This window comes from Aythya marila (genome assembly GCF_965140915.1).
Source record: "Aythya marila genome assembly, chromosome: 3".
Classification (NCBI taxonomy): Eukaryota; Metazoa; Chordata; class Aves; order Anseriformes; family Anatidae; genus Aythya; species Aythya marila.
The window spans coordinates 35907849-35979937 of NC_139044.1; positions in this window are offsets into that span (position 1 = coordinate 35907849).

Genomic DNA, 72089 nt, shown 5'->3' on the forward strand with positions numbered 1-72089 from the left:
AAAGTAGTGTTTCCTTTATGCTGAGTTTTAGAATCTGGAAAATTAAGACAACTAATGACCAGAACCCTCAACACTACACAGCAGTAATCATGACTCAAATGTAGATTAGGTGTGTCACCTATGCTTGATGACTTCACAGAGAAGTATCCTTCTTATTTCCTTGTGTTTATTGTTCAGTTTTACATGTATATACCCCTAAAGTTTTGTGTCAAAGAACTGTAACATCTCTAACTATAAATCTGTTGACAAGGTTTCTCTCATTACCTTTATATTCAAAATTGACTCAAAGTGCACTATCTGCCCACAAAATTTTCTTCCCATGGTTCATGAGATCTGGGATAAATAATCATAACCACATCACTCATTATTTGAGTATAGCTATCTGTGGACTATGATGGAGCAACTGAGAAACTTCTGTCCTCTTAAGCTTCACAAAGTACTAATTGAAGTAATGCCCTGTTCTAATATCTAAATATTACCGATGACATTCAGAAACATGTTTAAAATAAAAAATAATAAAAAGAATGAAAATAATGCAAAAGACATAGCTTCTAGAAAAAGAAATGATACATTTCATGTATACATATTTTCATAAATACTAGCTTTCAAGACTTCAGAAAGACTTGCTAGAAACAAAGAATGATAGATATATAATAGCTGTGCAAACTTCTTTCCCTTCTTGGTAGGATTAGTCAAGCTGAGCATTATACATAGTGCTAGAATACATAATCATTGCTAACACTAGAAAAACGCTTCTTAGATGGAGAGGCTTGACAAAGTACCTGATAGGATGTACTGTGTAAGTACAAATTCAGTGTGCTCAAGGACTGAATGCAAGCTTTTAGAGCTCCATGGCTTAGTCTATGTAGACATAGACATGGTTGATTAAAAATGGCACAAAACTAATAAATTATTTGATTTTCAAAGTTTTTATTTGCATCTCCTATCTATAGATGTTGAGACACTACACATTGATATAACCATTCTTTAAAAAATTATCAAGCAGAGCCTTTTGCTTTGTTAGAGAAAAAAGCCATCTTGAGGAACTGAAGACATATTTTTGAAAAGGACTACCGGTAGGAGAGAACAATAAAAAAGAGTGAAGTAGGAGATACCAAAAAACAAGGACAAAAAAAAAAAACATAAATATGAAGACTTGTAATAAATAAATAAATAAATAAATAAATAAAAATCCGTTCTCCTTATGCATTAAGTTCTGTGCTTACCCGTTCATTGAAACAGATTTATCCTCACAAATGGCTCATGCTTTTGAATGGAATGTTTTTCATGAGAATGAAGCCAAGGGGGAATCGAAGTATTTTTTCATGGCAAACAGGTTTGTTCTATCCTATTCTGAGTAGAACTGATTGTGAGCAGATGCAAGTTCAGCCTGGATCCAAATGAAATTACAAGTCCAGAGGCACAGTCAAGAAATAGAGAAAATATATTTTTTGAGGGAGTTGAAAGAGGAGGAGAGAAGACAGAAGTGAGCAATTTTTGCCCTTTCTTTAAAGTCGCACAGAATGGGTGCACATTCCAGTGATTCCAAGTGAAGCAGAAATCCTTGTTGTGAAATTATGGGGAAAGCAGATGGTTCTCATTGTCTTGAAATTTCCCTTTGAAATTGGTTTATGGTAGTACCAGCAAAAACATTGCAGATAGAATCAGGGAACAGACATGAACCAGATTTACAGTGAAGTGAGGTAGAAAACAGGTGAGGATGGATTTTTTCCTAGCTCTTCCCAGCTTCATAATGAAAGGTTTTCAGAGCTCTAATTATAAATCAAAGCTTGAGTTCTTCCATGAATCAGCCTTTGAAGAAGAAGCTGCAATTTTTCCCTTTAAAGCATTTCCTCAACCAGATATTTGGATGGAGAAAGGGCAATTTCCCACGTTTTACAAGGTGGGCAGAGACAGTCAGCTGCAAAGAATAAGGCAGCTAAGATGACCCACATTAAAGAGAGGCATGAACAAGCTGGTGAATAGCTCAGTCTGGTGAATTCATTTTTTCTCCTCATCCAACAGCTGCAGTAAGACACCAAATGCAAAAATGAGTTTCACTGCTAACAGAAAAAGATGTTTGGGTCCAATCTATGACACAAAGATGTTGTGTGGGGAAAGGACAGATACATGTAGAGGATCCTCCACATGATTTGGATGGAAGGATTTTGGCTCTGTCAGGGGGTTGATGTGTGATGTTAAACACATTGCCTATCTCACTATAATTTTACTTTCTCTAAAGAGTAGCTGATAGAGGTAAATTCTAGCACTGGTGTGTAGGGAATATGAGATCCATGGAGGGTTATGAAACATTCAGATACTGAAAACTGAGAATAGAAAAATTTAGCTATGTAGAAAATACATGTATTCTCATTTACCACAAGATGCAAATAATTTCTTGAAAAAGAAAAAGCATAATGATTCTATCTAGATGGCTCTACCCTCTTCATAAAACTCTAACATCTGGGCAAAATCTTTATGGAACTTGTCACAAGTTCTGGCATTTTAGAAGGCTCTTTGTGTTTTACAGAGCTCATTCACTCTGTTCCCATAACGGTGTTTTCTGCTGCACTTACTTTTCAAGAACCAAAGCTTTCAGATCATTAATTGTAGGAAAAATTCTACATTAATGATATTGTGAGTAAAGCAATCTTGTTATTCAACTGTATTTTTGTTCCCATCCTTACTAAAAAGATCTTATCTCTTTGAAAATGGGGTAGATGAACCTCTGAGACCAGATTTACACTATGCCCCAGAGTGAGTGCAAGTTAGGAGCAACTTGAAAAAAAAAAATCAAGAAAAAAAAGGAGAAAATTGACAAAAACAAACAAACAAACAAAAAACAAACAAAAAAAAAACACAGTTCATATGAGACTTAGGTAACCAATCTCTGGGCTATTACATTTCACAGAACTCAAATACTGTTAATAGCAAGTCATGTGCGTAGTCCTAGATCAGTTATAATGGCTTGGATTTGTACAAACATCAAAGGATACTTCTGAGGTACCACACTTGAGAAGAATTAAAGAGAAGTACAACTATGATCAATGTCTCTGCTTTACCTGACAATTTCATACATTTTAACCTTTTCCCTAATAGCTTTCCAATACCTCAAAAGCTTTCCTCATCACAGGAGCCTGGGGAAGAAATGCCCTTCAGGAACAGCTTTCTGTCCTAAGAATGGCAATGAATGTCTGTTCTCAAAGCTGTGCCCAACTGTAGGCAGTCTTTCCTTACAGCAGTAGAAAAAATTTAAAAAAAATAAATAAAGTTTACCTGAACTGTCTAAAACGTTCACAAGGCACCTCCAGGAAAATACCTGTAAAAAGAAATATCGTCATTAGTACAGTATGAGGAACAGAATGATTGTAGGATTTTATTTTATTTTTAAATCATACTTAGTTCTGCCATGGAGACAAGCTTTGGCAGGCTTAACAGCCTAGATTCTAGAATGTCTCCCATCTGAAAATGATAATTTCATTCAAGGGGATAAGCCAATAATAAAAAGTTATAAAACTGATTAGAAGAATAGGAATGCTTGTCTTTTCATTTTGTGAGGTTTATTTTTCTCTCTCCCCCCCCAACCCCCCCCAAAAAATAAATAAATAATAATAATAGTGACAGAGCCTTTATTTGATCTAAAGTAGAAAGGCAGGTAAAAAAATAAAAATGGGATGCAACACTAAAGAAAGCTAAGCAGAAAAAAAAATCTTATGTACATTGCATATTGAATTCATTTTTACACTGCAAAATGAGGAATAAGTCTTCCAAGCAGTGGAGGATAGTTCAGTTCAGATGGATTCAGGTATAGTTTCCAGCTGGCACCAAAGTCTCCAGTTCACTCAGTAACATAAACTACACTTTTTCCAGTACATTAGAGTCTGATAAGTACCTCTGGATCACAATGAATGTCATCTCATTGTGCTGTAGAATATCAATTGAGTTCATAATAACTAGAGTGGGTAAAATAATTCTTAATGAAAATTTCTTCTCATTCATAGACTCATTTTAAAAATATGTTGTTCACACTGACTATTTGCAGCTATTTAATACGTGACTTATGTGCACTTACTGTACCCTATGGACAGCATCTTTTGTTGACTAATGCAACGGCTACTGAATCTTGTAGGTATGTAATATGTCTATTCTTGTCTCACACCACCTTAGAAAGTGTTTTAAAAGAATGTAACACCCTTTAAAATAAGATGTTTGAGTATACCACCTCCTTGGCAATGTAAACTCTGCTTAAAGCAATAGGGCAGAAAGGTAATTATTGATTCTCCTGTAGATAAATTATTCAGTCGCCTCATAGTATGAGTGGGCCCCTGAATTGCAGAGAAACAATAGCCAGAACACACTTTATCTGGAGCAGGTGAGTTCACATACAGCCTTGCTCTGTGAATAGGAGGAGACCAGCCATCTGAACTAGAGAAACAGGCTGCCGCTTCGTACCCACCATCTCTGACAAACAGACAGCATAGCTTCAGGAAAAAGTGACACCAGGAAAAGAGCTTGATCCCAATGAAAGTACTGAGACAGATAAATACTGTTATCTACATGTATAACAGATGAGCCAAAGTATAACACAGAACACAGTGCAGCTTTTTTCTTCTGAACCATACCACCATAAAGCCTGTTTTTCAGTATGTAGAATACAATAAATGTTCTTCCCAGTTCAACACTTACTTGTATCAAGAAAAAAAGAAAAGTGAAAATAGAAGGACCAGAAACACCAGTATAATAGTATCTATTAAGCTCAAGTTCACGATATTTCTGTAAACACTCTTTCTTGTGGGAAATCCATCTGAAATCCTCAGCTACCAGGATCTGCAATGCCAGCAATTTCTGCAAACACTTAATAGCACAAAATCATGCTTATATTCATTTTAGTGTAAAAGCGGTGTTTCTACAGAGGGCATTTAGAGTTTTCAAGTATAAACAGCAATTGCAGGAGGGACAGCCAGCAGGGAACATTTGTCTCTGTAATACTCCCATTGTACTGCAAGGCCCCACTCAGACCCTTATTTCTTCTGTTACATTCTCAGACCAAGGTGCTAATAGAAATATATATACCTTAAAATAAATAAATAAATCCTGTTAATTGCACTGATATTTTTATTAGGTCTTCACTTTCCCCTTGCCATAGCACAGCAATGGTCTGCTGTACCACCACATTGGAGCACAGGAAGAATCACAAGGACAGAGGTTAGGACACACCAGCACATGAAGCATTACATCTATCCTGAAAAACAGCAATTCCATGGGAATGGCTACTGGGAAATGGGCTTCAAGGAACAGACAGTAATCACTTTTACATTCCCTCTCTGTCCATTCCCTCTGCTTTCAACATCTACCCATTGCTCTACAATACCCTGCAAGCGCTCATCTCACAGAAATCAAGGCAGCTGGTTCTTTGCCATCACTTCAGACCTGTCTGGACACTCTTATTTCTGTTCTCCACTAGAAGAGTGTACTACATCTTACACACTGCATCCCAAGCCTCATGAATACTGGAGATGGTTTCTCTCTGCTTATACTTAATGAACGATCCTCTGATTTTACTTGTTTAAATGCAATTTTAAAATTCATTGTTCCAGTAAGTAGTTAATTCCCCCTTCTTTAATGGCCTCATTATGTGACAGTTGTTTAAAAATTACTTGTTGTTCTTAAGGAAATTTTAATTTCCACTTATTAAAAGGCCAAATTATTTATTAAAATTAAGTGCCTGTAACTTTTAACCAGACAAATATTGGACTTAGTCATTTATTGCCCTGCTACAATATAGCAGTGTAATTGTGGAATTTGTAATATGTTTCTCACTCTTGAAAGTAATTATTACACCTGGAACAAATAGGGCGAAGAAATTTCTCTTACCCCATTCAGTTTGGCAGACTTCAAGGCAGATCTCTTAAATGTGAACATCTTCCATTTCATGTTGTTTGCTTTGAACAAGAATAACAATATCTTAGATTTACATAACAATTTTAATCTAAAGCAGTATAAAACCTCTTTAAAACAACACAGTGAAGATTATGACATAATGTTAGGAAAGAGGCAAGTAGATACATTAGGATATTTATGCACAAGCATACATTTATAAATACATTGACATATTTACATCATGCAGTGCAATGATAATAGACACCTATATTTATAAAGGTGGGTAAATGCTTTTAAAATAAATCTATACGAAGTAAAACAAGTAACATCTCTTTCTGTGCATGCAGTTTATGCACGGGTGTGGATGTCCCCCATGTGGATGACTTGCAGTGGAGTTTAAAGGAATTAATAAAAGCCTACAGGAAAGAATGATGAGATGGAATCATCCCTTAAGTTTAAGCTTGCACCTTGAGTGCTTTCCTTCTCTTCCCTTGTATCCTTCTCTCCCCTCATCCTTTCCTCTTGCTCTGCTCCGCAGTCTTCTACAGCACATTTTCTGCTCTTTGGCACATGGCCCTTCTAGCAGCCTTCCCTTGCAGCCCTACACCATGTTATACAGCAATCTGCAAGTGAGCACCCAATAAGGTCTCCACTGGAGCCAGAGTCTCTGGAGCTGCATTAGAGTGTTCATACTGACATCAAAGCTGTCATTTCTCTCTGGTGTTGCCTCCACACAAAACAGGCATGCCCACTCATTCAGATTGCTCATGAATCTCTATAAGTATAAAGGAGAAGGACTTTTAAAAAGTCCCACCAGAAGAGAAGCTGTTGGTCTCACACGCCTTCTTTGCCTTCCCACATCCTGCAGGAATCCTCCTCCATCATTTCTTTCAGATTCTTCATGTTTCTTCCGAAGTCTTCAGGACACCAGAAGGTTTTGCTTTCACCTTCCCACATTTCTTACTCCTCCTCAAGGAAGCCTTCAATCTTGCAAGTCTTTTAGACTGTGTTTGGCAGAAACTTGAAGACTTGCTGAAAATCAGAGATAATGAGCAGAAGTAGGAAGAATGACTGTGGAGAAAGAGAGAAGGCCTAGAGGCAAGCTCATTTATGCAAATCCTTTGCAAAATGTTCTCTCGCAGCTGGGCTAAAGTTGGCTGCATAAGATGTCACAGCCCTAGATAAAAACTAGATTTAGGTCCCAGCCTCAAAAAAAGAAAAAAAGCCAAGAATAGGGATTCCAAATAGATACTGACAGAATTTATCCTTTTCAGTTGCCAGTTGGTTTTTCTGAGACAAACTCACCACGTGTCACAGGCCCTTGTGTCACATGTCAAAACATCTGTGAGCAACAATATATGTAAGATGTTCTAGCAGGAAGCAGAAAATATATCTGCTATGTTTCAAAGTTATGTCTTCACTGTTTCTTTCTTTCACTTCAAATTAAAAGATTTTTATCATGTTTGTTTTGAATTGAGTACAAACTTGCTTTTTTTTTGTTGTTTGTAAATGTTGTTCTCTAGGAATTGTAAAATCTATTAAATAAAATAAGGGCAAGATAGACATACAACGGCAAGCTAAGCCCAAACTTCATCAAGGTTAAAACACTGGTTTTAGCAACAGATCCAGATTGTTATGAAAATACAAGCAAGTCCTGATATCCATGGTCTGTTAAATGAAAGCAGATGCATCACAAATGCAACAGTGAAGTCCAAAGAAGTCACCAATTCCATGCAAGGCTATGGTGTCAATCTTCATACCAGACCAGATTCATAGAACTCTGACTGTTCCTTGATACTAGAAAGGAGTCTTCCAAACAAAACAAGGGAAAATATTCTCATCAGATTCCAAAACCTCAGTTAGAGTACTTGATTCATGGTCAAACTGGAGAGGATTTTGCAGTGCTATCCCACAGGCATTTGTCCTGGCTTTGGTTTTATTGATGATCCTGGAACAAGGACACTTACAAAAATTGTGTAAAAGGTGAACTGAACAAGATTGCAAGCTCTTTGGAAGACAAAATGCATTGAAGAAGTGGACAGCCACTTTGAAATCTATAAGATGAAATTCAGTAGGCACAAGGCAGTAGTAAACCAAGTGAACAAGTGACTAAGTTGACTGCACAGAGGAGAATCAGTGACTACAGCAGGTCACAAAATGCATGTGATAACATAAATGGGATGTTGTTGCAGAAAGGGAAGGTCTGATACTGGAATGTTACTCAGAAGTGCTGTGCAAAGGAAACCAGTCATTACTTCAATTCACTTCATGCTGGTACTACAGCACAGATGATTATTGCCTGCTTTGAATGATGTTTTCAGAAAGAAAACTAAGATGAAAAGTAATAAGAAAGATACAATGATGAACAGACATTACTTATGAGGAAAAGCTAAAGGAACTGAAATTGTTTAGGCTAAAAAGACTGAGGGGAAAAATATATTAACATTATTCTATTTTACTATTGATTGCTATAAAAAGCAGACCAATTGCTCTCTAGCCAGTGAAGATAAAAGATAGTGTAGAAATTTTATTTGGTTTTAGAAAAAAAAATCTTCCAGTGGGACACCAAAGGAAATCTAAACCATATAGAAACCTGGGAAGACTTTCTAGGGAGAGCTGCAAGAGGCATTTCCATGGACCTTTATAAGAATAGGTTGAACAAATATGCAGTAGTGATGTTCTCAGTATATTTTGTGAGATTAAGAAGAGAAGGACATTTTAGTCTCCTGAGGTCTTCACTCATTTTGTATTTCCATGATTCAATGTTCACAGCTATCTGGAAGATTACTTTTAATCACAACCTGTCAGCTTGGGGGTACATTCACAATTATCCACTGCTTTAAACAATATATACTGGTCACCTCCTGCAGTAAGTGGTCATATACATACTACGGTATTATCTCTGTTCTTTGTTGATTCAACATTCTCAAATATTGTTCAGTCAGCTTCTGCTAGAAATGCATTTCCTGTGTGTTTGAAATTGTTTCTCAGAGCTGATCAAAATGGTGAATGTTATCTATGGATTAATTTACTTTTAAAATTCTGATGAATTTTAAGTATCTCCATAAATTGTTTAAAAATTATCCTAGATTATCAAATTTTTATGTTTCAAAAATATCTGATTCATTTTTAATGAAAAATCAGCATGATCATACTTGTTTGATTTAATTAAATTAAATCTATATTTAAATTTATTTTTAAATTAAATTAAAAAAATAAAAATAATTTAAATTTAAATTTAATTTAAATTAAAAGTTCAATTTCATTTAATTAACATTTAGGAGTATTTTAAATGGAAACAACTTTCAGCTCTACTTCTTGTAACCAGAGCATTTCTCCCATGCAAAAAAAAAAAAAAATTGCTACTGGCATAGCAAAAGCAGAATGTTACTTGCTCTAGATGCTTCCAATTCATTTCTTCCCCTATTAATCCAGTTTTCTTCATAGCAGAAACAACAACTAAAACAGTAGAAAGAAACAAACAAAACTGCCACTGCCTGGGGGAATTTAGGTTTTCCCTGCTTATACTTTTGTAATGGTATTTTCGTAAGCTGTATTGTTATGTCAAAGCCAACCCCAAGAGTGTCTTACTTTTAGCACACAGAAAAGTGCTCCTGCAAATGTGTATAGTTTTGTAACAGCACAATACAATAGTGTATTATGATAGAAAAAGACACAGTTTTGCTGGTATAGCTAGATCAACTGCCGGATGAATGTTAGCAGAGCTAAATCTGCTTGGGATCTCACTTCTTCCCAGGACTAATCTACACAACAGTGCTAGCAGGAGCCTGAGGTGTTGATTTGGCTTCAGACATTCTGCAGTAGGCACCTGGCTCATGATCTGGAAGTATCTATCTATCTCAATAGCCTTAAAAGGAAGCTCAGTATGACTGAATTGGAGTCACACAGCAATCTTTTAGATACACAAACAAAATTGAACTCTTTTCACCACTCTGAAATGGAACTAGAATTGCCGTCACTGTCTCAATATCAAACCTCACACAATGACTGTAAAATCAGAACAAAGCCTTGTGGACTGTTAGAAATATTACCAATGGAGTTGTTTCTTGATGAGGTGTGCAATCCTCGATATCGTTAGAGTGAAATAAGAACAGACAATTCCACTAAGATACCTGAAAAGTCATTTGCATTGTTAACACTGATCCTCTAAAAATAACAACAAAAATGGTTTCAAAGAAGATTCTGGCTCCCTTCCTTTAAAATGGAAAGGAGAGAGGTCCAAGGCCACCAAAGATACCTACAATGTACCCAATGACTATGATGTCTGAGACTGCAGATCAGTCCTATCTAGTGCTGCAAGAGAGAACAGGATTGTCTCCTTGAGTCTAAGCCTACCAAGTCATACTTGTAGAGGCTTCTCCCTTTCATGGAGCAACAAAAGAACATTGTACTTGCAAGAAAAGATGCATTGCATTAATTTTTACCACACAGTGCCTAAAACTATACTCAAATAAAACCACCTTAGGATTCTGACTGTTGATGAAGACAGTGTCAAGAAACTTACCAGTCTTAATGAAGGCCCCTGATGCAAATGTTGCACATGGCAGTTGAGCACAATAAGTTATTTAACATGAAACACTTGAGTGCACTGAGCATCGATTTATTCTAAAAGCAGTACAAAAGGGCAAGTCAAATACAGCCCTGGAGAGCGGGGGAAAGCTGCCACTTCACACCTTCACACCCTTCATTCCTCTGCACTGTAAATGTCTGTTCTATCAAGAGTCTGACCTGGCATGCCTGCCAGCTCATGTGCTTTGAGATCTCTGTCAGAAACACTTGATCCCAGAGATTTAAATCAAAAAGCCTGCCGTGTTTTGTGACAGGTGAAATTGACTTATTTTGAAGCCTGGTCAATTTATCAAGTTGTTGGAATGGCAAGATTGTCACTTGTTATTATCAATGACATACAGTTCAGAGCAAAGCTGGCCATCAAGTTAACTGCAGGCAAATTCACTGGGATGCCAGCCTCAATACAAACAACATCCACCACCCTATTAATTGAGGTTTTTAAATGTAAGTGGCTTCTGGCTGAAAGCATAAAGAAAATCATAAAACTCAGGTAACTGAGGAAGAGAAGGAGAAAAATTTGACAAGCTTGTTTTACTCAGCAGTCTCTTTACTATGTCTTGTTTAGAAAACATTGGTCATGGCAGAGGACATCAGCACTAGATAAGGTTGTGTTCCCCCTGTGTTACTCCACCTATAAGTCTCTGCGATACCACAGATGTCAAGGAAGTTTCATGAGTGCAAGGCAGCAAAGGCCAAACAGCTTCATTGGTTTTGTTTTGATGCATTTAAAAGGCTTTATGGGGGTCTTTTTTACCCAAGTTAAATATATTGCCATAAATTTTTCATCTGTAAAATATGCAATTCAGTGGAAAATTAGATCTAAATATCTCTGGTATTTTGAAATGTAAGTTAGCCAAATATTTTGGTTGTCAAAGAGCACAGTAACCTTATTGGTAATTCCCATCCCAGGCACTAGTGACTAGTTGTGAGGCGTAGGATTTCACACACACACACACACACGCACAGGGATCAATAGGCAACAAAACATGCTTTCAAAAATGGCATGACTGCTTCACTTTTCTCTGGCAGAGATAATAAATTACTAGTTTTAAAAAGATTTATGAAATTTACTTATTAAGTTAAAGGGCTTTCAAATATTCAGGAAGTTGAAGCACGGTTATTGCTGAAATAAATGCAGATATAAAAGAGCTGAGAAACAGCTAGTTAGAGAATATTTCCCAGGTAAAGAGGCAAAAAGGAACAACCTTCCCTCTCAAAGGATTCAAAATATTCAGTTCAAATAAGGTTTCATTGTAGAAAGCTTAAAATTACTCACACTGATAGGACTGGATAACTTATCCTTCTTTTAATGTTAGAGATGGTATTGAAAATGATGAGGAAGTTCCCAAATCATACCAATAAGTTTCCAGAACAGTGGGAGAGAAGGACTACACCCAAGACAGGTGCAAAGCTGCAGTAAGTGACACGTCTAGCAACAACACCAGAACCTGAAGAGCAGGGAAACAGAACATGACATATGAAAAGGAGACATTTAAAATTTCGTTCTCTTGAAGTCATCTCTCAGAAAGCATAGCCATGCCAAATAAGGAGACATATATGGTCACAATATTTTCAAAGAAAAAAGACACAACATATTTTTGTTCTGGATTTAAAATTAAATCAGAATTGCTCATTTTTCTTTTTCTCTCCTCCCTCCCTGCTTTCCTTTTTTTCAAATGAAACTTCATAGGAAATAAAACAATATGTTGCTGTTATGTATTTCTGTGCTTGTCTGGCTTAAAATTAAAATTAAAATTGCATTGGATACAAATCAGTGGGATCTTCCACCTCTAGTTCTTTTTAAGCCTTCATTTTAAAAGCAAACTATTATGCATACAGGTCACTTTTTTTTTTTTTTTAATAATTCTCCCTCCCACATGCTGTTGTTACCTGTCACCCCCACCTCCTCTTTATGTTCTCCACTTTTATTTTTATTTATTTTTGTTTGACAACTACAGAAACTTGTAAAGGACATTACCATGTTGTTTGACTTTTATTAGAGGAGACATTGTCAAGGTAAGAAGAAAAAAGCTGCACTTTCAAAGTCAAGAAATCAAGCTCTTTTCCTGCAAAAACAGTTTGATTGCCCCGTACTAATACTTCCACTCTTTCCTTGTCCAGCTAGCATACGAGCAAGAAAACAGCCTGGCGAAGAGGAATCAGGTTGAACCCAAATCAATAAATAATTGCTCATCAGCTAGAGTTGAAATTTATAGTTGACATTTTCATTAGTATCTTGTTTTCTTTCATGTACTGCTGCATGTCATTAATTACAAATGCCACATGGATTTGTTACCATGGGTGTCTCTCCAAGCCCCAGATGATTCTATAGGTACCCATCTTTAAGATAAATCCCTTTGACATCTGAGAAGATTTTTGGGATTCATCATAGTGTGCTATCACTCAGCCATGCTACAAAGGCCTGAGGCTCAGCCCTTTTTCCTTTTTTTTCCCCTAGTTAAAACTCCAAGCACCTGGGGTCCATCTGTCCTGTCATGGGAATATTTCAGATAATCCTTAGCTAGCTTGTTGTGAAATCCTGCTCCCACTCTTCCAGCTCATCCCTGTGATGGGGGGAGGAAGATATCCAACTCTTCTGTTGGAGACTCTCACAGCATCATTGTTTCAGACTGACAGCTTGCCATTTTTGAGTGCTAGCTAGACAGGAGAGCAGAATCTCTTCCCTCTGGATATGTCTTTCCTCTAGCTGGAGCCTAAGATTAACTACCCATTTCAGAGGCTTTCTTCCTGTCGCCAACCTTCAGATTGTATAGAGAACTCATCTGTTTTAGGCAGTTGAAGATGCAAACAGTGTTCCGTCAGGAACACACACTGGCAAGGTGAGGAATGGTTTTTCCTCATAACCTGATTGTGCAGAATTATTATACACTGTGTTTTTTGCTTATACATGTCAGTACTGCTATATCATGCTTTTTAGCAAAAGAAGAAAACTTATAGGTGTTTATAACAGTTGAGCTCTTATCCTCAGAAGAAGGCAAAATTACTGACTCTCTCCTACCCAAGAGACTCATACTGTTATCAGTGAAAATAAATGTAAATTTCAAAGGAAAGTATTCCTGCATTAGATAATCACGGTAGCTAAAACACAGACGGGTGCAGAGACTAACTACTAAATCTTTTACTTTTGTTCTAAAATAGTCACCTCCACCAAAGCAGAGGATGCCACAGTTGTTTTGAGCATGGATCATGAGTTGGGAGATGCTCATTTGATAGAGCTACTCAAAACCAACAGCAACACTCAGTTTAAAAGAGAACTACAAATTTTGAAGACATTCTTGGTCCTTCAGAGCAGCTCTATCTTTACCTGTATGGGACACATGGGGAACATTAAGACAGATGATTGATTGTTAATATTTTATATGGAAAAAAAATAGTTGTAAATATCTCCTCTTGATCAAGGCCTGAGGAAAGAACAAGGACAAATTATTTCAGTCTTGCAGATGTTCAGCTTCCATGGGTTGTTCTTCTGAAATATGTAAGGTATGACAGAGAGATGATCTAGATGTGGGTCAAGGATGGCCAGTATATAGACTATGATACTGCCAGAAGACTTTTATGTCTGTCTACTGAATTCAACATCCTTCCAGGTGATGAGCCATGTTAGGATATTAAAAAGTACCTTGCCTATATTCTCATTAACATGTCATGCCTAGAAACCTACTGAAAATATTTCATTTCTGGCCACAGATACATGGACAAAAAAAGTTTCCTTGAAGACTAGAAATTTTTTTTGCTCCCCCTCCCCTGCTCCAAAATCCAAATCTCCAGTTAGGTATTTCAGAGGATTTTCTTTTTCCCCTCTCAGCTGAATTTTGTACACACAATATGGACATCTTCCCATAACCCCAGATCTTTGTGAGGCTGGATTAATTTATCAGTCATTCAAAGAAACTGATCTATTCAAAGAGGGAGGGGTTCTAAGCATAACAGAACAGGTTCACAATAAATATCACATCACTCTGGTAGAAAGCTTAAAGGTTTTTTTCCTCTGTCATGATACCATTAAAAGAAAACAGTATCAAGAACACCAGCCATGCATTGAATCTGTCCCCATTTAAATGCATTTTTCTGACTCAACAATGACTCATTTGTGCCTCACAGAGCAGGCAGGTACCATGCTCCATTATCCAAAGGAAAGAACTGATAAACAGTTTTGCTCTGCACCAAAGCAGGACCAAGGGACTGGGATGACATTCAAGTGTAAAGCAAGGGGAAGAGGATGAAGAGAGAAATGGGAGGAAAGCAGAACTCTGTATCTGTAAGTGGAAGAAAGAGTTGTCTCATGAGCAAAGCATCAGTGATACATGAGGGGGAGCAGAATTGTCCAGAGGCAGCTTGGTGTGCAGCCATTCACCAAATCACCTGGACTGCTTATAGTAGAACCTGGACTTCACTACTCCCTGGCCTCCACCTTCCTACCACCAGCTTCATTCCTTCTCCTTTGGGCTGGATTTCCTTCTACTTATAGGTTCCTTGTACAGAGAAAAACTAAGTCTTTCTTCTGTAAAATACCACAGCATATTAAATATCTCCTCAGGAAGCAGCACACATACTTTCCTTTACCCCTTAAGGTTTGATACGATGCCCTTTCTACAGATACTGTTTTACTAATCCACACAAACACACCATGCTTCTCATTATGACAAGGCAGATGAAGCATTGACTGCCAGGAAGACCTACAGAAAGCAAGACCTATGCTTTAATATGTGCACATGAGAAGAATTTGGGTAGCAGCAATGAAAAGGCTTTCTTCCCATCTCATCCCCACTAATCCCTTAGGCTGGAAGAGTTGTGAGTAGGATACAACTCAGGGAAAACACATTCTCACACCCTCTATGTTGATCCTTACTGGCTCTTCCTGAACAAATAATGCTTTTTCATGAAAATGCATACACCTGCTTGGGTACATCTATCGTATGATTAATATTTGCAACCTGCAAAGAAGATTAACTGGAAACCTTGCCTGTGAATCCAGCGTTAATCTTCAATGAGTTCACACTTCCTCACCTCGTTAACCTCATCTTAAAACATCTAAAATAAAATCCTGCCTAGCAGGCCATTTCAGCTGGGTGGTTAATCCAGGTTTCTCACATTGAAGGTTTAGGTTTAGCTGAGGCCCTTATTTAGTACATCTGAAGTAATCTACCTAGGTAAAGGGCTTTGGAAGCCCTTCCTCAGCCTGAGGGTAGGACTCTTCAACCACCTATTCATCTCAGCATCCACACTTTCTTCTCTATAGAAGAAGTTCTTTTATAAAAGTATTTTTATTTATTTAAAAAAAAATAATTCACTGACATTCTGTTTAACAACCTTTTACAGCAAATGTGGAATATATTGTTTGCCCTACAGAACTACAGCTATACTAAAGACTTCCTTCCTTATAGATAAAAGACTCAAATAATCCCTCACACATGCTTTTCCTTTCTGGGGCAACAGAAAGTAAAAGCCAACATATTTAAAACTTTCTTATTTCGTCATCTTTTAAGCATTCATTAAGTAAACAAATAATCCTTCTTATTATTTCTTACCTCAGGTTCCTTACCACTTTGTTTTTTCCTGTTGCTAGGAGGTACAAGCCAATATTTTTTTTGACACACATTTCTAAATAACCAAACTTTTTGCATTGTTGCCCTCACCTTTTGTAAAGAGTAGAGATACTAATTGATTTTCCACACACCTTGCCTTACCTGCCTCCTAGAATAATCTAAGGCAACTGCATCTCTCCATAACAAATTGCTTTTGACACCGTCTCCCACAGCATTCTCCTCAAGAAACTGGCTGCTCTTGACTTGGACTGGCGCACGCTTCGTTGGGTTAGAAACTGGCTGGATAGCCGAGCCCAAAGAGTCGTGGTGAATGGAGCCAAGTCCAGTTGGAGGCCAGTCACTAGTGGCATTCCCCAGGGCTCAGTGCTGGGGCCGGTCCTCTTTAATATCTTCATCGATGATCTGGACAAGGGCATTGAGTGCACCCTCAGTAAGTTTGCAGATGACACCAAGTTAGGTGCGTGTGTCGATCTGCTCGAGGGTAGAAAGGCTCTGCAGGAGGATCTGGATAGGCTGCACCGATGGGCTGAGGTCAACTGCTTGAAGTTCAACAAGGCCAAGTGCCGGGTCCTGCACCTGGGGTGCAATAACCCCAAGCAGAGCTACAGACTGGGAGAGGAATGGTTGGAAAGCTGTCAGGCGGAGAAGGACCTGGGAGTATTGGTGGATAGTCGGCTGAATATGAGCCAGCAGTGTGCTCAGGTGGCCAAGAAGGCCAACGGCATCCTGGCTTGCGTAAGAAGCAGTGTGGCCAGCAGATCTAGGGAAGTGATTGTCCCCCTGTACTCAGCTCTGGTGAGTCTGCACCTCGAGTACTGTGTTCAGTTTTGGGCCCCTTGCTAAAAGAAGGACATCAAGGTGCTTGAGCGAGTCCAGAGAAGGGCGACGAAGCTGGTGAGGGGCCTGGAGAACAAGTCCTACGAGGAGCGGCTGAGGGAGCTGGGCTTGTTCAGCCTGGAGAAAAAGAGTCTCAGGGGTGACCTTATTGCTCTCTACAGATACCTCAAAGGAGGCTGTAGTGAGGTGGGGGGTTGGTCTGTTCTCCCATGTGCCTGGTGACAGGATGAGGGGGAATGGGCTTAAGTTGCGCCAGGGGAGTTTTAGGTTGGATGTTAGGAAGAACTTCTTTACCGATAGGGTTATTAGACATTGGAACAGGCTGCCCAGGGAAGTGCCATCCATGGAAGTCACCATCCCTGGAAGTCTTTAAAAGACATTTAGATGTAGAGCTTAGGGATATGGTTTAGTGGGGACTGTTAGTATTAGGTCAGAGGTTGGACTCAATGATCTTGAGGTCTCTTCCAACCTAGAACTTCTGTGATTCTGTGTGAAATAAAAGATTACCACCACCACCACCACCCTATTTTCTCCTCAGTAACCTGTGCAAGCAACATGGGTTGTACTTTCTGTGAGGAATATATTACATTTTGCAGGATAAATGCCAAAGATAAAATTTCTGTCAACCACAGTAGCTGGGGGTGGTGGTTTGTATTCTATCCCCTATCTTTTTTTTTTCTTTCTTTCCTTTTCTTCAATTGATAAAACTCACATGTTGATGGAATCTCAAATTTAAACATTTGAGAGTTTGTCATTGTTAAAAGAAAACTCTCTCACTTTCTTTGTGTGCTGTAAGGGATCATCTGAAGTCAGGGAGTGCTCCTTCAACTGGAAGAGTGAACAAATAGAGAGAGGAAAACAAATATATGCTAGGATATGTTTTACCTTTTGAAATTTTGACAACAGCAGCAGCAGACAGTTTTGGCTGACAGATATCCATGCAACCAGCAAAACTGTTCCAGAAGTTCCTTCTCACAGCATCTTCTGTCTTAGAACATTTCAGTGCTATTTGTTGGTAGTCAATGATAGATAGAAGGTCTCCCTTCCTGTCATGAGTGAAGCTGAAAAGACTACATCCAGATATATAACCATACCCCACGTGGAAGACCATCTTTTGTATGCTATGCAAGGGGAGTCTTTCATGACATCTAAAGGCAGTAGATTTATAATGGAGAAAAGCATTGTTTTCTAGCACAGCAATCTGTAAAATTAATCTGCTTATTATGCTGCTCTCAGTTCCACATTGTTATTTCTCTCAATAAGGCTAAAAGCTTTGTAAATTTGAAGAAAGGATTTGGCAGGTATATGCATAAGATTAGCATCTGCTAACTGTTATCCAGGAACATATCACAAGAGAAAATATCACCACTCTATGTTTCAAGACACAAAACTGACTATCTTTGGAGGTCGGGGAGAATTTTCTTTATGCTATTACATAGTTACAGGGCATTATTGTAGTGGCTTTTGTATGAGGACTGGTCATGTATATTCAAAATGTGCAATTTTGATAAAGCATTCAAACAAACTGTTAACTTCACAAAATAAGCATTCCAATGAAGACTATTTTCCATTCTGTTAAGATTTGCTAAATTTGACAAGAAACCCCTGTACGTTGTATTTCTGGAGGATTTTATAACATATCAGAATACTTACACAGAAATTGAAGATGTGGTGGTGGTTTTACTCAGCTGGGCAGCTGAGCTCCACCGCAAATGCTCTCTCCTTCCCCATCCTCAAAGGGAAAGGGGGAAAAAATACAATGAAAAGGGTTCAAGGGTTGAGATAAGGACAGGGAGATCACCCACATCCTCCATGGGCTGCAGCGTGGAGATCTGCTCCATGTGGGACCTATGGGCTGCAGGGTGGAGATCTGCTCCACCAGGGGCCTCTCCAAGGATGCAGGGGAACTTCTGCTGTGTGCCTGGAGCACTTTCTGCCCTCCTTCTGCACTGACCTTGAGGGATGCAGGGCTGGTTCTCACTCCTCTCTCTCCCAGCTGCTGTTGTACAGCAGCTTATTTTTTTTCCCCCTTTATTAAATCTGCTTTCACAGAGGCTCAAACAACATTGCTTATTGGCTCAGCTCTGGTCAGTGGTGGGTGAAAATGGAACCAGGTGAAACTGGCCCTTATCGAACATGGGTCAGCTTCTGGACTCTTCTAACAGAGTCTACCATGCAGCCCCCTGCTACCAAAACCTTGCCACAGAAATCCAATGCAGAATATTTTCTGCAGATTATTTTGCTCCGACTACTGAATGTTCACACAAAGCTTTGGAGACAGGGTGGCCACACAGTGACTCTTTCAGAACAGATTACTTATTCTGTCCTTTTCAGGAGTATGTCTTCCTGCCTTTAAACCTGTTTATGTATATACCTCAAAATCTACTTGCATATCTGCATACCCTACAGTAAACACATCAGTGCAAGGACTGGTGTAGGTTTTGGCTTTACATGTCTGATTAAAGGCAGTAGGCTTTAGCTTAACATCAGGTTATCATTAGTATTTATAGCTTACTATTGTATGCTAATAACGTCTATCTTCTATCTTCTGCAGACCCCTAAAGAAAAGTGAGAAAGAGAAAAAGCCAGTAGGGGGAAAAACAGTACATTAGCATTTTTTCCTATTTTCTTGTCAGTTATGACTGAAGATTATTTCTGGTTTTGCCTATATCAGTATTTGTAATTATTTCAATTCCATACCTTGTTTGCTCTGTCTTTTGATACAGCTGGAAACAGACCATATCAAAAAGTATAGATTGGCTAACCCATTAAAGGAATCCTATGCTTGCTTGTAACAAGCTTTTTTCTTAGCAGATTTCTGCCCAAGTAGAGGACAGTGGAGGTCATATCCTTATAACTGATAACTGATATGCATATGATATAATTAATTACTGAAATGCACCCAGTAGCATGTATCCAGACACTTTATTGCTAATTTTTGAACTTGGTATTTTCTGTATCATATGTTCTTCATAAAATTACCTGGATACTAAATCGTAAATATATATCTTGAAGGATGAATGACTTCTAGGCTTGATACCTCTGATTTCTAGAAGTAGAAGACACTGAAGTTTTGCTGTGAAGAAAATTCAGCTTTTAAAATATTGATTTCCTCTTGAACTAAAACAAAACTGTCATATATTCTCATTTCTGACAGATACACAAATTTCTGAGGCTTTTGGAACTATCAAAATGTTTTATTTTGGTAGTGTCAAATTGTTTTGTTTTGCTGGTGTTGAAACGTTTCATTTAATTATGTCAAAATAGTTTCTTCTGTTAATGTGAAAACACCGTAGCATTATCTTAAATCTTCGGCATAAAATACTGCTTAAAATTTCATATACGTTCAACATAAAAAATTAATAAGTATATAACAAAAATCAATTAATCAAAATGGTGCAGTCAAAATGAAATGTTTTTACCTTATCAAAACAAAATGTTTTGACATTACTAAAATAAAACAAGACAGCTGAAGTGATTTGTTTTAGCTTTTTTCCAATGAAAATTTCATCAAAATTGACATATTCTCGAGGAACATTTTGACGCTGATGAAACAACATGTCACAATGAAACACTGTTCTATTTAAAATGTTTTTGCTGTCCTTCATTTTAGGAAGGGGAAAAAATGCATCCAAAGAGCTAGCCACAATGACACAGCAGATTTTGCTGCCAAAGTTTTACATGTGCCTGGAGGTACCAGCAAAGTATCTCTGGCTACATATGCTTTGACTTCTTCCAAAAATAACCCAATGGGTTTTCTAGGTTGTTCCTTAAATGAAGACGATTCTAAAAATCCTGCAAAGGTTTATCTTTCTCTGTTCTTTGCTACAGTGAAAGAGCACAAAAATAGCTGTAAGCATTTCATGCCATCTCTCTCTTGTCTTCTTTACTTTATGATTGGAGGTGATTTTCCCTCCTGCACACTTACCCTTCATGCCCCTTTCTTTCCTCATTTCCATGGTACAAAGGCTTGGGCATGCTCCCTTTTACCTTCTCCATGAGTATTCATAGTTCTAATTAAGTTAAATTCAGCTTGTCTGATTTGAGAATTCTTATCAGGAATACTTAACCTGTGCAAATAATATACATAGACTGAAGTATTCATTCTGAATGCTAATTAACTATCATACAAGACTTCATACATAATCAAATGACAAAACACACGAAAAGCCTTAAAGCAAAAAATAAAGAAAAAAGCTTAAAAAAGGTAACAAACAGAAATCCTATGCTGGCCAATAACCCTGAGCACCTTTCTTGATTTATGTTATGACACTGGCTCCTAATTTTAGCTGGGAAAAGAGGGAGCCTAGCCATTCCTCCACCTGGATGAAGTGATAAAAAAAAAAAAAAAAAAAAAAAAAAGCTATGAGGGTCATTTAGCCTTCTTCATTTTCCAGGACCATATTTTTAAACAGAGTCTTGCAGAAAGTAAGTGATAATTAATTCTGTTTAGCTCTTTTTAGAGTGACTGCACTCCCAGCTATATTTTCACTTCAGTCTTTTTTTATCCTTTTAGAGCTTCTTGCCTTATAATATGTCTGTCTCAGGCCATAGCTCCTTCTTTTCATGGGCTAGTCCTAATATTCAGAGAGGGGTCCAGCCAGGCAGACTAAGACCCAAGGAGCAGGCTGCCATGAACCTGAAGATCACTGAGGAGACCCCTAGAACTTAGCCACCACCAACAACTTGCAGGGGCACTTTGAGTGTGGCAGTGTGATTCATCTTGCCAGACTTAAACGTGTATGTTGTATATGTCAAAACAGAGCCTTTTGTTCAGGTGATGCCTACAACAGGAAAAGAGAAATTTTGGAGCAGGAATGCAGACAGCCTGTTTCTCGTATCTGTGTATAAGTGAGCAAATCATGCACTCAAAGGCTTCTTTCTCTTCTGTGGTTATATGGGACCTTAGCACAAATGTCTTCGAGAATTATAGAATAAAATCTGAGAATGCTTTGAGTTGGAAGGGACCTTAAAGATCACCTAATTCCAATCACCCCTTGCAATGGACAGGAATACCTTCCACTAGACATGGTTGCGCAAAGCCGCATCCAAGCTGGCCTTGAACACCTCCAAGGATGGGGTACCCACAGCTTCTCTAGGCAACCCATGTCAGTGCCTCACCATCTTCAGGGTAAAGAATTTCTTACTAATGACTAATCTAAATCTACCCTCTTTCAGTTTAAAGCCACTCCCTCTTGCCCTATCACTATGCTCCCTAACAAAGAGTCCCTTCCCAGCTTTCTTGTAGCCCCCTTTAGGTACTGGAAAGCTGCTGTAAGGTCCCCTTGGTGCAACAACCCCAACTCTCTCATAGGAGAGGTGCTCCAGCCCCTTGATCGTCTTTGTGGCCCTTCTATGAACTTGCTCTTATACATTCGTGTCCTTCTTGTGATGAGGGTCCTGGAGCTGAAATAACAACTATAGATATCTACAGTGTTAATGTGTGAAATCAGTCAAGATAATTTCTTCATCAGGCTTACTAACTGGACCTATAATGATCCATGGACCTATATTTATCCACACTGTGCCAAGCAACTTCAGTCACACCAGGATCAGGCATGAGCATGCCCAGGCTCTCAGTGTCCCCGTGCCTGAGGTCTTCTTTGAAAACAGGATGATGGATATGAAATGGATATGATGCATGTGAAAGGGCTGACACACAATGGGGCATGCCCAAATATGAAGTCAGAAAGTCAGTGATACAGTGTAACAGCTCTTTTGGACCCTCACAGACTTGTATATCCTGATGCATGAAAACTTGGAGCACCAAGAGTTACAAAGTACTTCAATCAACATGCCTAAAACACCCAAAGTCTTCTTCCTATGTATGTTTCTCATTATTGTCCCATTTCTTTTACTGTTAAGTAGGTCAATTGTTCCTCACTGTTAACGCTCCATCTAATTTCAGTGGCTCTGTACTGTAAAAATTCAATTTACAAATCTTTTGCTACTATCAACCTTATTTTTTTTCCTTCCAGAGTTTCCAGCTGTTTCTTCTTTATCCTTTCATCTTTTGATATGGTGAATTAGTGAATTAGTTTTTCCCTTCCATCATTTATATTGCTATTACAAATGCCTCAGGTTATGACCACATCCTTTTCACCTTCCAATCTTACCAGCATTTCTTTTGTCTAAATCTGTATTTTTTCCCTTTTTTAAAACCATTTCTTCTTTCTCGATCAAAGCATGGAAAAAAAAGGATTTTTGCAAGGCTACACAGGTCACTGTTATTTCCACAGCTTTGCAAGAGGGTCTGTAAAATGTATAATCCAATCTATATGGTCCAGATAGAACTTTCTGTGTTCTGTTACATCCTCCCCATCTTCGGGCACAAAGAATTTGTTGTCTTTTATGATATTCTTCCAACAACATAAAATTATTTTATTGTAATCCTCCAGTATACAGACATAATTGCCCATTACATCATGAGACAAAAGAATATGTCAAATTTTATTCTGATGTAAATTTTGGTTTTGATTTGTTCTGCTCTAAAGTGGCTTCTTCAGAGGTGAATTCTAAAAATCGTGGTAGGAATATACTATGGGAAGACCTACCATCACATTTTGAGCAGGGACTGCTTGGCTTTATGTTCAGTTTTCATTGCTGTATGTATTTCTAATTTTGCACCTAGAAATAATCCTTCCTTCTGTCTTCCTTTCCACCCTTAGCTCAGTAAATGTTCTAATATGTAATGGTTTTAATCACGGAGAAATGTACATAATTAAGTGTGAAGTGGAAACATACAATATTACTATGTATGAATGCTGATATATTAAGAGCAACTGGACAAAGCCTACAAAAATATTGACTGATAGAAATATGGATGAGAAGACTTTGACTGATGGCTATATGTGAGTGACTAATATATGGACGCATTAAAGGGATTAACTGTAAGTACAGATGGATGAGATGAATCAACAGACAAATGGATTGAAAAATGGACTGTAGCTGTACTGAAGGCAAAGACAGATAAATAAAGGAGTATTTGAGAGAAAAGGAGTGAGTGCAAGCATCCTTGTGGAATTTGTTCTGCTAAAATGATCCCTGTTGGATCTCTCTGGAAATCTGCTAGTTAGCAGTGAAATTGGTTTCACTTCACAGAGGTGTGAGGAAGATAAGAATAACCTTTGAATAGTAGGGGGAATCAGAATTTAGAAATGAAAGCACAGAAAGGTCTTAATGAAAGGAACACTAGGGAAGGATTACATCTTAGCAGAAGACTTAAGGACATAATGAAGAAAAAATTTAGAATAAAATAATAAAGTTTCACATAAAATGGGATTCCCTTTTTTTTTTTTTTTCACGGTCACATGTTACTGGCATTGAAAATTGTCAAGAAACTGTGCCTTCTGTTTATAAAGGTGCTGCAGTAATCTGTCTGTAGTAACACCAAGGGTGCAAGAGATAATATGCTCTTATCCACCTTGATGCTAGCACTTGCAGCTAACAGTTTCAATTAACAGAACTATATAGCTCAGGAAGCTGAAATTTAAACAGCTTCTCCTCTAAGTCTCTGCTTTAAATCTCCATGGTGTCATAGTATTGTAACACTACATGTATTGGTTTATCATGTTTTGTTTTTCAATATGCATTTCTTCTCTGTGCACACAAATTGCGCAAATATTTGCAAGAATTTAGCATCCTAGGTCACAAATCCTGAATATCTCCTACTCAAGTCAATCACATGAAATAACCAGAAGTTACCACTCCTTAGAAACAGTAGCCTTCCCTGTGTAGGACCCTGCTTGTAGCTCTTTAGCAATCCACTTATTTATGCTACAGATAAAGTACAACTTCAGCATTTAGTAGCCAGTGACTGGTCAAAGTCATTCTGCACAGAATTTTTCATAAAGCTCAGAGTAACTATTATAAAACCAAAATAGTTTTACATATTTAATCCAAGTATATGACTTTTCTATTGCAGTGGATGTAGTCTTTGACCAGTATTTACCAAAAGACAGATGTATATGGGGTTGGCTATGCCAACTCACAGTAACAGAAGTTAAAGGGCAAGCTTCCTTCTACACAGAAGAGAAAGAAGACCTTTGAGGGAATAAATATACAATGGCAGAAATAACATTTTTCAGCTGACTTTGCTGAATTTATTCTGTTACTGTCAGACAATGTTTGAGGCTATTAATTTTAACATCATTTTAACATCTGGTTAAATGTGAGAAGCAACACTGCAGAAATGAACCATGGTACTTCCCATTATGTGTTCTCAGTATGTCTTCTGAGTCATTTCTGATTAGCTTGCTGGAAACATTATATTGTCAACAATGCAGAGAAAGCCAGCTGAGTTATCTTTTTGTCTTCTGAGCAGTGCAGCATCAATAATGACCAGCTGACTTCTGATTCTTCTCTATTTTTCACTGCAGTAGGGAGGTGGTGTGCTTTTCCTGCACTTGTCAAGGTTACATTTCTAACAGGATGAAAAAATTAACTTTGAGCTGCAAACCAAAGCATCAAATTCACTGAGAAAGTATCCAGATAAAATGCTGTGCCATAGCCTCGCTTTTTGGCTTTAACTACAAAGAAGGGGAAAAAAAAAATTAAATATATTTTTTTAGGTCATATATTAAATGTAATTTTACTGATGTTCCTGTGATTGCTGTGGCTACAGATATCTTTTTCTTCTTCACAAGTCAAAAACATCAAAGCTCTTAGCTTTGGCATCTGTTCCTTCATTGAAAATACCTTGTTCTCTTCCTCAAAAAAAAAACAACTTATTTTCATCAACATAGTTTCTCTTCTTTGCCTCTATTCTGCTATGAATGGACTTCTTCCCATCTTGGAAGAATAATTAGAATCTCATATTCCCAAATATTTATGTCCACCATTTATTTACAGTCATACCGTAATTCATAAGAACAAATCTGTTAACCACAAAGTTGTCTGTATTTACAAGATTATTTCTGTTACATATAAAAAGCTATCAGACATTAATAATTGCCCCCACAGAGCTGACTCTTAAACTGTCAACTAAAATATCACTGAAAATTATCAAAAATACTTTTAGTTTTTATGGAATTATGATGTTGTTGAGTTTTGAGATTTTACTGTAAAACTCAAAACCAAAATATTTCCATTTCACATTGGATTCCCTTTTCCACAGAGAATATGTTGTTGAGGAGTCTTTAGTTCCTTTCTGTCCCCTAGTTGGACTATTTTTTCTTATTAATGTGGTCTTCCCTTTTGCCAGAAGAATTTGTCCATAATTTACTATGCCATTTATCACACATTTATCTTAAACCTAAATGAAGATTTATAATAATTTTTATTTTCCTTCTCAAAATTTATAATTATATAATTATAATTTTAAAAATTATAATATTTTTTATTTTCCTTCTCAAAATTTACTTATTGATTTTTAACAAGATTTAGTATTTTCTTCAGGGATCAGACAGCAAACATACACATACATGTATATAAACAATACTAAAAGAACATCACCCAATCAAAAATCTGCTTTCCTTAGATATTTCAAAGACTACTTTTCAGGGGAAAATTAAGATAATTTCAAATTTTTCAGTCTTCCTGAAAATGTCAGTGCCTGCCCAGCCTGGTTTTATCTGAATAACACTTAGAGCTGAATGCCATCAAAGTGATTGCCAAGACTGGCAGAAGCAATGGTGGCATCTGGTCAACCTCTGGTTTTAAAAATGAATGAGTAGTGGAATAATTACACTTTATTGTACCTGCTAATTTCTCCTGGAAAATGCCTTAATAAATTGATTGCATGTTTCAAGCAAACCTGTAATGAGAGGATTATTTACAAAGGCCACGCAGAAGCTGCTATTAAAAAGCAATCAGAAAGAGAGAGAGAAACAATGACAGGAGGGCTCAGTGGGGAAACCTTAATAGTGGGGGGTTTAGTATTTGGTTTGTATTATCTTGCTGACATTTTAATTAAAATGTATTTCTCTCATTTCCTTACTGTCTCACACTTTATCTGAATTAACTTTCACACTTTGTTAAGGAGGAAGACATTTTCTTTATGCACCAGGACGAGGCAGTGCCAGTTGCTTCGCTATCATTTTTCAGACCTGAGCCTGTAAAATCTATATTTTCAAACATGGATTCTGTTGACATTGAATTTGAGATTGCTGGGTGAAGGGTTTTCCTTGGGCATCTGCAAGCAGAAGGGTCCAACAAAGGAGTAGACTTATTGCTTGTCAAATGGCTCCTGCAATCCTGAAAGAAATGGAGGCTTTAGCCAGACCTTTGCAGACACTGAGTTGAGACTATTAGTTGATAGCATGGAGAAGACAACCAAATTATTCAAGCCTGATCTATTTTAAATGTTGAGATTTTCAAATGGTGACTGAAATAGACTTTACACTAAATAAAAATGACACATTATTCCAAATTACCCTCTCTCCCCCTTCCAAATTGTAAATAGGTTTGAAAAAAAAAATAAAATAACAAGTTGGACGATTCGAAGTGTAAAAAAAGAGATTAAATAAAGATATATAATTAGCTATAATTAATTAGCATATGTTTGCACTGGCCCCAATAAACTCAAGTACTACATAATTGTCATAGGGGAAGGAGCTCTAAATTATTAAGATAACTGGGTTTAGGATAGTGTTACCAGCATCTGAAGAACTTAAAATTCAAGGAGGGAGAAGTATACAGGATATGAGTAATGTTCCCAGAAGAAGACAGCAGAAGGACTGGAGCCTGAACCCTGTGTGGATGCCAGACAGGCTCGAAGCCACTTCCCTGGGCAGTGATCTCACTTCTTTCCCCTGCAGTACTGCCACCAGATGGGCAATGATAGCTTACCCTTGGCCTACATGTAGAACTAGCATAAAGGATTTCTTGAATTCTTCCCAATTTGTATTTGTAGGGCTCACTAAGGAAATTCTTATAAAACATTTTTGCTTTTGTTTGAAAATAGTTGGAGGAGGGCTTCAGGGGTCAAAACAAGAGGGTTTTAACAGTGAAGTGATGACGCAGCATCTCATGGGAGTTGCAGATCAGTTGTGTCCTTTTCATGTACATGCGTAAGACTGACAGGGCAGATGCTTACTCTGGTAGGACACCATAATGAGAAACTGCCACTTCTTCGCTCAAGGAAAAAGACAGCAGACTATCATAGGAAATATGCACAACCACCTGCTCCACTCACAAGGCTGAGAGGGACCGTGAGGCCCCCAGATATTCTGGGGGACATGACAACTTTCCTGTACATAGTTGGCCAGTCTGTGTTAGGATCTCTCTCAAGATAAATGGTAAGGTGACAATATCTGAATCATTTAAAAAGAGGCTGCGTATAGTACTCTGTCACCACCAAGACCATTATCAGTCCAGCACTTTTTTTCTTATCCATTTCTAAGTTGATGTCACACTGTTTGTGATGTTAAAAATAAAACAAAGCAAAACAAAACAAAACAAAACAAAAGTAGACTATAAAGCCCATAAAGTGAAAGCAAAAGAGTTGCTGTATGTAATGAGACCATTACTCATAAAACTCATTCTGTGTGTAGCATCCTTCAAACTAACTGTTGTCTAAAATGATTCAGGATTAAAAATTGAGAGACAGCAGCGAGTATAACATATAGGTTACTTTAAAACAGTCTATAAATTGAAAAATTAACACATCTTTCCCCTATGAGTCTAATAAGAGACTGAAGAAAATGAGAAAGAAAACAGAAGGATGATGAAGCACAGTCCTAGCAGAGACTCAAAGTATGATAAAGACACAGCAATGTGAAGAGAGACAGGACCTTCTTCCAGGTAGCAGGAACTACAGAGAAAGAGCTCGCATTGAGAGCAGCAAGCCAGGAACAGACAGTGGTAAAAATAAGGATGGAGAAGCCCTGGAGGGCTGCTGCAGCAGATCATTGGAGGACAGGTGTGTGTGGAGACTGTCAGCAGACAATAGTGTTGTTTCCCAAGCCTAAGCTCCTTCTGCAGTGCCAGGTCTGAGTTATAGCAGCAAACCTGCCAGCTATTCAGAGCTGCAGTAGCATCAAAGCCATCTGCAATCTTTCAGCAGCAGTTTGATAGATTATGGGTGGATGAAGTCTTGAGATATTAGAGTCTTGGCAACTAAATAAAATTGGAGGTTGAACTCAATGAAGATGACCCTCTCTGGCTCTTTTGATGCAGCTTTTTCCTCCAGTATACCTGCAAGCATATTTCCTGGCTACTTTCTTTTTTTGTTGTTGTTGCTGTTGTTCTTTAAGGTGAAAACAAATTTCACTCCAAGGCAAATGTCACTCTCACTTGCATGAGTTCCCTTATCACCAACAGCAATTTTTCCAACAACCTATAAATCCTCAGAGGAACTAAATGTGACAAAACCTTATATCTGGCAGTTTTCTTACAAAATGCACAGGCTTCTGGCAACTAATATAGTAGGAAATGATTATCATCGTTACACTGCTTAGTTTTATGGTATGTTAAACTACTGATATACTGATTCAAGAAAAATGCCCTCAGTGTATATTTGCATGCTGAGGCATTCTTTGATTTACAGAAAAGCTGATTGTACCAAGGATCTGCAGTACTGTAAAATAAGCTCTAATCTTTACTCATATTAGAATCTGTCTATCTACTTCTTTACTGTAGTATCTAGGCATCTTTTATCATACCAAATGTGTAGCAATTTTTCAAATACGCATGACCTGTATCACTCCACACACAATATTGTATATAAGCCTAATAATCACTGTGCAACTTCCCTTCTCCCTAAAACTGGGAGGGATGGATTGCAGGATATTAAACTGAATCATTGTAAGTCCACACTACTGCATGACACTTCACATGAAAATACATTTAGTGGTCAGTGCAGCTTGCTGAACACTGATACAATCTTCTGGTCTTAGAAAATGTAATTTTGACTTCTGGGGAGCTTCATTCATTCCCAGGTAGTTTCAGGAGCAGAGGAAAAGTACTTAATTAGTCCACAAAGATGACAAAGGTTTGACTATCTGGGACTAGATTTTCTACTGAAAATGCCCCAGATGGCTTCTAAGCACCAAATAACATCATTGTCCAGACAGGCCACTGATTCTAGCCTAACAACAAATAAACAGTAGGGTCATGAAGGGGGTTAAGAAATGCAAATATCCCCCTTTAGACACATTGCCTCCATTAGTAGTGGCAGAAACACAAGATTTCAGGTTTCCAGGTTTTTGAGTTTTCGGGTAATACTGACATTTCAAGATTTCACCTGAAACCCTCTCAAAATGGTCAAATGTGACAGCTCCCCACCATCCCCCAGATTCAGAGTTGTCTGCAGCCAAAGATCTACATGTGACAGATCTAAGCTGCTGCTTCTTTTCTAAAAAACAACAATAACAACAGCTACAACAAAAATCCTTGTATTCTAGAAAATTGCATTTTTCTGATGCAACTTGATTTTGTTTGCTAAATTGTTTTCAGTGATTTCCTCTGGCTGTCTGCCATCCCCTGTTAGACAGTGAGCACCAATGTTAATGGCTTGTTTCGGACACCTCTGAGGGAGACAGCAATCACCTCATACGGTTCACTGAGTGCTCTCTTCATGTGCAGCAAGTAGTATCTTGCCAATTGCAAAGCCCTGGCAGTGATGGACCATCACACAACTTTTCCTCTTGTCCTCCTGCCAGCCTGCATGTCTGTGCTGACTTGGCATGTTGTGCTATCCTTAGGATTTACACTGAGTGCTCCTTTTTAAAAAGGGAGATGATAAAAAAGAGGCTGCCAAGTAGTGTGGAAACACAATTTAGGGCACTTCTACAAGTGAGACAGTGCAGAGGTGTGTTCTCAGCCCAGACCTCTTGAGCCAAAGTAGACCTTTAGCAGATTCCTTACCTCCTTCCTTGCACCTCTACAAACATCAAAACAGGCTAAGCTGCAATTCCCTTCTCCAAATAAATAAATAAATAAATAAATTGGATTAGCCATTAAGGTATGTTGGAGGGATACAAAATGCACTAATAGAGGTATAGAAGCCCACCCAAAATTACTCCACTGTCTTATTTGTGGTATGGAAAGTTTCAAACATTTTCGTCCACATTCATAACTAGCAAATTCAAATAACCGTCTTCTCTCTCTTCAGTATCCTATAACTTTACAAAACAATCTTAAATCCTGCTAGGTATGTATGTATTTCAGTCTGAGAGTGTGTGTGAGTGCAGGCTATTTCTTTGTAAAATAAAAACAGGTGTATACTTGCAAGTATATGTACAGATACATTGATCCAGATGTGTCCACGTCTTTTTTATAGCTTGTTTGTATACATACATGTCCAAGCAGAATCATATCTATCCACAAAGGCTAGATTATCAAAGTGACCAACAGCTCAGGGTTACCTTCATTTGTAACCCTTTTTAAAGTACCTGGAATTTCTAGTCAATGATCCTTTGAAAATCTACCCCTTTTCTGATTTCTTAAGGCTGGCATTCAAACAGATAAAACCAGGATCAATAGGTCTTTTGTACAATGAATATTTATTCAAAAGCACACATAAGCAGCACAACGTTTATGTGTGTTGATCAATGTGCTAGTATATACATGTATGAATACCGTTGTGTGTCTATGATTTCGATCATGTAATGACATGGTCTTTTAACTGAAATCTTGAAAGCTCAGGAGAAAGATGGATGCATTTTATTTTACCATTTTAATGGAAAAAATGGTTGTGACTTAAGGGGCACACAGCACAACAGAGAAAGCTCTTGACATACAGTTCAAACCTCCATCATTTTACAGCTGTCTGTGACTTTATAGTACAGCTAAATGGACATGTAAATGAAATGTAAATGAAATGATTAATAATTTCAGTTGCAAGTTTACATCAGCATAGAGGAAATACACAGAAATTCCTGGATTTGAAATGCTCAGGAAACCAACTTTTTTAAAGCTGTTTAACTTGCTGCAGAGTCAACACCACCCAACAGTTATGGCTACCCATAAGAAGATAACATTGGACCATTTAGGAGCTGTTTTATTGTGATTTTTTTTTTCTATTTCCATTTACCCATATTAACAGTTGCTCCTTTAGGGACACCTGCAAGTTCTCTCTTTTGTGATAATGCATGGGCATGTGTGGCTTTGAGAGCTATTTATGCGATATTTCCATTAACAAGCTGTAATTAAACCATCTAATTAAAAAAGCAGTAATCTATTTAACAGGTTTTTTGGTTTTTTGTTTTTTTTTTTTTTAAAGAAAGCCTAGCAGAACGGTGATTAAGTTCCTCTGTTAGATGAGCATTATGGCTTTTCATAAGGCTCTTAATTATTCAACACAAAATGTTAAATAAATTAAATTAAAGGCATAATTTTATTTTTCTGGGAAAAAAATAAAAAAATAAAAGAAAGAAAAGAAACAACAAAACACACTAGAGTAAAAAGCTGTTCCAATATGTCCATTAATACAGTAGGGATTATTTTTAATGTGTTGTGCATTTTGGCCTAGACAAAAGCTGATTAGAGATGTAAAATACAGTGAATAAAATCTTGCACTTACTAAACAGGGAACTAACTGTACTTTTATCCCCAAGATGTACTGGAGCATAGGAATGGCCCTTCTGGGCCAGAGTGGCAGTCCCCCAGCCCAGCAGTCTGCTCACAGTCTGCTGGGACACAAGGAGAGGCTGTCCAGGGAGAGTGCACAGCCATGGCCTCTTCCCTTTCTCTTTCCCTTACATTTCCTCAGCATTTACCTTTGTTGGGGCAGGATTCCCTTTAGCATCCATTTAGAGATTTGTTGTCTGGGAATTCATCTATTCCCATTTGGAGCCTGCTGATACTGTTTGCTTCTGGAACCTGCTGGGCCAGCAGCTGCCAGAAGTCCCCTAGCCACTGTGTGGAGAGGTGCTTTCTTTCACTGTTTTAAACTGTTGTCCTCCTAGTTTTTGTCAAGTGTTCTGTAGTTCTATTGTTGGAGGATTTATTGAATAACAAGTCCACATTTACCTTATCTGTGATCTGCATTTTATCATAACTCTATCAGAAATACTCATTTTCTTTTGCCTCTGAAATGAGATTCTGTTATGCGCTAATATCAGCCATACAATTCCCACCTCCATGCCTTGTATTCAAACTGAAAGACATTGAGAAGGCCAAAACTTCTACCCACTGTAAAAAAAAAAAATAAAAAAAAAAAAAAATTCTTTAATGTGTTTGCTCAAGTACAAAGCTCTAGGAACCATGCTCAGATCATTTCCATCTATGTATTCAAGTGAATATCCTAGAAATATAAAGTTACAGTAGACAAAAGAGAGGCATCAGGTTACACAATTGCAGACACAAACAAGAGAAACCTGCCAACTACACTGGACATCAGGTAACTGAAAATAAATTCTGACTGGCTTTTAGGATTTGTCAGAGACCCTGGAGCTAATGTTGCTAGCTATTAAAAACAAAACCAAACAAAGCAAAACAAAACAAAGAAAAACTTTTATAACTGTTATAATTTATTTCAACGGTCTCACATTGACTTCTGAGCATTACTACTAAAGCTGATAGCACTGTTTAGGATGAAGATAGTAGAATTCTTCCCAGTAAAATTCCATGCCAAAGAGAGCGTATTTTCAGTTTTCAGTTACTTTCTCTAAGCATGATCACTTTCATCAGTGCTTCTCAGGCTGATCATCTCCAGCCTCATTCACTCACTTTCACTAAGACAAAAGTTTCTGAGGCCAAAAGTCCATCAGCAAAAATAAGGTGCTACTTCCAGGAAGGAAATTATGTCTTTTGCTCAGTCTAAAAAATAAATAAATAAATAAGTAAACAAACAAACAAACATGTACTTTACTAAGATACTTCAGTACCTCTGCTTTTTTATTTTTGCAAAGTTTAACAGGAATTAATTGTCTTACAGGAAAAATGCCTGCCTAAATCTCTCAGGCTGGTCATACTCAATACTGACATTGTGGAGCTCGGTGTTTTAATTTGCACAGGCTCTTAAACTCCTTGTGTGTTTGAAGGGCCCCTTGTGCTGCACCCAGTCACATGCTGCCTGGGGCTCTGGGAGCTGTGGTTAAGATGGAGTTTTTTGCCTGATGCAAGGCGCAGTACTGCAGCAGACCCAGGGGCTGAGAGGAATTGGTTTCTCTCACCATTTTCAGTCTGCCTCTGCATTTTACACACAAGTAGCATGGAAGAAAAAGAGAGATCAGCCTACTCAGAATGCAGATGGGAGAGGAAAGACAGAAAATGAAGAAAGAGGAACTACAAAGGGGATTTTCAGAAACAAAGAACAACCCCAGAGATCAAGTATATTTATGCGCCTGCTTGGTTTGGACCCATAGCTTTTGCAGTGTTAGGGTTTGCCTCACCAAACCCCAACAAGAACAAACAAATTAGGCCAAAGAAGGGTGTTTGCTGTTTAATTTGAGCACAAAGTAGCGATATGTAAAATGAATTTCTGTATACTTAATCTTAGCCAAATGGGGCTGTCAGATGTTTTTTTCTCTAACCTGCCTCAGCACTTTATAGCACGACGAAAATGTTCCCAGAGTGTAAAGCACAAGCAAGTGGAAAAAAAATATAAAAACACCAAGAATGCAAATATTTATCATTTTCTTTCTCATTAGCATCCCTTGCTTAAAAAACAGAACATGCTGCTTGTGCCTCCTTCATCTCCGTAAAGGTCTGGCTCCCCTCTCGCTTTTCCTACAGGCATTAGATATTTGAGGCCATTGTGCAGGCTATTCCAGTGCTCAAGGGGAGTATGACAGGGTGCCAGGGTTGCCCTGTGACACTCACCCAGACTTCCAGAAGCTGGCACTTGCCTTACCCTGCAGCAGGAAATTGGGTTGTGGTTCAAGCCACATGCTCCCACTTGGTTTCAGGAATATTGGCCAGGCAAGCAAGAAGATGGTAGTACCCCAGGCTCTTGAGTGGTCCTTCAGTACCAGCTAAAGCACACACACACATAAAAAAAGATTCTTAGGTGCAGCTCAAACTGAGGAATCCAGTTCAGTCAGTTTTCACTGCTGACCTTACACAGGAGATTGGGATGAAGGATGCAAATGCAGTTCTTGACAGGTTCCTATTCTTCATTACAAAACAAGAGTAACATTTATATAGGACTGATCTACTCACTTAGGCATAAATTCACTTTTCCCAGTATGAACTTTCTGACACCAAGTGAATGGCAGGGTGGTTTCCAGTTCAGCCTGGGTCTTTATCCATATTGATGCCTCTGGAGAGAGACCTTCTCCTACAGATCTCCCACACAGGGGGATCTCACATCTTCCGTATGAACTGAACCATGGAAGCCACATCCAAAACATCACAACTGTTTTCTCTATGCATTTGCCCCTCCAGAGAAATAAGCTTGGAGTGAAATGCAGAAGATATTGCTGACCCAGCAATGTCCTATGTTCTGCTGCCAGACAACACTGAAGAGAACACAGCAGAGAGTGAAGCGTAGAATAGCTTAGGTTGGAAGGGACCATAAAAGACTAACTAGTTACAACCCCCTTGACATGGGCAGGGACACCTCCCACCAGACCAGGTTGCTCAAAGCCGCATCCAACCAGGCCTTGAACACCTCCATGGATGGGGCATCCACAGCTTCTCCAGGCAACCTGTGCCAGCACCTCACCACCCTTGAGTATGGAATTTCCTCCTAACATCTAATCTAAACCTCCCTTCTTTTACTTTAAAACCATTTCCCCTTTTCCTACCATTCTCTGCCTTTCTTAGATTGCACTCTCCATCTTTTTTATAAGCTCTCTTGAAGTATTGAGAGGCCATAATGAAGTTTCCCTGGAGTCTTCTCTTCTCCAGACTGGAGCTTCCCCAGCTCTCTCAGCCTTTCTTCATATGAGAGGTGTTCCAGGACTCTCATAATCCTCGTGTCTCTCCTCTGGACCCACTCTAACAGGTCCAGAACAAAAAAAGGCCTGTGTTTGGATGGTAAAAGAAAAACAAAAACACACACACAAAAACAAACAAACAAACAAACAAACAAACAAAAAAAACAGAAATGTAGTTCACATGTTCCTTATTCTCTCTCTCTCTTTTTTTTTTTTTTTTTTCTTTTTTTTTTTTCTGTGGGAAGACAAGAAGACAATCTTGTTCCAGTTTCCTGGGTCATCACAAGTGAGCACCAAAAAGCCTGATCTAGACTAGTGAATCATAATGCAAGAGTATCAGCTATATTGAGTTTTGCTAAATATCTCAAGGACAAGAATACATTGTACCTCCCCATGTCACAGAAGGATTCATACAGCTCATGTACTTAGGAATCTGCTCTCAGAAATTGTTGTCAAAAGCAATTGTTGTGTTACTATACTTGTCCAAGTCCCATTATAAGACTCATTTCCATTGTGGTATTACCTCCTTTAGCATTACTGGGAGAATCTTAAAAGATAATGGCCTACTTCTCAACTTGTGATGGTTTCACACTGTTGACTTCAATTAAGTTATTGAGGTTTGAACTGATGTGATGTGGGGTTAAGGCAAAACTACTCCCCTACAAAAACATTTAGACACAGTACAATGAAAGAAATTGAGGTTAAACACCAGGAAATAACCTTATAACAATAAAAAGACTGTATAGGAACAGATTGCCTGAGGAAGTTATGGAATATCCAACAGTAGAGACTTTAAAGCACACATTAGCTAACATTTTCCAAGCATAAGATAGATGAGATTCTGCATTGGGGCAGGAGCAACTGTATTCCTGAGGTCCTTTCCAGACATGTTTTCTGTAATTACTCACTTTGTGTTAACCATATTTAACTAAGTTGGATAACAACTTTGGCAATAAGTCAAATATCATATCTGACATTTGAAATTGATGGACTGCTTTACTCTCCTTAACTCCTCCTGCACCGTTTCCTCAGCCTAAATCTCACAGACCTGTATACAAATCTGATTAATTAAATTCTTCCAAGGATCCCAAGGAGTTATCCTTTTAAGACCCAGCAGTGTAGCGTTTGACTTACTTTGTGAAACTTCAATTTTTTTAGTAGCAGGCAATGAAAATATGTCATCAGAGTCTCACATCAAAGAGAATATTGAGGGAGAAAATGTCCACACCACCAGCTGGTTCTTTCCAAATCTCATTCATATACTCCGTATGTGAGTGCTTGGGGGAAAAAAGAAAGTACAAGGAAGGAAGTTTTAGACGGAAGCTGAAAGTTACATAAATCTGGAAGAAAGATGAGAAATAATGAAGCTTTTAATGCTGCCAAAGTCAGGAAACCTCATAGAAGGCAGAGATGAGTTTGGAAGTTGTAATTATATCACTGTGTTGCTGAATATGAATTCTTCCTTTTCAAATACGTTGGTATTAAAATGTACAGGAAATGGGAAATGAAACAAATTGCATACAGAAGGTGAAGCAGGTTTGTCAAGTTTCTTTGTGCAAAAATGTGAAATAGAAAATGAGAAAAGATTTGACAGTGGGAGGGGAGGGGAGGGGAGGGGAGGGGAGGGGAGGGGAGGGGAAGCTACAATAGAAATAAAACATAAGTTGTAGAGAAAGACTTCCTTCCTTCCTTCCTTCCTTCCTTCCTTCCTTCCTTCCTTCCTTCCTTCCTCCCTTCCTCCCTTCCTCCCTTCCTCCCTTCCTCCCTTCCTTCCTCCCTCCCTTCCTTCCCTCTCTCCCTCCCTTCCTTCCCTCTCTCCCTCCCTCCCTTCCTTCCCTCTCTCCCTCCCTCCCTTCCTTCCTTTCCTCCCTCCCTCCCTCCCTTCCTTTCCTCCCTCCCTACCTTCCTTCCAGTTCCTTTATATTGTTACTGAAAGAATAATTTTTTACATTGGTAGCTCACAGCGTATAGTAACTGCATGCATGCATGCATGGTTTCTGACCATTAGTTTACAACACTATTGTTTTTGAAGACAGATTTCAAGCTAGCTTATTAAATGCACATGTTGTTGTTGGCATTATTTATTCAAAGGAAATTAAACCTTATATCTGAATTTCAACTAATTCTTTACAACAACAACAACAAAAGATACAAATTGATCCAATTCTGCTCCTAGAACGTCTGGACAAATCCAAATGCACATTGCTATTGCAGATTTAAACTAACTGAAAGCTCTTGACATGAAATGGGAACAAACAACATTTTGTTTCCATAGAGGGGATAGAGAAACAAGACATTTGTGCATTACAAGATGTTTTCAGTCCTACCTGGAGCCTTGACAGAAAGGTGCACTGAAGACTGAGAGTTCTGCTTGTCTAGGGAAGGGAGCTGGGGGAAGAAAAGAGAGAGAAAAAGACAAGGACTCTTTTGGGGAAGAAAAGAAGAAAGACTGTCAAGCCTGCATACCGATTCATTTTTTGAAGAGCACTGCTTTTGCAAAGAAGTAGATGTATAACTATAGGGAAAGTATACAAAGGTGCAGGAATCAGAGCAGTGTCTTTTTCCTTCTTATTTTCTCTGAGCTGTCACAATAGAATTTTATATCTGGACTCTGATAAATGAAAAATCCATTTCTCCTTGGATTAATGACACAGAAAACACTTTGGCTTGGTACCTAAATCTAAATAGGACTCTATTCCATATGTACTCAGGAAGTAGGAATAATCAGAACAACAGTAGCAAAGCTAATAACCACCAGACCACACCAATGCCTTTGCCTATGCGAGATCTCCATTACTGATTCTTCTGCCATTGCTTTTCTTGGATTTGGGATATTGTAGAGAACTGCAAAACCATCTTAATTTGCTTATTTTGGAGGTGCTACATGTTTCATAAGCAGATGACGTCTGAAGCAGGGAAGCTTTCAGGGCAAGAATAATTCTTCTGCAATGTCTGCACGGGGTCTGGCACAGTGGGTCCACAGCCCAATTAGATCGCTTGCAGATACAGGAATACTGCACCAAGTGATAAGTAGGATGTGTGAGTGACACCCACAATATTCTTCAAATGCAGATTGATCGCTAAGTTTCATTAGTGTTAATGGTTGCTGCCTACAGAGAACGATTTATACCCTTAAGCCAAAAAAATCTTTTAGTTAGATCACGGAACAGTAATAATGTAGAAATGTACCGAAGTAAAATACAATAGCACATACGTGACCCACGTGTGTTTTCAGTCACAAACTGCCTGTGCTTTTTCAACATAAAATGACAGTTGTCTCTGCAGATGACAGAAATGAAAGAAAAAAAAATATATGAAAAAGCCTGATACACAGAATGCAAAAAATCATAATACTTGCCTATCTTCATACTGCAAAATCACATCGTGTCACATTCCAGCATTTCTTCTGGGTCCATAGCTGAGCAATTTTTGTCTATATTCAGCTACCGCAGCTGCAACAGAAGGATACCTGTGATTTGAACCTCAGCTTTTGTCATAGATGAGAAATATGTAGCTAATAACCCATTTACTTAAAAACATACATGGTAGGTAACAGAAGGGTCAGCATATTTTTCTTCTATCACCTGGCCAAGGGATTCCAACACATTGTCATAAAATTGTCATTTTATTCTGTTGACTATAGAAAAGTGGTAAAAAAATGTCCATTGAAAACATTCCTTATAATCTTAATGAAGTATGGGGAGATAACAAAGACTGCACCCTTATCAGAATAATACAATTAAGCAAATTCGACCTGCAGCAGAACATTATTTTGCATTTTGAATTATTTTTAAACAGCTTCCTCTCTGCCTAAGGTATTAGTTGATAAGTAAATGGTCATTCCACATGGTATCATGAAAATAACAACAGAGTGAGTACTGGAAAAGTTTTAGACCTCTTCATTTTGTGCCAGAAAATTGGTTCCTGTCTTTGACAACTTAGTGGCCTTAGAGAGGTGTATTTTCCACAGCCAGCCAACACATCCACCTTAAATTGTCAGTTCTTTAGGAGGCCCCATTGCCTTCAGTAAACATAAAATGTGTTTCTGAAAGGTCTGTATTGATTTTTCATTGCATTGGAACTGAAGTGACTCATTGCTTGTAAAATTTTGATTAGTCAGACTTATTTTTTAATAATGGTAGGCATACATGCATCTTTCCTGATTTTTTTTTAATAAAATCATGTAGGAAGACACCCTGAAAGTTAGCTAAATGGGACTAGTATAAAACTGGAACATCAGCATCTTCCTGCATAAATTTACAAGCACTGATTCCAAAAGGTTAACAATACGGCAGATGGATATCAAGATGTATCAACTCAGAAAAGTGAAGAACTCAAGGTTTGGTTCCAAAACCACTTATAAGTTTGAGCATTTCCCCAGTCCTCTTGAGCAGGCTTTCTTGACTCATGAAAACCACCTGCTGCTTCAGTTCAAGCCAAAACCAGCCCAAGAACGGCACTTACATGTCTTCTGCGCTTCATCTCATTGAGAATGTGAAAGCATGAAAGCAGAGGCAAAGATGCACAAGTGTGAGCTCCCCATTTAAACTAATAAATGTCAGCCTCTGGAAAAAAAAAAAAAAAAAAAGTTAATCTAGTGTCCTATTCTGAGTTAAGGTCTAGTGTTTTCAGTACTCATTTTATGGTGAGATTCTTTCACTTGGAGAAACACTTTTGTATACCAGGAAAAATGCATTTTCTAGATTCTCAGTGCAGAAGCTGTTCCTGCATCCACATACCTAGGATTTCACACTGTGCAACTTTTCTTCCTGCGGATGCTCTCTTTTCATATGGACAGCCTGAAGCAAATGCAGAAAGCTAGAAAAAAAATGTTGAAACTAAAGAAAAAAAAATATTTTTCTGATTTTCCTGTACTTTTAGTGTATTATATTGCTATGGTTTTGTATTGTCATCAGGAAGAGCAAGGGTAATTCTCGGTTACCTTGGGTAAATAATTGCTGGTAATATGAGTACACAGGATAAAGCTGTGCTTTGCAGATGCCAAGGTGGGTATGAATGAATGGTAATGAATGGTCTAACTATACTCTCTAAGCCTCCATATATCTTGGTCTTTGGTTGTGTATGAAGTTGAGTAAGATTAGCATCTCAGGCAACATGGAAAAGGAAGTCCTGGAGAAAAAGGCTAACAGTTCTTAGACAATCATGTCCTCCACAGAGTAGACTTACCAATACATTTCAGATTTTCCACTTCAGGAAAGCCAAACATTTTACTCCTCCTCCTCAGCATGGTGCTGTGTTTCCCTCTGATGGTATCTGGGCCACACTTTCAGGCAACTGAGCATGTTGCTGTCTTGCATTACAGAGGAGTTCTTAGCTCAGTTCATGGATATATTTAGATCAGAGGTCCTAGGTTTAAAACCTACTACTCCATCAAAATGGGTTGTTTTTCAGTCCTCTAGTGAATGAAGTCACAGGAACAAATTTTCAGAAGGCAGAGTTCTCAGCCAACAATTGAATTGATTTTTTTTTCCAGCCCCACAATGATAGAGGGACATTTAGCAGTCAGTACTTACCAGAAAATCTGTAAGGACGTTAGACCTTTCAAAGTGAACACTGCCAGGCTGCTCTGAACATCCAGTCTGTCTCAAGACTGTAAAACTACTATAAGAACCTATAATGTCCCTAAGTCCCTCACGACTTCACAGAGTCACAGAATCACAGAATGGCTGAGGAAGGGACCTCTGAAGATCATCTAGTCCAACCTCACTGCAGAGCAGGATCACCTAGAGCACGTTGCACAGAATGGCATCCAGGAAGGTTATGAATATCTCCAGAGAAGAAGAGTCCACAAACTCTCTGGGAAACCTGTTCCAGTGCTGTCACCCTCACAGTCACCTGACAGCAGACTTAAGGTTTGAAAGTCTTCCTAGTTACCTACAGCTTGTAATTGGTCACCTGAGGACCCCAAAGAAGCTTTTCAGCCACCATGTGCTGCTTTACTGTTCTTCACACACTATATCCTACTTACCTTTGAATCACCACTTCATCACAGCTGGCTGCAAAGAGGAGTTCATTGGCAGTAACCTCAAGATTATTACTTCATTTAAAATCCAAGTATTTAAACCATCTCTCAGTCAGTAGTAGCTCAGCCCAGCATGATAAAGAACTAGTTAAGTTTGTTAAGAAAAATGAACTGTGTGCATTTGCTGGTGATCAGAAGACTTAGCCATGAAGTGTTGAACCTTAGGAGAATGGTCACCTTAAGACCCACTTGAATATTTTTCTGTAATTAATACTTCTCAACAGGTCATAATATGAAATTTTGACTAGTAAGTCTTTTTTCATTAGTAAAATAGTTGTTTTGGCTATGCTGAAAACCAACGGTATGTTGAGGACCACATTGCTTTATTCCAAGAAGAAACTGTGTTTATGTAGCGTTAAAAATGCCATCTTCTTGTATGATGAAAGTACAGCACTTAGCAAAATGTCTTAAGGTATTAAAAACAACAGAACAGTAATAATCTTCACATAATGAAAACACTTATTAGTCTAGGATCTGGGGATAAGGATGAAGCAAATATTTCTTGTTACAGGACTCATCATTGGTATGTTCCCAGAAAAAAAAAAAAAAAGGGAAAAAAGGGAAAATTTTTTTTAAAAAAATAGCAAAACGTGATTAAGATTAGCAGCATCGCCATTGATTTCCAAAAAGTCAATCATATTTTTTATTATTTTTGAGGAAGTACCATTCAGCAACATCCTAGACCTGCTGCCTCTAGGTCTGAAAACTTTCATCAAATCTAAATCTATACTACTCCTTAAAAAAATAAATAAATAAATGAATAAATATCACCAAAAATAACCTTATAACACAAAAGACTGATATTATTAAGAGGAGTTTGGAATGCTAGAAATGTCTCTGCAGGAATCAAGACTAGTGCCCTTTTATTCTGCTGGGGGCATTGATACAGAAATTCACAGGAAACCGTCTAATCAGAAGTAAATGCTCTTTCTGCAGAGCATTATTTTGTTTCTCTAAGCTATGTGTTCATGGAGGGGTGACTGCCTGGTGCTAATGATTAAGCCCAGTGGGGCTCAGCATCTTCATTTGTGTACCCATACAAATTTCCCAATGAAGGCGGAGTCTCCTTTAGAAAGTTCACATACAGAGATTACTGCAAGCATGTATGAATCTACTTTTCTTTGCCACTTCACACAGAACTCACAGAATTAGTTCATTGATCACTTTATTGAAAAGTACTGATGGTGAATGTTTTTATATTTTGCAGGTGACATAAGCTTGTTTTTCCCCTGCTGTGAGGGAGAGGAACTCCCTTGATTTATATTCAAGCCTGGCTGGCAGTCAAATGACTGCAGCTAGTGCAGAGCTTAGCACCTGATGGTAAACTCTGCTGGGCATCTGTGGGTCTGGGACACTGCGTTAAGGCATGGGGTCCTGGCTGACTCAACGCAAGGACAGAGCAAGACAATGCCTGCAAATTACCACGGTCATTTATTTCCTTCATCACAACTTGACTATCTGGCTTCTAGTCTGGCTTCAACTAGTACTGATTTCAGTTGCCTATGAGTTGAATCCTGCAATTAGATGTTCACAGCAGCCTGACCATCGTTGTGTTTCTGACAAATGGCATTGGTCTCTGTACAGCACCAGAGACATGCAGATGGAAATGTGTTCCAGTTAGGGTAAAATTTATGTCTTGGTTTGAGATCTCCCTCAAGACTGCTGATGCTTAATTGAAGAAACTGCTTCATTGGCAAAGGTTAAGACCAGTGAGTCTTCACCTAAGCCATAGTGTTTTTAACTCTAGGAATAGCAACCAAGACCTGGATTCCTTCCCTGGCTGGGCCACTAGTTTGGATGCTTCTCTGGAGATATCAGATACTCAGTTAATGATGTCAGGATTTCTTCTGCGGTTTGGGTTACTTTGGATAAAAGTTTATCTATATCTTCCTCTCCCTAAATTAAATAAACTTAATTTTATCTTCTGTATGACAGGCACTAGTAGGCTTAACTTGTGAACAACTTTGTGATGATCATAGACTGATATTTGGAAATGTAGGACATAGAAATGATGACAGGCAGTAGTAATGAACTTGCTCTGGCAGGGCAATAATAAAAGTCTTTTGTGTCTTCCAGTCATTTGTTCTGCAAAAAGTATAAGTACAGGGGCATTGTGTAGGGTACAGCTGAGGAAACATTAGCATTTGTTAGGCTACCAACCCCTATCTGATTAACTTATTGCACTGAAGTGATAGAAGACCAAGGTACACATAGCAAGGAAAAGAACAGCTACAAGAAGCTGAGCACCTTGGAAATTGGGATGAGCTAGTTTATTTTGCTCAGATAAAAGGAAGGGTTATGAAAATATCACATCAGGTAGCTTGTGAGTCAAAATACCACCAAGAAGAAGGAACTGGTCAGAAACTGCAGGACCAAATTAAAGAGGGATCCTTTGGGTCAAATACCAGCAAACACTTCCAGTCAGGGAGACATAAGGAATTAGGCTGCCAATCTAGATCTCAGCTTTTCTGCTCAGAGCATACCATATCCTCCAGTTTTATTCAGAACAATGTATGCCAGGACCTGAGGAGAATATATGTCCCCACTGGAAACCACAGGATTTCGTTATTCACTTAGTGCACCAACATATGCATATTTATCCTGTCACTTTCTCTGCTGCCATCTTTCTCTCTTTCATACACTCACCACAATAAATAAATACATAATTTAAAATAAATTAAGTAACACACATAATAATCCCAGTTTTTGAATATATGAACTGTATGATAACACAGGGTAGAAATAGCTTCTGATGAAGGCTGTCTTGGTAAGAGCAAAGTATTGCTCTGTGCACAAAGGCCATTAAGCCATAGGAAGGCGCACATACAGGGGGCACTAGGCAGGCTTACACATTTGGAAAGAGAAATATGTACAGGCTGCCTTTAAGGGAAAAGCAAAGAAAGCAAACCCTAGAAATAAAATGTGAAAACTTCCGAGCTGCATAGCCCAGGAGACCACGGTTGCTATAGTGTAAGATGGCACTGCTGCTTTCACAAGTAACGATTAAGATGAGCTCCAGTCTAGATATGAACCCTTGAATTACTGTGCATTGTCACAGTGTCAGTGCCTAAGCAATCCACCCACTCATGCTTTATAGATTGTACAAGAACAAGGATCACATTGGTCTGTTTCAAACCCCTGAACAGTTAATCTAACTGAGGTTTTTAAGGTTTTAGCAGGTCCTTCTAATAGCTGCCGTGGTAGTGTGCAGTTAACCTTTATTGCCGTGAGGGCCCTATTAAGAATGAGTTATGTTCATCTCCTTTAAGGAAGGAAGGATTATGTTTCCAGATGTGTTGATACACTTGACATATGCCCTGTGATTGCTAGGACTCTCAGGCACCAGAAGAGTGCTGTCTTCACAAGTCTGCAATTTTTGTTTATACAATGTATACACGTTTGTAATGGTAATTTGTGCACAGCACTTAGAAATTGAGTGATGAAACTCCAGAGAGAGAGAGATTGAGCGAGGCGGTAAGACCGTACTGTATATAACATTGCATACTGAAAACCCATCCTCACAAGCACAGACTATGTAAAACTGGTTTCTTTTTGCTTGTTCCAATTAGAATATCCATAAACATTTTCAGTTGTTGCTATCATCACATCAGCTTGAACACATAGAATAGCTTGATTTGTAAGTATATGCAATTATATTTGTGAATGAAAGCATCGAATTTGGTTCATTTAGGCTAGTAGATGCACATTGTGTCTTGCTGTTCACCATTCAGAAAGCAGCAAGTCAATTGCGTGACTGTTGATGTTGCAGTTGTTACCACTAATAATTACTCATCCAGAAATCCATACCCAAGCCAAGGGATTTTTTTACCCTACACTTTTTAAAAAACATTCTCATCTTTCTATGAGAAGAAATATAGTGGCTACATGCTCTACTCTGTAGGCTGAGGAATCTGGGAGTGACCTGAACCCCAGAGACCTGCCATCTCATCTCCATATTTCTTCTATAGGAAATGTAAAATAAACCTAAGTTCATTCAGCTGACATCTCCCATCCTGGTATGCTTCATGGAAGGATCCTGGGGCATCCTCTGTGCTTAACACCAGGCACTTAACAGTAACAAAAAGCAGCCGTAGACAATGGCTGCTGAATGAAGCATGGGGTATTAGGTAACTGAATGAAGCATGGGGTGTTAGGTAACATCCATTGAGGAAGAGCACATATCCAGCTTCAGACAGGGGAGGACCCAGGAGAGGATTTCATATGGGTCATCACTGGGTTAGTCATGAGATCCAAAGTTCATGTGGATGTATAACTAATCTAGCCTCCAGACTGTCCTTGCCCAGCTTTTCCTCCATAACATGGTAGACACAACTAATGGGACCTCAGTGACCAATAGACAGTATGAGTTGGTTAATAAAGAATACATTTTGCAGGCAAATCTGTTCTTCAGCTGGCTCCATAATTTATCTTAGTGCAAAAATATTTCCAGACAAAGAGCAAATATGCTTTCACAAATCTGGATCAGCCCACAAACAATGTGCTACAAAACAAAACAAAAGAGAAGGCAAGAGATAAATGTCTTATGAATCCCTTATTGATTGTACCTGATCAGCTGAGATAAGCATTAGAATAGGAACTTGAAGGTAGACCCTTTTATGAAAAAGATGGTCCTCTGCTATACAAGTACCACATTTCTATTTATGTTTCTACCTCCTCACTTCCCTGTATCTCTTCCTTGTTTGTTCATTCTGGCTTGGTTTTATTTTAGTCTATGTAAACAGAACATCTGTGCTCCTCCAAACTGCTGCTGCACCACAGAATAATGTATGGGTAACAAGCCTGCTTGAGATGGCAGAATCAACATCAGCTGCCAAAGGTGCAGGTCCATCAGTCTCTAACACTCCCAAGTGAGAACTTTGAGCCAGCAGCCCAACCAAGTAGCAATGCCATTCCTGAAGAGTTGTGGGCTCCTGCTGCATGCACCATGCAACCAGCAGAAGGGAAAAAACTGTGTGGTGAACAGATGACTGAAATGAATCTATGCTCCCAGAGATGCTTTTGAAGTATGGAGAGCACAATGTGTCCTCATGTACCCAATTCTTTTCAGCTGCGTGTACTTCACTTCTGCAGCATTAGCCCTGTTGGAACAGCGCTGCAGCAAGATAGTATTGATAATATCATATGACATATTTTGAAACTAAAACGATGAGCTGATATCAGCATTGGCATCATAGGGCTTGCAGGTTACCTTCACATATCTATGACACCAGTCATATGTTTGCTGTGCCAGGGCTCCAATCTGTGAGTGCAAAACAGCTCAGACTTGGAGGCTTTGTGAATAGGTTATCCCGGCTGAAGAGCTCTACTGTCTCACAAAGCATACCTATCCAGAGTAAGATTGTTACCACTGCTCTGCCTAGATTTGTCTCCAGAGACCCTCTGAAGTATAAAGCTGGCCTGCAGGGTAAACAGCAATGACCTGGAACTCAGGGCACAGTGCTGAGCTGTGACCACAAACAAGCCACTTACAGCTAGGTTTGAAGTCATTTAAGTTCCCATCAACAGGAATCAAGAACTTCTATTTTTCTTTTCCTGTCTGCAATTATGGGTATAATTACGCTATTTCATAAAATCATAGAATAATTTAGAGCAGAAGAGACCTCTGGAGATCCTCATATGGAGTTTGAATTGTCGTACATAGCTAATTAAACCCACTTCTTTTTTACGTTCAAGCTCAACAGAGACAGAACTGTCTTGTACTGCCCCAACACACAAAAAAAAAAAATAACCTCAATTAAATGTTCCTACAAGTAGTGAATAAATAAAAACAGGAAACAGGAACAAAATAGTCTCAGGGGATCTACCTGGAAGACTTAATACTTTTTGAACTTATCTTCCATCTGCAAACCCTACTATTTTTGTCTCACTGTGTCACTTGGAATGATATTTAAATGTCAATGCAAAATCTGTGGTTGTAGTATAGGGCAAAAATACCCTACCTTATTGTGCCTAACCTGATAACACCCAGAAGACAAACTGAAAAAGGCTGAATAACATAGCTCACAAACAGCAACACAACTGTTGTATGAACTGAGAATATGGTTGAAAATTATAAACCTGACTGACCTGTATGAAGAATAGCTACTCATTATGAGAATGAACTTGAGAGAAAAAGTACCATACAGCTTAGGTGCTGAGTCAACAAAAGGAATCCAAGGCTGTTTAATTGAAATTACCTTCTGAAATCAATGCAAAAAAAGCCCATGATTCATTTTATTTGGAAGCAAGTAAAAGCTGGGGGATCACTGCAGTTTTGTCATCCTCCTGTTAAAGACAGGCATATCTCGGCTGTGTGAACCTCTGCTTTGCAGTAGCGTCTCCACTCAGAGGCATGTAATGATGGATCTCATCCCACAGTGGGGTTGGAGTGCTTGGAAGAGCCCAAGGAAATATTCAGACAAGCAGTATCTGAGGAGTTAATGATTCTGCAATATACCCATGGAAAGGTCAAATGTATATGACCATTTTACTGATTGATCAATGGATTACAGGTACTAATTGCAAACGGTCTAAAGAATATGATCTTTCCTGATTACAAGACAGCTGCAAATGATGTAAAAGGGTATTAGAGAATATGAGTTCACAAATGTTATTTTTTGATTCTCCTGTACCCCAGCTCCACTTAGGATGACAACACTGAGTCATAGCCTTTGCTTTATTTTAAACCTTGTGACATTTGTGATTTTCCTTGTAGCTCAATGGATAGTAGGCAAGAATTGCATGAAGAAAAGCCTGAGAAGTCAGATATTTAACAGGCTGTTAAACCCCAAAACTGCTCAAAAAGTCCCTGTGACTGTGGGGCTGGGAGTATGACCCTACTCTATGATCACATCTTCCTACCATCCTAGGAAGGACAGTAGGACACTGGTAACGTAGGACGTTACCGTCATAGGATGGCAGGATGGTAGGACAGCAGGTAAGACACCATCCCAAATGTCTGAAAGGGGCCACTGATGTAGATATTTAGCTAAAGATACTTTTGGCTAGGCTCAATTGTTTTGGCTGGCTCAATTTCTCTGAAAACCAAGAGTTGTATTCAAGTCTGCTGAGCAGATTTTGGATGCTCATTTTAAACTATGGCTTTTAAGAATATTCTATTCCTATTCTGACCCTCCCTCTTCTTACTGTGTTGGCAAGTCCTGTTTCTTCCATAGTGCCTTCCTGAGAGACCAGGTTAAGGTGCATGTTGATAAAATAGTGGTTGTTCTAAAGCAGAACACACATGCATATATGTATCTTTCACACTTAACTATAGCTCTTACCTTATCTCTTACTCTGTTTTTAAATCCTAAGACAAAGATTCATACACGGCAAGTGTGTATGAATATGAACATCAGGTGATCAGGTGGGGGAAAAAAAAACAATAGCACAAATACCAAATAATTATGAGCATTAATAATTTGATTAAATTCCAGTCCAGTCACCTCTCACTCTTCAGCAAGCTCTGAAGTGTATTTCTGATGCTAGAATGAGCATAATTCATTTGCTGAATAGAAGTAGGCTTAAAGCACGTTTTAATGTGTTCCTGACTAACAACCACTACCAGTATTCCATATTAGAACCATGTGTTTTTTTTCCTTTTTTCCTGAACAAAAGTAAAAGAAAAAAAAAAATCAATCAAATGGTGAAGCTCTTCAGAGTTTTTAGATAACTTAAAGTATAACCTTCAGAGTTTTAACCTGAATATACTAAAATAATTTTTTCACCTCAACACAAAATATTGTTCTGTTTTTGAGTAACTTGCTCTTTCTAATATTTTTTTCTTTATTTTAGACTTTTGTTTAAAATGAAATAAAATGTTCAAAGTAAAAAGGAAAAAATCATTTATAAAATGAAGAAAATTCTATTTCTAGGATTTCTATACTTGCTTTTTTTCTATACTTTCCTTTTTGTCAGTAAGTTTGACACAAATCAGCAAAATATTTTGTTCTCCCTGAAGTCTGTCTATGATTATTTTGGCAAATCTACTAAACAACAAAGCTTTCCAATTGTTATTTTATGGTTCATTGTATTTGTTCTTCTTGAACATTAACACAAGAATATTTGTGCTCATAAGAAAGTTTGAGTGGCGTACGAACATGCTGCTTGTGTTGGAGCTGACATCATAAATGTTGCTTGGGACTTATACAAGTAGCATGCAGTAAAAAGCACAAAGTGACTGCAGTGATCACTCACCAAGTAGTGGCTAGCTAGTGAGAAATATGCTGCTGAAACACATGCACACCAACCATTGATTTGATCATTTCAAACAATGAGAAAAGCCTGTTTGTAAACACATACTAAAAAGAGTGGCTAATCCATCAAATAAATTGTTTGCTCCAGATGGTTCCCCCAGCGCTATCTATAGTTGTGCAAATAAAAACAGATGACCATATAAGCATGGCACACAGACCTATTGGGTTGTCCTGTCTACCTGTTTATCATCAGTCAGGGAGCCCCAGCATCCACACGTGAGCCAAGAGTACTCATAGACTTCTGATTGATTCTGGCAAGGTTTCACTTTTATCTTTTCTGCAGGAGTGTTTCTTATCCTGTGGGGTCTAGTACTTACTTGCAGCCTCAGGATCTGCAGCACGAAATGATAAGGAGCCAGGAAAAGTAAAAATAATGTTTTTTTAAGACTGGTTTCAAAGAAACGACAACAACAACAAAGGGCAGACTGAAAATGACATTATATGACTAGCTGACACCAAACTATCAAACAATACTATCCAGTACTAACCTTAAGAGACAGAAAGTTAAAGAAGTTAAGACAAAAATGTTCTTCACGAAACTGTTACATGTTGTCCTTCAGGTTGCCTGTGAGCACAAAACCAATGGCAGTGGCAGGTAACATAAACTTACTGATAAACCTTATAAGGTCTCTTGTGCTAATCTGCTTGCAGCTTTGTGCACCTCCTCTTATAGAATTCAAACAGGGGATGCACAAAGAAGGCATAATAGAAGTCAATAAGGAATATGGTGGAAAGGTTTAAAAGCTGACTGGTTTTGTGTTTAGTGCCGGTGGATCATTATGGTTGGTACTGAATTCAGCATCTTGAGGCATCACCATACTAGTTATGCTGTGAACACCCAGGAGCCACCAAGAAAAAGGCTACAGGCATCAAAAATCTTAGATCCATGTTCATTAGGCATCAGCAGCAAAAGCCAAGGCTCTCTCTGTAGTCAATGAAGCTCAATAGGCAGGGCCACAGCATGCTCCAGCCTACCTAGGGTCTGATACATCACAAGGGTTTTCCTCGTTTCCCTTTACATAGTCCACCAGAGCAACAAGTTTCCTAATTGTGTCCCTCAGTTAGGTATCTAAAATTGCACACGTTAAGTGTGGGCTTCCATGATGATGTGAACAAACTAAGACTTCAAATTTCAAAAACTCAAAGAAAGCTCAGTGTTGAGATATATTCTAGCAAAATGATGCATTAGTCAGAGGTAATCAGCAAAACCCCAGCATTCCTGTTATTTAAAATTAAGCTCACAAAATCATTTCCAGACATGCCATAAGGAAAAATGCTGCAGGGGAACAGACCAATCAATCTGGGGCATCAGCCTTGTTGCCTCCCAAGTGCAAGGCACTTGAGGCCTTGCTATCCCAGGAACAGAGGCTTCAGGCAAGCTGGCCATGACTAACCAGGTGAGAAAGACTGGGGGGACCAGGCAGTGCAACTCCTTCATCTGCAGGTAGAACGTGAAGCAGGAGTCCAGGCTGGGGACACCATTCAAGCAGCAACAGTCCTCAGTGACGAACAAGCATAAAAAGGCTCCTATTTCTGTATGCACCCTGTATACCGAAGGCACCTTTTCCTGCCTTCAGTAACCACACCACAGTTATCCAGGACAGGGGACTAGACAACCTGCCCTTTCCATGCAGCTACACCTCAAAAATATTCAGTCTGAAGCCAGTACATCATGCTGCAGCCTGACAGGCTGTGCACTGGGAGCAATTTAGACCTTGCTCCACACATTTCACTGACCTCTAGTAAGCTTCCAGGTGGAATTCAAGGTGATGGCTTTAAACTACACAGCCATCAATATTTTGAGACCTTTTTAGCTTAGAAATGCCCTCCTTTGTCCATATCATACACTGACGCTGTCTCTTAGGGGACCTGTACCCGAAAGGTGTGTCAGATCCCACCATTGTTTCTGCTATCATTCTGTGCAAGACATCAATTTTGTGCTTTCTCTAAAGCTACGCTGAGCAGCAGTGGATCTATTCAGAGGTACACCCCTTATTTAGCCTATGACTTGCAACTGATTGTTAAGGTGCCTGAGGCACAGAATAAGTTCCTACACGTATATTCTAAAAAGAGCAAAAAATGAATAAAAGAACAGTTGTTTGCTGCTTTTGCTGTTAATTATCCACAAACTTACTTTCCTCTCTCCCTCCCCAGCACCTATGTGAGAAAACTGAGCTTTCACATCAGATGTCAGGTATTTTGTGCCCACTGTGGCATGGAGGAGCTTCAACAACATGTGTTCACCACTCAACTGCACTCATCATGTTCAAAATTTAACATCAAACAGCTAATGAAGGAAAGAGACATTGATTCCTTTGACTGCCTTCTTATATATCCCTAACCTGCTCTTTCTGCTCATCTGATTTCCATATGATTTTCTGTCACTTACCAAGCTATAGACTCCTGAGCACTTGCTTAGAGGTCTCCTACGGGCCATACCATTTTCTTTTTGTTGCCAAAGAGCTCTTCAGAGCCTCGGTCCCCAGCTTAAGCCCACACCCTCTCTGTAAGCTAAATTATAGCCATGGAGCTGAAAACCAGACAGAGCAACTCACAAAGCCAAATAATTTGCACACACATTGATTTGTGGTGCTATGTTAAGAATAGACCGCTTAAGCATTATGTGAACAGATGCCTTTTGAAAGAATAAGGAGAACATTTAGGCCAGCACTTTAAACACTAAACTGATAGGTGCTTTAGAAATGAGATAAAGGGTGAATGATACCTTCTATGGCTGTTGCAAAGCCCAGCTCTCTGGATATTTAGGGTTCATAATAATGGCAGTTCGATAGCTCCCCTTCCCTGCATTCAGAAGTGTAGGCAGAGCTGGCAGATGCCTTGCCTGTACATTAGGATACAGTGTGTTGACTGTTTGTAGATCTTACCAGAGCAATCAATAGCCTGGAGACCTCCAACCAGCTGGTTATGCAGCTGTCTAATAACTGTCATATGGCTTCCCGCTAGAAGAGAAAGGGAGCTGAGAAAGATGGAGTGAGACTAATTAAAAAAGAAAAACATTGAATATGTTGCTTTTAACTTCCCTCAGCCTGGTAATTCAAATTCCTAAATTAGCACAAGATAATGGAAAAAGCCAGGAAGTGATCAGCGGCAATCAGTGAAATGGCATTAGAAATCTATCCAATGTCCATGTCTTCCATATCTTTCATTGCAGTCATGACCATTATAGTATTTTCAATCTTTCATGCAGTCAATTCTCCAAAAATAGGTGGGTGGTAGTGAAAGAAATAAGTAGAAAGAGCTACTTTCCTCTTGAAGGTTCCCAAAATTCTACACACATTAGAGAGGAAGATTACATTAAAGTGGAGAGTGCATTGGAGTGAAGAGAGGAGCACTTTATTAGCACTTTACAGTTGGAAGGGGAGGGATTATGCCTAAGGATGTGTGGAGGTGCTGAGTTTTGGTCTATGGCTGAAATAGAAAACACATCATGTCAGCCACATTCTTTTTTGAAAGGTTGAAATTATATTTGGGGTTCAACAGTACCTTTTTTCAGAAGTAAAAATAAAGCATTTTGAAACACATTTGATTAAACAGAGTAGATTCAGAAAGTGAATGAAAAGAAAGAGTGCAGTACAGAATGGCTGTTATGCACCTACACTTGAATGGGGTTGAGGCTTCCTCTAACACTATTCAAAACAAGGATTTCAACCAAAATCTACTTTTTTTAAGCACTGAACTGAACGACAGCTGAAGACATTCCTATCTCACTCTTGTCTTTTGAAGATAATGTAACAGACCTTTAGATACTGGCACAGAGTCTCTGTGACGTATAAATATAAATATATGTAACCTTAATCTTTTGGCTAAAAGCAGTTTTTCATTTTGTGTCAGGGAATATTTAAGGCGGACACAAAGTAGTTTCACTTTGAGCTTCAAAAGGACATCTCAATTCAGAACATGCAATAGCAAGCACTTAGGCCACCCTCCAAAGGGACAGACTTACTTAAAGTCCATACATTCTCAAAGAAGCAGGGAATGGCACGGACAAATCTTGTATCTCAGACAGCCTACCCAGATACGTTTTAAAAGGACAAAAGAACAGATCCTCCTGTTATATATGGAGTGGTAATTCGTGTCGAGAAAATGGTTGATATTAATAAAGAAGGGGGAGATTTGGGAGTGTGGCCATGGGGGTGGGCAAGCCCCGTGGTTGAGATAACATTAGACTCTTAATGATGAGGCCATCAGGAATGTAAAAAAGTTTAGAGGGAACAAAGAAGGGTGATTCAGGAGACTCCACGTAGTCTCTGGTTTCTTGTTCTCCAGCTGGTTTCTTGTTCGCCAGCCGTTAAGACATGGAAGTTTCTGGGTGTTTGCTGTTGTTGTTGTTATATTCAAAGTTGTTTGACCAATGAAAAGTTGTTTTGAAAAGAACTGCTGTGGGGTGAAGGTTATAAGAGAGGAGCCTGCCCTCAAGATAAAAAAAAAAAAGGCAACACGATGAAGTTATGTCATCAATAAAGAAGCAGGAAAGAGGAATGAAAAGGAACAGGCTAGCAGAACCGAGACCAGGATGGGAACAGGCACATTGATTGCCTCATGAAGATAGGTTCGGCCAAACTCAGCAAACTGCTCAGAGAAGCTCATACTGAAAGTCGCTGGAAATAGGTGCATCGGAGCTGGAGAGAAGCTCAAGCTGAGAGAAGCGGACCCACGCCCACAACTGCCCCTTGCTGGTAAGCAGCTGTGCATTATGGGGAATCATATGCCCTTAGAAACAAAGACTGTCCTGGTAAACTTACAGCTTATTCTCCTTATTAGCAATCAGACAGTTTATGATCCTGAAACACAGAACCAAATTGATGTAAAGGTGTGGGACTCTGCAACTAAAAACAACAAGGTTGCAGTGGGATTGCTCGGCACCTGGCGAGCAATCTCTGAGGCCCTAAAGAGCCATGTGGGACCACAATCAGAAACGTGTGGTTTGCCAGATAGTGAGGGAACTGCGGGCTCCTTTACTGATCTGACTGCTACACTATCGCCCCCCCCCCCCCCCCCCCCCTGCTAGAGCCATCGAAGGCTTTTGCTGCTACGCCCCCTGTTGACCTGAACGTGCCTTTTGACCCAGGCCTTATTGGCCTTGAAAAGGAGGTAGATAAGTTTTTCTTCGATCTGGGAAGAACAGGATACATAAGGCCCAAAGACCGAGTTGATTGACAACTTAAAGCAAGACATATTGCTCAAAAGGAATGGAAAATGGGGACTTGTTTGTAATTAAGAAAAGGAATGGAAAATGTAACTGTTAAGTCATGGAATTTAAAGGATTGTTTGTTACCTTTCCTGATTGTAAGTATGTATAGGCATACTCGGGTTTAGTATGTAAAAGCAATGTTCTATATATTTAGAATGTTTCATGTTTGTGTGTGCGTGTTGGTGGAGCATAGACTCCCCACACACCCAGCGCTGTTTACTTGCCTTTTATACCTTTTATAAATATTTCTTTTATAAATATTACTGAATTCAGATTGAGATGAGACTTCATTTATAACACTCCCAACTTATTTTTGTGGATGATACTTAAATCCACAAAGGTTTATTTGTTAAAAATTATACAGAGAAATGTGTATGGGTTTGTTATTAATTTTAAATGGACCTGAATTTTATTTATTTTTTTTTTTAATGGAGCATTTTTGTGTCCGTGTGTGCATATTAAGCCACACATGATTGTCTACCTTTAATTACACTGAAATCCCCAGATCTAAATTAGATCAGATACAGATTGCATTCAAAAGTAGAAAAGTCAATTCTGGAATAATTAAATATCAGTATAGTATCTGTTCCTAGGACATTTCAGACCATGATGGAAGAACCAGATATTTAAAAACCCTAATGATAAGTACTGTAAAAAAAAATAATAAAATAAATAGAGAAGATAAAAGAAAGGGCAATTTACTTCTTTCAAAATCACTCAAAACTCAGAAACCCACCACGAAACTTCATCAGACTAAAATCCCGCCCCAAACCTTGTTCTGCTACAGTCTCTTCAAGCAGAAACATTGGTGTAAATCCACTTCCAAGCAAGAACCAAGGGCCTGCAGGCAGCTTACTAGGTCTTCACATTCAGATAGCTCATTTGCCAGTTATCTGGGGAGTGGAATCAAGGACCAGAGAGAAAGCATGGAGGAAAAAGCAAGTTTCCTTTTTAAAAGCTAAATTGAATTTGTGCAGTGTTTTCATGCATTTTATGACAAAGTGAGAGAGGATGAATTAAGTTATTTATGGTCAAGCCCAAACATAAAATATGCTGTCTGGCATTTCCCTCACCTTTTTATCCCTTGAAGTAATTTGCTTTCCTTCAATGTAAACAGCATTAAGTGAACCCACTGCAAAGCTGCTCAGAACCAAAGGCTCCACAAAGGTCTGTGCTCAAAAACAGAGCAGAACATGAACCAGGAAATGGAAACAATACTTATCAAACATTCGTGCCAGGAAGGTGCACAGAAGACCTCCCTTTTGGTGATTCTGGGTCTTCAGGGTTTCTGAAGAAAGGGTGCAGGTGGGGTGATAATGCAAGCAGGGGTGAGAGAAGGGAAGAAGCTGAGGTGAAGCCTTCTTCTCAGGACTCTAAAGATGAAAATATTTTCAGGACTTAAGATGTAGGAGTTAGTGTTAATTTTCCCTTAGAAAACTGGGGCTGGACCAGGTTGAAAATACTTGGCAATATTTCAGCCCTGAACAGTAAAATATCATGAGGCAGGATGCACAGAAGTCATGAGATTTAAAATATTTTTTAAAAGAGGCTCCTCTGAATTTTTTTTTCTACCTTTGGGACACACAAATGTGGATTGCATTTTCCAGTTTTCCTCTACAAATGTGAACAATAAGGACTCTTTTATTGAATTATTTATTCTTAACTGAGGGCTGATATTTGTGCAGCAGCTCCACCTACACTCCCTAGCTCCCTCCCCATTATTATACCACCAAATATCACAACCTCAGGATCACCTTTTTAATTTTCTTGGAAATCATTCATCCTTCCTCAGCAGCAAGCCAGTAGCATTTACTCTTCTCTGTGGGTTTGCCCCAGACTGTCCCAGCTCCCTCTCTTATGTACAATTGACTTCCTATTGCCTCCATTACTTCAAAGACTAAATCATGACACTAGAAGTATGACTATTAATAGAAAAGAAAAAGAATTCCAAAGCAATTGGCACTTCTTGGACTATTATTTTTCTTGCTGAGCAATAAGTTTGTGGGATTTATTTATTTATTTATTTATTCCGCTAGTATAAATACAAAACACATCCTTTGAAAATGAATAGTAATGAAAGACTGCTCCGTGGGTGCCTGCAAACCTTTCTGAAATTAGATCACAACGGCCCAAAGTCTCCTTTGCAGTACATCAACATAGCCCCTTTGAATCTCATGGTGCTGCATACATTTACAATAGCTTTGAATCCACCTAACAACACAGACAGGATAGCCTGATGAAGAACTGCAAATGGAGGGTATGGGTATAAAGTTGATTATGGGGAGTATTAATTGTCCTAACATTCTGTTCTACAATTTTCTTCCCTTCCACCAGTAGCTGTAACACCTCATTTTAAAGCTGGTGGTGAAAGGACGGCTTCATTGTGGCTCTTGATGTTCTTGTTTTATTTACTCCCCACCTACTCCTGTCATAGAAATTTGTTGCTCCTATCAGGAAACATGGCATGGAAAGCAGCCAATGAAATCTGATGCAGAAGGACCTCAGGAGAAATAGGAATGGAAAAAAACATCCAATGCAGAGTGATCAGTATACTTCTGGGTATTGAATATTTGATGACTCTGCCTGTTCAAAAGAAGAATTAGCTTTGCTTATTTCAACCCATAAAAGTGCTTTAATGGGTTGAGAATAATTTGCGCTGAGATTCTCTCTCTGTAATAATGTGCTATGGAGAAGAGATCTGCATTTTCTCTCTATTCTTGCCCACCCCCTCACGCACATATACCTATATAATGTCCACCAAGACGTTCAAAAAAATGCAAAGAATGATTGCATCAATTTTGCAGAGTGCAATATTTCTTTCTATAGAAGAAAAAAATACCCACTATATCATCTTTTCTTGAAAGAGAGATTGTGATCCTCATTAGCTGTATCATTGTTGACTTCTCCATCTCTAATATTCCTAAGTTGCCAGCACATAAAAATACCCCTTGCAAATTCACTGGCAAGACCTAGTGTAGAATGCATTGTATCTATTTGCGTCTAACTGATAAATGTAGTATTACGGCAGGAACAGCAAGCAAGAGTGTAACAAACCAGCTCTTCATCTCTACATTAAATATAAGTTTCAAGTTTTATTGTAAGAGTTCTGGAAAATGTCAGGGCTGCAGGAGAATTTCAAGTGCAAAGTTCTTGTGGCTTTCCTACAAGCATTTTTCCTGAATAAACATTTTTTTTTTTTTTTTTTTTTGGTTGGAAATATTTGTGCATGTTCATTATCTGAGTGAATCTAAGTATTGTAAAAAGAAACTCCAGTTTCTTTAACTTCTTGTCAGCGATGCTAGTTTTGGAAGTTTCTGTCTGAAGAAAACCCTAATAGACTCCCTAGAAATTCTGTGACACTATCCAACAATGAAAAAAGAATGTGTTCTGAAAAAGATACATGTCAAACTGGTACTTCCTCCATGGAAAGCTGAGTTTCCAGTGGCTTACAGTCATAAACTAAATCTTTTCAGTGATAAGTTTCACGTACTTTTTCCTTCCAGTACCTCAGAGATAATCCTTACAAGAGAAAGCACTGAAAAATACCTGACTCATGGAAAAATACCATCATCAGAATTATTAACTGAGATTCAGCTATAATGTCAAACTTCACCCTAAGTCAGTCATGTGAAAAGCCTCTAAGAAAATGGGCATTTATTGGGGACAGAGGACAGAACTTCATTCTGGAGAGTTAACACAGAACAGAATTTGTCTTGCACAATTTACATGACTGGCAAGAAAGGTAAGTAGAAGAGCTGTTCCTTCAGCGGTTAAGCAGGCAGTCTTGAGATGAGTATCTCTACAAGAGCCTGACCATGGGACCTCTGAAGATTTCCAAGTAAGTTGAAATTTAAACCAAGCATCTGCTTTTCTTTTCTCTGTGGTGAGGGAATCAACAACAGTCTGTGATCTAATTGGGCTCTGTTGGCAGGAATATCAGCAAGGGCACGGGGTGATCCTTTCATTAGTACAGAAGTCTCAGCTTTCCGGGAAACAAAAGACAATAAAAACACAACAGAACATATGTCTTACTTCATATTTCTCCTATTCAGAATAATTCTGTCTGTATACTTATCAGCTGGAATAGTAATAGTTGTACAGTAATTACTGGTGTAAAAACAGTAGCATAGTAGTTTTTTGGTCAGGGTTTTGTTGTGCTTCCCTCCAACAAGCAGTGTCTGAAAAAAGGACAACATAAATTTGAGGGCATGCACAATAAGTTGGATTGCTACCAGAATTAAAAGAAAATAATTAATGGGACTTTAGTGCATTTCTATATGTATTTCCTCCACTAATCCCAGTCAGTATAAATGTAAGCTTCTCTAAGCGCATTTCTCAATTGCGGATTTCTTTTTTTAATAAATAAATAAATAAAAATTAGATTGATCTGAAAGACCCTGAGTACTGCACGCTGTAGTGACAGTTAAAGAGTGCCAAAGGGAACAGGATCATACCAACTTTGGGAGTGCTGCCAAACCTGAAGAGTAGAAACACCTTAATTTGCCATAGAAAATTCTGTTTCTGAAAAAAAAAAGAGACAGTTTGTGATATTAAACCTTTAGAAGACAGGACACTAGTGTCCTGACTGACACAAAGACCAGATTAAGTGTGGCCATCAGAAATTGAAGAGAAGCTGTATAGAGGGGAGCAGGTGAAAGCAGAATGTTGGTCACCACGGTTTCTACTTTGACAGAGCTAAATGATGCTGAGGATCAAAGTCAATGGCAAATGCCTGTAGTGAAGCACTCAGACCTCAAAGAGATGTGGGAAGAGGTGGGCATAGCAGATGATGAATGAGGTGCATAGGCTGGCACTGTGAAAAGATAAATAGTGCAATGTCTGTCAGGCCAGCCTCCCCATGTGTAGCCTCTACAGTCAGCCTCCCATAAGCTGTAAGATCATTTGCAAATACTTTATAAACAAAGGAAAGCATTAAAAATTATACTCTCCCAGGAGAATTATCTTGACTTTAGTATCCACGGCATGGTACCTTCTGTTTTGCTGCCTGTATCCTGCGCTTAATGAGCAAATCACCCTAGTGTGAGATACCACTTAACCAGTCAATATAGGCAATATAGTAATGAGCATAATTAAAACACCTTATGGCATATATGTTTCTCAAACAAAAACCAGGGCTGAGACACAGAGGCTGCTGGCGGAACAGAGAACAGCCTGCCTCTTTGTGAGATGGATCTGATGGAGAACAGCATGTAGAGACAAAAAGAGTTCTGATAAACAGATCTGATTATATGATGCACCAAGAAAGTGTGAGACTACCAAAACTGCTAAGGATTTTGCATGCTGCTACCACAATGTAGCCTGGCATTCTAACCAATGACATCTTTATTTTCTGTAACTTGATTACACATTGAACCACATTGTTATTTGTCTCTTAAATGTATTTGGTTGAGGAGATTATTTATGAATCTCATCTCTGTTGACAGGAACTTTCCTCTCCCCTTGTAGCTTCCAGATGGATTTATGGTATAACCATGGCTGTCTGCCCAGCCTGGTCAAGAAGTTTAGTGGGCAAGATAGTACTCACACAAAAAAAACAACCTCCACCCACTCCCAACAGAAAAAAAATAAATTAAAAAAAAAAATGAAAACATCCTACTGGCAAGCTCTCTAAATCTAGATTCAGTCCAATTAAACGAAAATCAACAAGGGACTGGGTGGCATATGGATTCAGTAATGGCTCACAGAACCCTTCTTCTCCAGGGGGTTGGGTTAAAGGAGTAAGAGAATGATTCACCGTGGTTTCTACTTAAAGTTACATGCAGAAGTCACAAATAGAGCTCAGGATGGAAAATAGCTACAGCAAGCACAGATGTTTTTCTCTATAACAGCACGGCAGGGAGAAAAAAAAAAAGACACCATTTCAAATCCTGAAGTTTGAAAAGCCATGATCATTCCCTACACATTAACTCCAGCCTTGCCAGCTTGTGAAGACACTTAAGAAAACAGAATGCAAGAGAACTGTTGTTTGTGCTACAAGATTATGAGGTGGTATAGTTACAAATCTTCTTTCTGGGACATCAGAAGTGCTGCTGATAAATCTTGCTGCCTGTGCCCAACATTGGAATAACTGAGGTATGTCAGACCACCCGCCATCCCTGAAATTTGGTGGTTTTCCATTGCCTAAACAGGATCCGGTAGAATGGGGGACTGCAGGGATGACACTGATCAGAATTGCCTATTTGTTTCCTGCTTGGTGATTTTCATTGCCTTTTATATTTATAGTGCATGGAAAGGTGCCTTGGACAATGCCAATAAGGCAGCCTTTCCACACTTTGAAAGACTACTTGCTGGATGTCAGGCATGGAGCAGATTCAGCACTTGACAAAAAGGACACCAGCTTTGAGGGAGCTGGCAAAAAAAGTGGTAAGAAAATGCACTTCTCCCTGCTGTAACACAAAAAAAGGAAGTGACTAAGGAGTCTGCCTGAACAAAATGATGATCCCTATTTAAAGACCTTGCTCCCTCAAGGACCTTAGGTATTATTAGAGGAGAGCAGGAGGTGGCATCCTGAAACAGTGAGGAGCAGTGTACTGCTTCTCCTATATTGTTAAGTTCAGAAAATATTAAAGAAACATGTTCATCTTAAATTTTCAAACTCAGTACAGGCAACACAAGAGAAATAGTTTGCTATGCTACAAATGCATTTTGTGTGTGCATGTAAGGGTTTTAACATGGGCAATGCAGTCATTATTTTCACAAACCTGTAAGAAGAAAAATAAAACAAAAAAATGAAAAAATAAAAACTGTTTGCTATAGTAATACCATTTTGTAAAAGCACCATTTTAATTATGGGCTTGAGTTCCCAGTGCTGGGCACCATTCAAAATCAGTGCAATAATCGTCTACTGAATACCTTTTGCCTTTCAGTTCTGTAAATAAGAAAGGACACTGTTTGGGAAGCACTGTAATAGGTAACTGAATGTTTGAGACACTGAAAAAATGCACTCACTATGGCAATGATTATTTGTGTGAGTGTGCTGAATAAGGAATAATTATCTATATTCAGTACAAATAACTTTACTGGTCTACACACTGCAAAATGGAAGACACTGATAAAAGCAAAAGAGGAGAAGTGCTAAAAGCCCCTAAATATGCAGCAGGCTTTAGAAGCATATTTTTGTGTAGCACAGTCAGCATGTGAAGTTTCACCTTCCCTGCCAGAATGCTTTACCCTACCTGGGAAAGAATGAGTTCTTTGATGTCAAAGATGAAAATAAGGTTTTGGCAAGTTTAAGCCTTTGTTGCTGTTGTTCTTGTGAACTATCATGAGGCTCTGGGACAAACATTATTCAGAATTATTCCACCAACATTTTCTGCTGAAATAATACATGATATGGGCTTTTTGAGTATTATCTACTCTAACCACTTCCAGACAAACACTATCAGTAAACCATTATTCAGGTTGAGTGAACAGTCATCTGCAGAGTGTACTATTGTTTCTGATCTCTAGCTGGCCAACATACGTCACTTAAAAGGTGGAAAGCTTTAAGAAATCATAGTACACGTAGCCATGTACAAATACGCCTACTGTATCTAACTCCAATATTTATAGGTTTGTAAAGATTAATGCCAGAAAGACAATATCTCAGCTTACCTGACCTTGCCTATTACAGGCCATTCAATTTTAACCATTTGCCCCTGCATTAAGCCCAATAACTCATACTTGACTGAAGCATACCTTTCAGGAAGGCATCAAGTCTTGATCTGAATATAGCAGAAGATAGGAAATACATCTCTCCTTTTGTAATTTTTTCCACTGATTAATTCACCATACTTTTATACGTGTCCCTCATTTCTCATTTGAATTTGTCTGGTTTCTATTTCCAGCCATTGGTTCTTGTAATACTTTTCTCTGTTAATCAAAGTGCCCTCTCACATCTAGTCTTCTCCCCGTGAAGGCATGACCTTTAATCACCTCACCTCTCTTTCTGCTTCTTAACGAGCTTACCAGCTCCAGCTCATGTGGGATGCCCTGCCCTGTTCAGCAGTGCTTCCAGGTCCTTCCTGGAGCCCCTGCTGCCAAAGCTTCTGCTTGCAATTCCACACTGAGACTGAATTGCCTCTTCCTGTGTAGATCTGACTTTGTTTTGGGCTGGGAACATACTCAGCTGATCCAGTGAAAACTGATTGCCCTGTGTAACTAGCAAGCCATCATTTTTACCACTTAACAGTACATCTCTTATGATTTTGTTATTATTATTATTATTTACTGTCACATGGTTGATGAAAATATTGAATAGAAGTGGATTTAATACTGAACCTTCTGGTATTCCATTTAGAAACACCCTCACTCATTGATGTTTTCTTACTGATAGCTAACATTAAAAATTGTCAGATAGCCAGCTTTCATCTCTTCAATGTTCGCTTTATGATATTGCATTGCACTTTTTGTTAAAAGAATTTCATGTGGTACTGAGTCAAATGCCACACAAAAGTCTATTATGCCTGTGCAATTTCTTTCATCGACCAAACTTATAATCACATCAAAAATGAAATTAGGTTTCCTTGACAAGATCTATTTTCCATGAAAAAGAATATCGACTAGTATTAATTCTATTACCACACTTAATCTTGTATCAACTGACTCTTGTATCAATTTCTTCATTTTTTTTAACAAGGAACCTTATCAGGCTAATTGCTCTACACTTATCTTAGCTATCACACTTGCCCTTTGTGAACACTGGGACAGCATTAATAAGCGTCCACACTTTGGGAATTCTAATAATATTCTTATAGTTAGGGGAAAAAAAAAAAAGTCATTGAAGTAATTGAGCCAGATAGTTCCTTGGCCAGTTTCTTTAAGATTCTTTGGGAGAAGTTATCACCATTGCTGACTCTAAAGTTACTCTCATACACAGTTTTTACCCCTCCTTAAGATATCCACACAAATAGATGTGAATAATCACATCACCATGATAGCCTGACTCACTATTAGTAGTAACCCTTATTACAAGTTGACCCCACAAAATCAGGTTGGCTATCTAATAAAGCAAAGTAAGAAGGGCACATTTTTTCTATTGCCTCAGAGTAACACACCTCAAAGCACCAGAAACAGAAACCTGTGGGGACTCCTCACACAAAGTGAGACAAGTTATGCTTGTGTACAGTGTGGCAGAATGAGACTGGGACTTGGAAAATACTCGAGGAGCCCATGGACCATCTCCTCTTTCCATGGAAAATGTTTGTCCAGGGTTGATAGCCAGTGAAGAGACAAGCTACAAACACTGCTCATGGAAATGTGGGGTGATTGCTTGCTCAAATGTCCAGCCAACCACAATTCTGTGTCAGTACCCAACTTACTACTACTTTTTCCCCCTTTTCAATACCTTTCTCAGAAGTAATATAAACCCTTCTGACATTGTAGGGTGATGATAAGATTGACAGAATACATGCTTCCTAACCAATATCTTTTTTATGAATAATCAATAGATGGAGCCAAGCTGATTCCCACTAGACTTTCCTGAGGGGCAGAAACTGAATTTGTTTTCATTGAGATCCCATCCCAAACATAACACCTCCTGGGGAATTCAATGCAGAGGAATATGATACCAAATTTCCGCCTACTGATTTTTTTAAAATAACTCCATTTGGTGGACTGAGATCATTTCAGATAAAACCCAGTGTGATAATCACTTCCCTGTCACCTGAAGGAGCAGGATTTTGCACACTCCTGCTTCTCCTCTTGCACTCCAGCAAGAGGTACCCACAGAGCACTCTACCAGCATGTATGCCATACTGACATGGCTTTACAGCTACAGCTCTCTCTGAAAACTCTGCTCATCTTTGGATTCATAGATCCAGTGATACCTGAACTCATTAAGATATCAAGTTCCTGGATGTCTGGACAAATTAGATCATGTTGTCAACTCTCTCTGTTCCTGAATTTGGGCAAGAAGGTGAAGGTCCAACTAAAATTGAAGTAATAGAACATGAATGCAGAAAGCCATAGGAATGACATACATAACACTTTCAAAATCAAATAACAAACATCCAATCTATGCAAACAATTTCCGTTACCTTCAGCACTGTACAAAACAATTCAAGCCCTCATTAAGATGAAATAGAGTTAGGAAATAAAGGGTAGAAAGTGTTTGTGATTTGTCTGATGTCACACAAATTTTCTTCAGAGTTCACATTTGGACTTCTTTGGCTGTAGAACACAGGATGATATGCTCTTATCTTTTGTCCTCTTGCACATTCTCTGCAGACTAAGAAAGCTATGACCACACATCTTGTTCATATCAGTATATCAAGTCTTCCCCAGGTCAAGCACGCATAGACCTGGTGATTGGATTGAAGCCTTTCAGAAAAGAGGAACTACTTATCTAATTCAGGTGTGGATCTAACCTGGAATTTCATTTCTCAGGTATGTATCTTCCTGAGAGTTTACAGCACAAATAATTCACACCGTATGCTGAGACAACTATGTCTTCACCTTAATAAAACACAACCAGAACTGAAAAGAGAGGTTGCAACTGAAGACAGAATTATTTCTGTCATAAAACCTGCAGAAGACCCAATTTCTTCTCAAGCATGACAGCAGAACTGAATGTCTAACTGATCAGCAAAGTTTTTTTTTTTTCTTCCACCATTCTCTCAGGCTGCTAGAAAACAGCACACTGGGTGGACGTAAGTCAGATTTTAGCTGCAGTCTTACAACAGGGTCACATTAAGCGCTAAACAAACCTGCAAGCATTTACCTTGCAGCAGCTCAGTATTAGTATCTTCCTTATGACCAGCACCTGCATGTTCTTCCGTTCAGTAACTTCTCTTGCCTTCATGACCCAAGCAAGACACTACTGTATTATAATATATATATATATATATATATATGTTTTGCTTTGTTTTAAAGTGAGTTAGAGATGACATAACATTATTTTCTGCTGTAAAATGCTCTGTGAGCAGCTGGGGGGAAAAGGTTTATTGCAGCTTTATTAAAATACATTAAATAAATTGAAGACAAGCTATCCAGCCAGCTGATTGAGGCAGAGACTCCCTGTAGATATTTTGGTTGCACATTAAGAAAGTTGTCACAAGTAATTTGGACTGGAGCGTGGAGTTATAGACTGCCAAATGTTGATTAATTAAGCCGATGTTTGGATTAGTTCTGCTAGATTGTTTCATTAGGGAAAATGACTGAAAATATGGAATAAAGCAATCAGGGGGAATCCAGGAAGGATTTACATGTAAGTGAGACTTCCAGCAAAAAACAAGGGACTAGGCCAATCTCTCTGTGTCTTATGATGCTCTATGACCCTCCTCCTTCTCCCTGACTGGGGCAGGAATAGCAGCAGGAAAGCCAACTTGTGTTTGCTGTAATAGACACTGATCTTGCCGTAGTCATTCTCAACAGCCTAGGAATGGAGTCCTTTCTTTGCTGTGTGATGTCTCAATTTTACGGAAAACTGCCATCTATTGTTATATCCACAATATCAGCCTAAAGATGAGAAAGAATATATAATCATAAAAGTAATAATTGCATAATTATTGTTTATATTAATATCAGATTTTTCCTCCATATATTTTTCCCCTGTAGTACTGTAGCAGAAAATGCCTTGATGAGAAGACCTCCTGCACTGGGAAATCCTTTTCTTATTTTCTTAGGCTCCTGTAACTGGTCTGTAAATGCACTGCCATGAAACTTCACTGAATTTAGCTGCATTCCAAAAATAGCAAGACAGTTAAGAAAAATAATAATAATAATAATAATAATAAATCCAGCATGTCAAATTAAATTAAAACAAAATAATCCGTGAGTTTCAAAGCTGAAACAAACTGTTACATACTCGAAGTAAATAATATTACACTGTCTGAGCAGTCCATTAAGAGAAGCACATTTTCCTCCAGCGCATTTAGCTTTAAGGACAGGGAGAGAGAGGTGGGAACCTGGCCTGGCCGCAGCCAAAAGTCTGGCCCAGCTTCACAGCCCTGCAGGGGAGAGAGTGTGCTTGCCAAAGGACAGAGACCAAACCCAAATTTCAGGAAAGAAAAGTGAGTGAGGCAGTAGCTGACTGCCAGAGTGCCTCAGCTGGAGGAGGTGATGCTGCAGGTGCCCAGCACACTGCCCACAGAGCCGTAAGATCTCAAAATAGAGCATCGCGTGGCTGAGCTGCTGGCACCATCATAGGAAGCTGGTGCTTGTACCGCATAAGTGAAGTTATAACACGGAAAGTGAACTCATCACGCTTGTCATGATTCATAACATAAATCACTCTGCCTGATTCTAACTACATTTCACAGCTGTTGTGCTCCTGCTCAGCCAAGAGAGGCACAGACACAGCTGAAAGGAAGGTGCTGGGTAAGCTCCAGTATCAGCCTCGGGAAACCAGAAAAAGTCAGGCCACCAACTTTTGGCTGGCCTCATAGCATGGTCCACAGGTCTCATTGATGGTTGAGGTGCATCAGAGGTCAAAAGTGTTCACATTGTGATAAATCAAGGTGAAATAAGTAACTGGGCTATTTGGCCATTTTTTACTAAAATGAAGGAAAACTACCTCTAGGTCAGTAAAATTACACTAGCAATTAACTAGACTAATTCAGCTCTGCCCCAGGTGGAAAATATGTTAATGTTTCAGAAGTTACAAAAATATTGTCTCTATTCATCGCTCATGCTACTCATCAAAATTCAAAAATAGATAAAACAATGAACAAGAATAAAATTTAATGTTTAATCCAACCCACCTCAAAGTATCCACCAACCACTGTGTTTACAGTACACTCAACCACTCCGCTATGTGACTTGATGCCACAAAAGCTGCTACATTTGTGGCCTACAACAGAAATGTATTAGGAAGCAGAGTGGGTTTTTTTGTTTGTTTGTTTGTTTGTTTTACTTGACAGCAGGTAACTAATTCTGAATCCAAACTATTAACAGTGTATCAGAAAACAAACAAACAAAAAAAATAGAATTCTGAACCACTTCTTAAGATCTGTCCAAATTGTTCATATATCTTCTGTTAACTTAAGTGTTATATTGTCTAACATATCATAATTTTGGCCTTCTTCTAACTGGTCAAATTGGGTCTACAGCAACTTAGATAATTTCTGAGAAATGAGGCAGAAAGTGTGACGGGCAGAGCAAGGATAAACTACTACTGACTGCAAAAAAGAGATCTGCACTTTTCAAATGACTTGCCTTCTCACATTACAAAGGATTTGTACATGGGCACATGCTTTGGGATATGGAAAATTCAAATCTGCTTTTGAAATTATGGATCGCTTCTCATCAGGAGCTGGATTCAATGAACTGTTTAAACATGCTCAATACAGCTACATTTCCAGCTGTTATTAGTTGAAGGTCTTCTGCTGACCGTACTTTTGCATTTATATCATCCTTTCAAGCTGAGGAATTCTAAAGCACCAAATAAATCTCACATATAGATGCAGTCCAAGTTGAGGAGGAGGACAATGTGTTGGGTCTGTCTGAGCTGGAGTCACCTTTTCCCTGCAGCAGCCCACACAGTGCTGTACTCTGCACTCGTAGCTGGAACAGCACTGATATCACTCCAGTGTTGTGTCTATTGCTGCATAGTGCTGGCACAGCATCAGGACTCCTTCCAAGCCCCCAAGAGCCAGCAGGCTGGGGGTGGGCAAGTGATGGGGAGGGGACATTGCTGGGGCAGCTGACCTAAACCAACCAAAGGGATATTCCATAACACCTGATGTCACACTCAGCAATAAAAGGGGGGGCTCTCGTGGGGGAGGGGGCTGTTCCTCCTGAACAACCACTACGCGTTTGAGGCCCTGCTTCCCAGGACGTGGCCGAACACCGCTCGCTGATGGGAAGTAGAGAATAATTTTTCCTCTCTCTGTGCTTCCGCGCGGACTGATTGCTTCTTTTGTCTCTGTTTTTTCCTCCCATTCCCTTTCCCTTTAATTAAACCTTTCTTATCTCAAACCTCGAGTTCTCTGTGTTGTATTTTCTCCCCCTTCCTCTCTGAGGAGAGGGGGAGTGAGAGAGCGGTTGTGGTGGAGCTCGGCTGCCCACCTGAGTAAAACCACCACAGACAACTATCAGCTAACATTCTTTCTAGAGCGTTTCCAGTTATGACAACAGTACAGATTCCTAGTCCTAGTGGTGAAAAGAAAGAAAGGAAGACAGACAGACAGACAGAAAAAGAAAGAAAGAGAAAGAAAGAAAGAAAGAAAGAAAGAAAGAAAGAAAGAAAGAAAGAAAGAAAGAAAGAAAGAAAGAAAGAAAGAAAGAAAGAAAGAATTCACATGGCAAAATCTCTGTAGTTGACCTCTTTATGTACTGTATGGATGGGAAACACAGCTGAAATACCTAAAATTCTGAGAAGTGCCAGAACACCATATCACAACTTAACAGTTCTTTCTACGTATCCAGAAGGCAATATGAAATCACAACCTCAGATTGGACCTCAGGTCCAATTAGCATTATTAACTTGGGCCAGAACTCTGACACTGAAATGCTCAGGACTCCTCCAATACAGGGCTTGGCTGACCTGCACAGGATGGAAAAAAGGTGTTCAGTAATTTCCTTGCAGCTGCTCATCTGGGAATCTCAGAACACCTGATTTCTTTGCTCATACAAAAAGCTCCTCGGTTCCCGTTTTCAAGGCACTTACAAGAACACGAAGGAAATACAGATCCTAAAAGAGAGTGAATGTACAGTTTCCTCATTATACCTTCTTGTGCCGGTGCTAGTGTTTTATTAACTGCAGTGATAAAAGCTGCTTAGAGGATTGGCAAAGGTCATAAACATTTCTCTTTTTCCCTCTCCCATTGTTGCCTCAGGGACCCACTCTGGTGGTGCTTCAGCACATGGCATTGCTGAGCAATGATGGAGGATGGTGAGGAACAGGGAAAGGAAGCACCAAAAGAGGCAGGAATTGCTACAAGTGCTTCAAATGTGTAGGAATGAGAACAGGGAAATCAAAACTGGACCTCTGTGCATGTTTCACAGCAGTGACCAGAAACAGCTCACATCCCTGGTGCTGTTCAGAATTCACCCAAAGGGCTTGCGATCTTCAGTCAATGAGTTATTCCAATGTCTTGATTGGAATCAGCTCTCAGGGAGTCTGAAAGAAGACTCATTGTGGAGATCCTTAAAAACAGAATGGACAAAATGCTGAAAACAATGTGCTGGGTCCTTTTCCTGCTCCACCTCAGGGTAAAGCAGAATCAATGTAAACTCGGGAGAGCTTTTTAATTCCACATCTAGATTTCCAGCAAGAACAATAAGGCATAAGCATAAATTTACATTCTTTCCACATTCAGGAGCTGTGTACCCATGAACTAAATGTTGCATCTGTAGTTCTATAGATTTGGAAGAATCCTGCTCCTGAAACAAATGCTGTCAGCAGTCAAGGATGTTGTACAGAGTGCTAACGGTATAGATAATGCCAAAAGAGGGCTTGTAACCACAGCAAAACAAACTATTGAGAATGAAGTCTGCAGTTGTGAAATGATAAATAATTTATGCTTTTAGGCAGAATAAAGTTTTCCTCATCTTATTTCAGCAGGTTGCATTTCTGGGAGTAAAATAAGAAGGGAATTAGCAGCTTTCTGTCAATCACAAGATTGTCCTTCCCTACAAGATACAGTCATCAGGTGTTCTGTATGGGGAATAAGCCAGGAGAAGGGAGAGACATGATATTTTCCTCTACTCACTGATTTTTATTCCAAATAACATGAGACTTCATAGCACAGATGTTCATTCACTCAGTTTCATCAAGTCATAGTACTCCTCAAGCCTGTGACAGAAGAATCATGCAGAAAACTGCATGTGCAATCTAGTCAGGATTTTGGTTTCTGACTGCTTTTGTGCAGATACCCACATTTTTACTGTTTTCTTTAAGTCCCAAAATGTAAGGATTTTTTTTTTCTGAATCTGAAACACATGTTCATTCTCATATTGAACTGAAACACTGATTTCGGAATCTAATTTAAGGCTAAAACAAGTCAGTGTTTTGATTTGAAATGAGCATCAGTGTTTTGGAGATTGTTTTTAACATTTCAGGTAAAATACAGAAGAGAGTATTAACATTGTTCTAAATGCAAATGTCAGAAAGTTTAATTTAAAAAAAGGCAAAACAAAAATCAAACATTTTGATTTTTTTCAGTAGATGTTTGTGTTGATATATCAAGTAAAGAAAGTGAGCAAAATCTTGTTGTGAAATAAGTATATTTGACTAGAAAAATACCCAACACATTCCCATAGAAGAAAAAAAAAAAAAAAAAAAAAAAAAAGCTGCGAATTCTACTGCCAAAGATAGTCTAAATATTACACTGACACTGTCTGTCTCTGAAACTTGAGGTCAAGGTGCTTCAAATGTAAAAGGACAAACCCTCTTGCCACCTCTCTGCCCTCTTGGTATTTCTGAAATTAGCAGCACACTGGGCCTGATGATGTTTATGATGTTTGAGCTGTAGGGACAGGAAAGCTGCACAGGAGCAGCAATTTCACCCTAAACAATCTAATTGCTATTATTATTACAAACTATACCTTGTCAAGGATACATGTATGTGTAATTTGGGTTTCCTCGGGTGTCATTTCCAGGGTTCAGAAACTCATAGATGGCAGCCCTGCTCGGTCTTGCCCTTGTATGTTTAAGGTCACCACTTACATTACCAAACTCATTTTAAGGGGCTGAATTTAGTACAGCAGATGGCAAAGCACTCTGCTGCATAATGTGCCTTCGTCCTGAGCCGGAGGACTCAGGGGCACTCCAGAGGCCATTTCCTCTGACTTTTGACCTGCTTCTGGAGGCTGGTAGCAGTCACACCAACCTCCGTGGGCTGCAGGGACCTCTCCGGATGGGGGCAGTTGCCTTGCTGCCAAAACCTACCAACCCACACCTGGGAAAGGCTTTGCTCTCTCCTTCCTTCCTAATGACAGGCATTTTGGCTGACTGCTGCACATTCGTGTCAACAAATCCCAGAGGGGCTGTAGGCTTTG